Below are 55,886 nucleotides of genomic sequence, written 5' to 3'. Positions count from 1 at the left end.
TAAGTTTTCAACTTACGCCTTTTGTTGCTATAGATATTTCGTACCATTTTCTTAACTATTCGATTAGTTATTTTTTACGAAGTCTTGAAATAGGTATTAAGAAATTGATTAAGATGCTTTCAAAAGAGAAAAAAAAGAGGTAATCATTTTACGATAGTAAATATTAATTTCTCAATATCTATCTACATGCATTCTAAAAATTTACACATACATCGCGTGCATAAAAGACTAGTATAAATACATACAAAGTATATAATACACTCGTTGTATACAAAAGACGAGCTAAAGCTAGATGCGGCCTGTCAACTAATAAGAGAAATTGTTACCTAGCTAGACATAATCTATTACTCCCTCCGTCCCATAATTATAGTCTCGTTTGACCAAACGGGTTTTAAGAAAAATGGAATATAATACGTGAAAAATTGGAATAAAGTACAAATGATGATTGGGTTGTATGGAAAAGTGGAATAAAGTACATGTAAAAAAAAATATAATACATATGAAAGTGGAATATAGTACATGGGTGGGGTAGTACATGGGTGGTGTTTTCAATACATTTTTAATTAATATACTCCCTCCGTCCCATAATTATCTTCCTGTTTGACCAAAAACACGGATTTTAAGAAAAGTGGAATATAGTACATGAAAAAGTGGAATAAAGTACAAATGATGATTGAGTTGTATGGAAAAGTGGAATGAAGTACATGTAAAAGAGAATATAGTACATGGGAAAAGTGGAATATAGTACATGGGTGGGGTTTTCAATTCAATTTTAATTAATAGAGTACATGAGAAAGTGGGGACCTTAGTAGCCAAAATTAGAAACAGGAAGATAATTTTGGGACGCTCGTTTAGAAAAGCAGGAAGATAATTTTGGGACGGAGGGAGTAGTATACTCCGTAGGAGAAAGTGGGGACCTTAATAGCTAAAATTAGAAACATGACTATAATTTTGAGACGCCCGATTTAGAAAACAGGACTATAATTTTGGGAAGGAGTGAGTAGGTCATATGAAAATACATTGCGTCCGTGCACGATCTAATTAGGTCATAGATCATTCTTAATGTCTTCATAAACTTATTTTGACTTTTTAAAGATCTATAAACAGATTTTTGATCCTAAATTTCAACCCCCTTGTCTTAATCTGCAAACTGGAAAATGAAAAAGTCCATTATTAACTAAATTATTTTTAAGATAAAACTAATAGGAATCAGGTGGCGAATCTCCAACCAAAAGATTCATGGTTAAGCAAATATAATTTGTTTGGGAATCTCAAAATAGATTGATTACCTCACTAAATTATTTTCATTTTGCTTCTTAATTAATTAGCTGTAAATTATTGACCTACTCTTAAATAAATAAAAATATAACATTTATTTTTGACATAAATTAAAATCTCCAATTGTAGTTCAAACTTTCAAAGTCGTGGGAATGAACGACTTTATGAATTATGGATGTTGATAGTATTTATTCATATAAAAACATTTTTCATCAAACATACTCCGTTTATCCCTTTTTATTCTTTACGTTTGGTATCATGTACGCGATTTAATAACTAATTAATGTTGATAAAGATTTTTCCCTTTTTTTTTATTTAAATATACAAATTATTTCCTTTTAGTGTTCCAACGATTTTAATGAATTAAAATAATAAATTGCACAATTTCGAGAGAATATTAAGGACATTTATGATACAATGTAAAAGGAAAATGTCTAAATATAAATATTAAAATGAGACACTAAAAACGAAAGCGTAAAAAATAAAAAGGGACGGAGGAGGTATGATATACTTCGTATTTCATATGACGCTTGTAATACGTACATTAACACCAACCAAGGATGGCACGGACAATTGGACCAAGCGGGCGAATCTAATACTAGCTGATTCTGAGATAAGCCAGGTCTCGAGTGGCTACCGGCTAATTCCCAAAATGATTTGGGCAATAGGGAAAGCACGCACGACAGGCCACATTACTCTTCTAGTCGACGCAGCATGGAAGGGCATCAAGAAGAGAAAGAAGTCGGGATGGGGAGCAGCGGTGGGATGGCAAGGGGAGAGGTCGTTGGAGAGACACATTCGCGGCTCAATGAGAATTTGTGCAGCGTCTGCTTTACAGGCAGAATGTTAGGCAATCTGGGAAGTTCTGAAGAGCGTTGCAGTAATGTCCAGAAACATTTTGATCAAAACCGACTGCCAAATGGCAATTACGGCCCTTACACAGCCAAATTCTACCGACAACCATATACGGCATGTCATAGCGGACATCACCGCGTTGGCTACTGCTCTTGATTATGTGGCATGTGTCAAGGTTGATAGACTAACCATCTCTCTGGCCCACAACTTAGCGACTAACGCAAGAAAGGGAATGGTCGTTTGATTGTCTGTTTTTGTGCTATCAAAAAAAAAAAAAAAAAAAAACAAACATTAACACCAACAACTCAAAAAGCTTTTGTAAAATAAAAAAATAAAAAAACCAACTTAAAATACTCTATTGAACCAAGTAAATTTAGTGGAGATGGTGAAAAACTTACTTTGTAACTTGAAAGTCACAACTCAAGTACGAACCTATTCTCAAGTGTTGACAGTTGATGAACTAGTGATAGATATTGGTTAGTATTAGGATCTCTATTTTCAAACTCTGAAAAACTCTGTTTTTCAATAATTTGTTGCCCTTGTTTTTGAGGTCATTTGAACTGTATTAGTAAGACTAAACCAGGTGTTTTCAACTTCAATGCATCATGATATCTGGATGATCTTGATATATACGATTATGCTTGTATTAATGGTATTTCAAATATAATTAATTAGCTCTGACCATGCAATTATTGTATTTTTCTATGATTAAATATAAACCAAGAAGGCAATTAATCATTGGTTATACTTCATTTTAAGCGACTGAACCATTTGGGAAGGGCCAAGTTAGCAGGATGTTTCTAGGGATGTTTTTGGCCATTAGGTTTTAACTCTTTTATTTATTGATAACAAAATTAATATTAGGAAATTTTGTGAAACACTACCTTTAAGTTTGGTGGTTTTGTGAATTGCTACCTTATAAAAACTTTTTTTAATTTAACTACCTTATAAGTTTGGTTTGTTTGACTAACACTACCATTTGACGTTTTTCGTTAATGTTTTCCGTCGTGTATTTCTTCTATTCTTTTAAATATCTCTATTCATTTGTCATTTTGTGCATTTGCCATATTAAATAACCGTTGTAATGGAGTCCAAAGACGTAAAACATTAACAAAAAAACGGCAAATGGTAGTGTTAGTCAAACAAACCAAACTTATAAGGTAGTAAAATATAATTTCCTTTTTAAAAGCTAGCAATTTACAAAACCACCAAAATTAAAGGTAGTGTTTCACCAAATTTCCTTAATATTACAAACCCATACAAATAAATGATAGCTGAAAAAAATGAAAAGTCAAACAATAGAAACATATAACGAGCTTTTTTGTTTTTTTTGTTTTTTTTAACAAACATATAAGAAAACAAAGCCGGAAAATAGCTTAGAGGAAAGTAGGAATAGAAACAAAGCTAGGGGCATTTACAGCTGCTTTACGTTCCATATCACGAACCGATTGTACTTGGTCACGTTCCACCTTGGTAACTAGGTATAGTACTAAATCTCTAAAGTTTTTATGTACAAAATTATTAGTCATTGATCGAGTCTTATAGCATGATCAAGTGTAGTTTGTGGCCGGTCGTCTTAGGGATAAACAAACTAATAGAAATAAGAGGCATACTAATTTCATTCCAATTACACCCAAAGATGAACTAATGCTAAACTCTCATATTAGTTTGAAAGTACTATAGGTTTTTCAATGAAATGTACGGTAGCTTATTGGAAAGTGCAAGAAATTCAAAGTAATTAAAGTAGATTGTTCATGAATCTTGGCCACTTGATAATGCAATTAATACAAGAAAAGTAAAAGATTCCTCCAACATTTATGTAATATTGTCTGTTTGATTCCTCCATTCCCATTATTGTTTATTTTGTTTCCACTTTTGAAAGTAACAACACCATAATTTCAAACCATTACAACTTGTAATAATGTTTGATCGTCAAGTAGTGACATTTCTTTATTTAATCTAACTTGGTCAAACATTAAAGTCTTTGCTCTACTATTTTTGTCATTTTCAAGTTGTTGGTTAGGTGACTTTGTCAACTTATGGGTGCTACTCCCCTGTATTCCTAAGTTTTATTCGTTTTGTGCAGTTTTCAATATACTACTTTGAACATTAATATATTTAATTGTGTTTAATAAAATCATATAAAGGTGATATATTTATAAAATATATAACGATATGAATTTAACTAGTCATATGATACTGTTTTATCTTATACTCGTATTTAGATGGATCCTACTATATGTACACCTGGTGTACAATGTACAAGGCATCTTGTACACCATACTTTTCTATTGGTTGAAATGACATATTTATTGTCTTTCATTCTCATTTTTTAACGGGTTTGATTGTGTGTCAACAAATTAATAGTGGTGTACAAGAGAATCTTGTGCACTAGGTGTACATGTAGCCTTTTCTTATTTAGATACATGGTCAAAGTTTTTTTTAACTTTAACCACTTGAAAAGTAAATGGATAGAACTTAGAAAAACAGAGGATGTGGCTATTAATTTTTTTTAGCTTTACGGAAGTCATAAAGAGTGAATTGAATTCAACAACTATGCCGTCCTAATTAAGGTATTGTGTGTTTTATTCACCTGATTAATACTTATTTTTCTAAACAAGCGGAGGTTGATATTTCTATCAAGTGGCTAATGAAACCATATGTAGATTTCCAAACAATGTCATACTCATGCAATTGTGTGAATGTTAACTAACAAAGGGTAAGTGTTAATAGGATGATATAAGATCAAAAATCACTTCCGTATCATTTGCCTTTACAAAAAGAAGCTGCCAAGATTAGCCTGATTCTTTAAACATGATTACCATAAATTCTCTATTTGCAACTTTAAATTAATAATTCCATTATCTGTTGTACTTTTGTCTAGTGATCTGTCATTTTAAAGATCTAGTTTCTAGAGAGTATAGCAACTGCACCTTTCAAGCTGACGCACCTGATGACTAACTATGCTGCCTCAGTACGGCACTACATGAATAAACACTAACTTTTCTTTTTAATTATTTAAAATCAACCCTAATTTTACGAAATTAACTCCCAGAAAAAGGAAATGTGTCCTTCCTTATGAGTAGAGAATAAAATTTAATCATACATTAATAAAAATCACTAATGTAATAAAAACTACGATATATAAACGTAGTTATTGAAACGAGTTATATACTACTTCCTGCGTTTCTTTTTGTTATTTACGTTTGACCTTTTACACGTTTATTAATGACTGTTCCGGTGTTGAAGTGGATAGAACAATGGGATTCGAATGAAGGCTCTTTTGAGTGTGTTGAAGATCTTGCTAGCTTGAATGAGTAATGTCCGAATTCACCTGCACAAAGACAAAGTTACTAGCCTCGGGGGCGTTTCCGAGGAAAGCCCCTCCGATGCCTAAGTAAGAACGATGTTCGGATTCTAGAGAGAGAAGTTCTCTAGAGAGTAGTCTTAAGGCGATAAATTGGACGTACCTTGAGGTGTGAGCCTTGGCGGCTTATTTATAGTGTTTGCATAATAAATGCCCATAGGTCATTTATTGCTATTTGGGCCATGGGCCTTGATGGATGGCTGAATAGCCCTTTGGAGTGTAGTGGGTTTGATGTTGTTGTATTGAGCCATTGGGCTTTGGACTTAGTGGCCCAATTGGTATTCAATTGGGAGCCCAAACAACATGCCCCCCAGACCCGGCCCATTTAGAATTAAATGGGTGGGTTTCCAGCTGTAAGAAGTCCAAAAGTTCCCTCTCTTTTTTGAAAAAGAGGTGATTTGCAATGATGACAAGTGTTGGGACTTGTTTTGAGTTAGTGGAGATCGTGGGTTTGAGGAAGTTGATGCGCCCTCTCTTTTCTTCTATAAATACTAGACGCGACTTCCCTCCAAACTTTACTTTCTCTTTCTTTCACATAGGTTTTCTCCTTTTACGGCGATCGCAGCCTTCGAATTTCTTCAGATCTACGGTCTTCGATTATCTTTTGTCTTCGGGAACTAGCTTCAATTGCTTTGCCGGCGAATTCCGCCTCGGAAGAAGGTAATTTGTTTGTGAATTTCGTTCTTTTTCTTGCTCTTTCTTCTACCCTCCCATTTGAACCCTAGACTTAGGTCTTTTTTTACCATGGCTAAGAACAAGGGCAAGGGTAAGTTCGTTGGTGGTTCTTCTAGCGAGAGGGAAGATATCCCCTCAGGAAGGGTGCAGAATCCTTCGAAGGGTTGGCCTTCAGATAAGGAGCCGAAGAAGGCTTCGACTGGTTGGGATGCTTCCAAGGGTGGATCTGTTGGGGGGTTCAGTGGGTCTGAACGTGCTGCTTCTGGTAAGAAGGCCAGTGTTTCAGGAGATCGTCATCGTCGGTCTTATCCTGAGTTTCCGGTTCACTGGTCTGAGGCAGATCCGAAGAGAAAGCTTGCGCCGATCTTACATGAGACTACCAAGATTGACGGTCCGCTGGAGAAGTCAGTGAGTGGTGACTGGTTGGTGGAGGCGAATCTAGGAGCCTACCATCAGAAAGCCAAGGAGCTATATGGGATCCAGCATGCTTTGGGGTATTGGTGTGAACTTCCCGAACAGGAGCGTCCTCGCGTGACTCATCCACCGAAAGGTTTCATTTCTGTGTAAACCCATCATTTGGAGAATGGTCTTCTCTTCCCTCTAGATCCATTCATTTCCGGGCTCCTGGTGTCGTACAACATCAGTTTGGCTCAACTCACTCCCAAGTCTATGAGGCATATCATCGGATTTCGGTGGGTGTGTGATTTTGTCAACTTCCCCTGTTCCGTGGCTATTTTTAAGGACCTCCACGACCTGTCCTTCAACCATGCTTCCAAGGGTGATGGGTATGGTTGGTGGACTATTGTTAATAAGAAGTCTCAGAGGAAAGACGAACCTAACTATATCACGGCTTACCCTTACCTCAGCTCCGATCACAATTGAAAAACGGAGTGGTTGCTTGTTCGTGTCCCGACGGATCCGAAGCACCCTAACTTCTACCGTCCGCCAAAATGATTGGTGAAGCCTGATCCTGACATGTCGGGGGTGGGCTCTCCGGATCGGAATCACCAGCACTACGTGGACCTTCTTCAGTGGTTTCTGGCTCGGGAAGATAATTACAAGCTACCGGCTAGCTGGCTTCCGAACCTTAACTACATACTTCGGGAAGACATTCTTGCTGTCGCCGGTCTCAGCATGATATTTGACAGGGGTAGGTTTCCTTCGGCTGAGACCGTGCCTTCAGTGTGTTTGTCCCCCTTCCCTTGTTCAATTTTATTGATTTGTTTATAATTTGTTTTTGCAGAGTACGGCTTTGAGCGTATCGATCCGGTGGTTCTAGGCATTTCCTTAGATTTGCGGACCATTCACGATTCGGCTCCCGAGTACAAGTTTGGGAAAGAGAATCCCCCTAATCCTCGTCTGAAGGATTACGTACTGTCCCCTGCGGGTGCTGCTCGGATCACCGAGGCTCGAGCTGATCCCTTTGACTCCGTTTCGTCCCCCGAGGCTGTTCCGGTGAAGGTTGTTCTTCGTCCTCTTGAGACAACTTCGAATCCGGTATGAACTCTTACTCTTTCTGTTTTTTGCTCGTGCTTTGGCTGGCCGTCGGCTAACGTCTCGGTCCTGAACCTTGTTTTTAGGGTCCTGGGACTGACGCTGCGCCGCGTGCCGCCCCTTCGGTTTCGTCCCCTGCTCGGATAGATACCTCTTTATTTAGGATCCGGGTACTTTACTTCGTTTTTACTCCTTCACCTTTGCTCTCCTTCGGGTGCTGATGCTGTTCTTCTTTGCTTTTGCAGGAGCAGAAGAAGAGAAAAGGTAGCACGTTGCTGAAGTCTTCGGTGCTCCTGAAGAAACAGAAGGCTTCTCAGGCTTTGGAGAAGGTATGGCTTTCGCCTTCGGCGAGCTTTTCTTGTTCACAATCTATTTTTCGATGAAGTTAAACTCTATTGTTTTGGCTCTTCAGGAAACAGCTTCTAGGGACATGCCTCCCCCGAAGAGTCTTATGTACTTCGTGCCTCTACCAGGGCAGAAACTGAAAAGTGTGGTGGTTTCAGAGCCTCCGCCCGTGGATCAACCTTTTGTGGAGGAAACTGTTGTTCTTTCTCCGTTGAAGCTGTCTACGCCCTTGGGGGTGTCGGTTCAAGACGTCACCGAGGAGATGGAGGCGTTTGAGACTGACCCCATTGTTCCCGAGGGGGGAAAGACTGCTGAGGAGGTCCCTCTGGAGGAACCGAAGGATCCTCGTAAGACGATGGTGGACCTTACGGGCTCTGATGCGGCCATGCCTAGTTCTTCGGTGGCTGAGAAGGTTGATCCTCTTTCCACATGTTTCGCGGAGGATGGATCCGAGCAGGGTAAGGGAACAAAGAGGCCTCGTGAGACGTTGGGCTCTACCTCTACTTCGGCCTTGGACAGGCTGATCCATGCTGATCCGTGCTCCGACGTTCCTTTGAAGAGGATCCCTGAGGAGGTTCGTCAAGCAATGGCTCAGTATGCTAGGCCTACGGTCCTGGGGGAGGATCCTTTAGCTCATGTGGGCTCGTTGGTGGGTCCCGAAGCCACTAGGGAGAACCTGCTTTGGGCCAATCCGCAGTGGAGGGTTCCTGGGGCCGAGGAGAGGAATCCAGCTATGATGGCCCAATATTACCTAAATGAGGTAAGTGTTGGGATTCTTTTTGTGTTGTCCCTTCGTTTATGCTTCTTGTGGGGTTTTTGCTTATCTTTTCTTCTTTCCAGGCTGTTTTCTGGTCCTCGTTCGCCTCCGAGTGTAGCTCGGTTGAGGAGAGGAAACTGAAGAGATATCAGGAGGCTTATGCTCGTGATATTCCTATTTTGGACCAGAAGGTTGGGCAGCTACTCTCTGAGCTTGTGGAAGTCAAGCAACTGTACCTCAAGAATAGTCGCGAGGCTCGAGCTATTGCGGATGAGATCGGGGCCGAAGTTGGCAAGCTCACCTTCCAAGTTGAAGGGGATGCTGAGAAGATTGCTCTCCTTGAGAAGGAGAAGGAAGATATGTCCACCAAGTTCGCGGGCGAACTGGAAGAAAAGGATAGACTTCTCAAGGAGATGAAACCTAAATTTGAGGCGGCGGATAAGGAGAGCAAGGAGGCGGAGGCGAGGCTCCAACAATTTGTCAAGAATCGGGAGCTGGTCCAGAATGAGGCTAACAAAGTTCCTACTCTTAGGCTTCAACTTCGGGAGAAGGATGACCTTATCGGAAGCTGGAGTAGAAGAGGGCTGGACTCTATACTGCTGACCAGTGTAGGGAACAGTACTGGAATGAGATCTTAGGTGCTCGACGGATGTTTACGAAGCACATGCCTCATTTTCCTTGGAACGAGAAGATTCCGATCTGGATGAGGGCTAAGGATCATCTGGAAGAGTGCCAGGCCGATCGCGACGAAGCCGAGGCTGAGCGTCAAAGGGCTCTTGAGGAGGATCGAGCTCGCAAGGCGGACTCCGAAGGTGATACCACTGTTGGAGGTTCTTCGAAAGCTGCTCCTCAGGGGACTAATCCCGAAGTTCCCAAGAGTTAGGGATTCAGGCAGTCGTCTTCTTCAAAGTCGGTCGGTTCCAGTTGAGGACCTCCGAACATGTGCTAGACTTTCCCCCTTTTGCCTCGGCGCTGCGTTGTACTTTTAATAATTTCTTTTTTCTTTCCTTGTACTTCGGTAGGCCGAATTATCTGTTGATGGCTGCCGATTTTAGCTTTTAGGTCATTTTGCCTTCAATTTTTGAGGGTTCCTCGGGTTGTTCCGAGTTTTAGTTGGTGTAATCATACTTGTTCCCCCCAGATATTGAATGAAAAATGACTTTGCTTTGTTTCTTTGGCTGATCTCAACTTTTGTGCTTTCGAGTTTCTTTGCTTTGGAATCCGTAGATTTCCTAGGAAACTCTTTGTTTGCGAGTTCTTCAAATTCGTGGATTTGCTTAAGAAGGCTGGCAGCTTTTGGACCTTAGTCTTTGATTTCCTTGGAAATGCTGGTTTCCTTCTGTCAGGAATTTCGTTTTTGAGCTCTTCAAATCCGTAGATTTGCTAAGAGGCTCATTTTGCCTTTGAGTCCCTCAGATCTGAGGAGCTCGGTAATTTTGGCTTTTAAAGTCTAAATTTGTTTAGAGTCTGCTTCTGAGCTCTTCAGATCCGTGGATCTGTTAAGAGGCTACTTTTGAGCTCTTGAACGTCTGTAGACATGTTTAGAATCTGCTTCTGATCTCTTCAGATTTGTGGATCTGTTAAGAGTCTACTTTTGAGCTCTTTAACGTCTGTTTCCGTTCTTCCGACTTCTTGTGGTTCGAAAACCTGGGAAAGAAGTCGCAAGTCTGACTCTTAGTTATGAGCTTCGGGGATCCTTGGATCTGAGCCGAACTCTTTATAACTTTTTCGAGAGACTTTGTTGCGAACGGAATTTCCCTGGGTATCGCGAATCCGGGGATTTTGGACGGTACCTTGCGGGTTGGATTGAGTCAGCTATTTCTTGGGTTTAGTCTCCAAGGAATAGCTACCTCGGATTGTTTTAAGCTTCGGATTGATCAGATCCGAAGTTGCATGCATGCATGTATATATATATATATATATATATATATATATATATATATATATATATATATATATATATATATATATATATATATATATATATATATATATATATATATATATAAAATGGTGATAGAACAAAAGACATTAGAGATATGTTTAATGAAACACATGGTGCCAGTGACTTTCCTCTTCTCATTAAACTTACTCGTTAAACTTACTTGGATTACAAAGGGGGTAAGATCATACAAAATATTTCTTGAGAACATCGGCATTCCAATGGTTCTTCAAGATTGTTCCGTCTAACTGTTTAAGAGTAAAGGTGCCAGTCCTCTTTTCGGAGTGGATGATGTATGGCCCTTCCCATGTTGCCGAGAGTTTCCCGTGGATCCTTCCCTTTTGAACTGCAGCAGCGTTTCTGAGCACTAGGTCGCCGACCTTTAGAGGTCTGGCATTGACTCTTCGGTTGTAGTGTTTGCTAACCCTCTGCTGGTAGGCTGCGTTTAGGGTTCTGGCTTCGTCCCGAGCTTCATCTAGTAGATCTAGGGCTTCGGACCGAAGTTGATCATTGCTTTGTCCGTGGGTTCCATCATACCTGTTGTATGCTTGGACTCTTAAGCTTTCTGCTCCAATCTCTACAGGGATGACAGCTTCGGAACCGTATACCAAGTGGAAAGGCGTCTGCCCCGTGGCTTCCTTCTCGGTGGTCCGTAGGGACCAGAGTGTTCCAGGGAGCTCTTCTAGCCACTTACTCTTTTCGTCCTCGACTCTCTTCTTGAGTGCGTTGGGGGCTGAGCTTGTTCGCGGCTTCGGCTTGGCCGTTGCTCTGGGGATGGCATACTGCTGAGTAGGCGAGGTGGATACCGAACTGCTTGCACCACTTCTGCAGTGGCGTGTTGTCAAATTGCTTTCCATGGTCGAAGACCATGAGCCTCGGTATTCCGAATCTTGTGATGATGTTTTGCCAAATGAATTTGCTGACTTGTGGCTCGGTGATGGACGAGACTGCTTCGGCTTCAATCCATTTGCTGAAATAATCAACTCCTACAATCAACCATTTCTTCTGGTTCACAGCTGAGGGGAATGGACCGATGATGTCCAAGCCCCATTGTGCAAATGGTAAGGGGTAGAGTGTTGATTGTAAGGTCTGAGCTGGCTGATGGATTGCTGGTGCGAACTTCTGGAATTTCTCACACTTTCTTGTCAGCGCTTTTGCCTCGGAAACCATGGTGGGTCACCAAAATCCGGCCCTTAGGGCCTTGTGTGTCAATGCCCTGCCTCCGATGTGATTTCCACATATGTCGAGGTGGATTTCCCTTAGGATGTAATCGGCATCAGTTGGGCCGACACACTTCAGTAGTGGGGATGAGAATGACTTTCTCATGAGCTCTCCGCTGGTGTCAATGACGAACCGTTGGATAAATCTTTTTAACTTTCTTGCTTGCAGCTTGTCTTCGGGAAGTTCTCCCCTCTCCTTGTAGGCGATGACTGCGTCCATCCAGCTTGGTTCGGGACGCAGATTACAGACTGTGGGGGGTGGCATGTCAATGCTCCTCTCTTGGTGTACTTCCATATGGACCGACCTGTTTAGATCGATGAGCGTTGAGCTTGCAAGTTTGGACAGTGCATCTGCTTGCGTGTTCCGACCTCAGGGAATGAGGATGACTTCGAAAGATCTTAACTTTGACGTTAAGGATTTAATTTTTGCTAGGTAAGCTGTCATACTTGGCCATTTGGCCTCATATTCCCCTCGGATTTGGTTGGCTACGAGCTGAGAATCAGTTTTGAGACAAACATGTTCGGCCTCCAGAGATAAGCATAGCTCTATCCCTGCGATCGCGGCCTCATACTCGACCTAATTTTTGGTTGCTTTAAAACCGAACTTCAGGGAATATTCAATGCTTTTTCCTACTGGAGGTATCAGCACTACTCCGGCTCCTGAGCCATTCACTGTGGAAGATCCGTTAGTGTAGACTTCCCATGTTCTTTTGGTGTCATCCAACATTTCCTGATATGAGCATTCGGCCAAGAAGTCAGCGAGTGCTTGTTCTTTGATGGCTTTCCTTGGCTGATACTTGATTCCGAACTCAGATAGCTCGAAAGCTCATGCAGCCAATCTTCCCGACCTCTCTATCTTGTCTAGCACTTTCTCCAGTGGTTGGTCAGTTAGCACCATTACTTGATGGGAGTCGAAATAGGGTCTAAGCTTTCGGGCTGCCACCACCACTGCGTATGCTACTTTCTCAATGAGTGGGTACCAAGTCTCGGCATCTGTTAGGGTTCGGCTGGTTAAGTAGATTGGTTGTTGCTTTTTCTCTTCTTCTCGAAGGAGTACTGCGCTTACTGTCCCGGGGCTAACTGCGACGTATAAGTACAAGGTTTCCCCTTCCTTCGGCCTGGCTAGTGTCAGCAGTTGGGCCAGGTGAGCCCTGAGCTGTTGGAATGCATCCTTCTGCTCTTGTTCCCATGTCAGCTCGGGGTCCACTTTCCTCGGGACGCCTTTCTTTTTGATAGGTTCTGCTTCTCCTCCTGGGAGGGTTTTTGGTTTGAGAGCTTTGAAAAAGGGTGCCCCCTTATCCGAAGTTTTCGATATGAATCTCGAAAGTGCGGCTAACCTGCCTGTTAGCCTTTGCACGTCTCTCCTTATCTTCGGCTCGGGTAGATCTAATGCTGCCTGGACCTTGTCCGGGTTTGCATCAATTCCCCTTTCGCTCACCATGAATCCGAGGAATTTTCCTGCTTTTACCCTGAATACACACTTCTTCGGGTTCAGCTTCATTTTGTACTTCCTCAGGTTGGCGAAGGTTTCGGCCAAGTCTTTGATGTGATCTTCCTCCTTCATACTTTTCACTATGGAATCGTCCACATAAACCTCGACGTTCCTTCCTTTTTGATCGGCGAAGACGTGATCAACTAACCTTTGGTAGGTGGCCCCGGCATTTTTCAATCCGAAGGGCATCATTCTGTAAGTGAACACTCCCGCGCTTGTGATGAAGGCGGTTTTTGCTCTATCGTCGGGGTGCATGAATACTTGATGGTACCCTGAAAAGGCGTCCATGAAGCTAAGCAATGCATGGCCACTGGTAGAGTCCACTAGCTGATCTATCATCGGGAGGGGATAGCAGTCTTTTGGGCAAGCTCGGTTCAGATCCGTGAAGTCAACGCACATGCGCCACGAGCCGTTTGTTTTCTTGACCATAACCACGTTGGCTAGCCACTTGGGGTACATGCACGGCTCTATGAAACCTGCTTCTTGCAGTTTCTTCACCTCTTCGGCGACAGCTTTGTTCTTTTCCAAGGAGTAATTCCTTTTTTTCTATTTGATTGGTCGAGCCTTGGCATTGACATCCAGCTTGTGACAGATCATCTCCGGATCTATCCCTGGCATAATGGCTGCTCACCATGCAAAAATGTCTTTGTGATCCCTCAGCAACTGGATCATATCGATTCGGAGTCCCGGGCTTAGGCCTCTGCCTATTCGGACACTTCTGTCTGAATCATCCTCCAGGGGGATGTCCTCCATTTCTTGATCTGGTTCGGGGGAGAGGGTTTTGAAGGAAATAATGCCCTTGGTCCAAGTATGCATTTAATGTTAAGTCTAATAAATGCGGTTCAGTATTAATAAACAAGTTAATAATTCAGTGAGATCAAGTGAGCTGAATGCCTAGCTAGAGGCCGCTTCCGTTCAAGTGGAATTAATGATATTAATCCACAGCTTACTCTTGACTGAACCCGTAGGGTCACACAAATAGTACGTAAACGGATCAACTATTTAATGGCATTAAATACTCCATCTATGGATATTCGGAATCGACGAATCTTGGTTTCAGTGGGAGCTGAGATCGTCAAAAGCAAGAAATGAATACTCCGGAAACGATGATATTGTCGGAAACGGAAATATGGATCGTATCGGAAATATAAATATTATCCAAGTCGTAGATGTTGCCGGAAACGGAAACATGGTACGTATCGGAAAATATTATTGGAATTGGAAATATTGCCGGAATCGGAAATATTGCCGGAAACGGAAATATTGTCAGAATCGGAAATATTATCGAAATCGGAAAATAATTCCGGAAACGGAAATATTAAATATTTGTTCGAAGCGGAAATTAATTCTGGAATCGGAAATATTAAATATTGTTCGTATCGGAAATAAATTCCGGAATCGAGAATTTAATCGGAAGCGTATCGTACGAATTAGCATCGGACGAGGCCTGCCAGACGAAGGTGACAGGCTAAATCGTACTCCTATCAAAGATAAACCTAACGTTCACCAACTAAAAATATAGCAAGGGAAGCAGGGATCGTATCCACAGGGAAACAGGCGTTCTTTCTACTATTAAATTATTAATCTAGACTACTGGTAACAAGAGTTTGGATTGGGTTGTGTATTAAACTAAAGCAAATAATCAAATCGGAAAATAACAATATTAAAGGAATCTAGGGCAGCAGTTCACCATAAATGCAGACCGGGATTGGACAACGGACAATAACAATTAATTAACAATCATAACTAGGAAAACATGCATCTCTCGAATCTTATGAATTCCTTAGGATATAACAACTAGCGGGCTCTCGCTACGTACTAGAAATAATTCCTATCTAATAGCCACAGACCAAAAACATCAGATTTATACCTCTCGGCGCATAATCTAAGGTTAATCAAACTCAAATCAAAATAGTCCGGCCGAATAGAATTGACGAGCAATAATAATAAGCTATAGAAATTATAATCAATCAATCAATTAATCCAGTCCACATATAATCCCAATCATGCATTCATGGATCCCCTAAACCCTAGAAATTAAACTACTCACTCATGATAATAAATAACAAAGCAATTAACATAATAGAAAACATGATCAAGCAATAAGATAAATTAAAGCAAGAAACAATACCGACTTGAAGAACAATGGAATAATAAAGCTTGAATCTTTGATTAAAATTAAAACTAAGTGTTTGGAGAAAATAGAGAGAACTAAAATAGACTAAGTAATTAGAAAACTAGAATAAAAGATATCACTAAAAATATAAGGGGCTAGTATTTATAGTTTGCCCAAAATAGAGCCCAAAATCGGAAATAAAATCTCGCGAAATACGCTGGAGGTTGGCGTGGCCCGATCGGGCGACGCTTCGCCCGATCGGGCGATGTGCTCGATAGTCGGCCCGATCGGGCGAAATTCCGCCCGATCGGGCGGTTGCAAAATGCCCAGAACAACGCCCAGAATGACCGCCCGATCCGGATCGGGCGAAGCCCGCCCGATCGGGCGCGTGTTGAAACTGCACGATCCTCTATCTTCAAAACGTCATATCTCCTTCGTTATTCGTCGGAATTAGGCGAGTGACCACTTGTTGGAAAGATATTGAAGTCTATAATCCAACCCAATTAGAATTACATCATTTGGAGTTATAGAACTTGAGTTATGCGTAAAATAGTGGACTATAGTCATTTTTGTACTTCCTTCGTTATTCGCTTTGCTTCAAAACTCTTCAAACTTAATGTTTGTGCTCTCGAAAGTACATAATCTCTTTTATTGATTCAAATGAGTAGGAAATGCACAAAAATATACTAATTCCTACAATGATGAACCTGAAACTACAAACACACTACAAGGAGCACATTAGTACTAAAAATCGCTCCGAAGAGCTCATTTGAGATCAAAACGTACTAAGGGACGGGGGTAAAAACTCTACATAAAACACACATATCAAACTCCCCCAAGCTAGGTCCTTGCTTGTCCCTAAGCAAGAAAATCATCGATGAATACAAGACCAACTTCACCCCCAACATATTTCAAAATGAAAAACATAATTCAAGGCAAAATCTAACAAGCATGCATCAATGTCAACCAATCAAATCCACCCAACCACAAATCCTCCCTAACAATCGTCACGCAAAGCGAACCACAAGTGCACAATGGAATTCAAGACTAGTGCTCACACACTCATCACTCATTTATGTGGCGGGTAAAAGATGTACCCGTTCGCTCTCCTCCCAACATATAAGTGAACAATGCCCTCCCAAACTCACAACACTCGTGTGTCTAGAAAAACATACACTCAACCTAGTAGTCGACTTGAAATGTGTCATGTCATAACTTGCATTGATAAACAACTATTTTCACATAAGTACGACTCTATGCACAAAGGTCGGAAGGTCTTCAAAGCTTGTAATGTTAGGCTTAGGTAAGGGTGCGGTAAATTTGGGTATAATGTGAGCTTTAAAGCCTTGGCTTTGGGGAGCATAAATCCTAAAAACAACCGTGATCAATCAACATAATGACCATAATCTCCCACTCAACACATGACAAAACAACAAATAGCCAACACCATACTTTCTTGCATTTTTTTCACAATTAAAATCAATCACTCATAAAGATAAGAAATTACAATACTTGAGTGTAACAATGTTTTGAATTTTTCTGAGAGTAATGAATTTTTTTCTTTTTTTTTTTTTTTTTTTCTTTGGAAACCTTCATATTTTCTATTCTTCTCATCTCTTTCACTCTTCATTATTTTTTTTTCTCTTTTTCAAACAACAAGATAAGAAGAACTCCCTTATTTCCTTTTCAACACTCACTTTGTGCTCAAAACTAAGCACACTACAACTCCCTCACCTCACTTACTATTAGCTCCCCCAAGCTAGGCTTGGGACTAGTAACCAATGGGGCTTTCATGGGCTTGTAATATGGCTAGTCACCGAATAAAGGGGCACAAGCAACAACATGGGTAGAAAAGGAGGGGACAAATGTATCTAATTTCATCTGAAGGCTACCTAAATAGAAAAATGCCTTCGTCCTCCACAATGTGCATGTATATGAGTCATAAAACACTACTAATAGTTGCAAATCAATACTCAAAATCAATGACACACCAGGAAGCTATCACACATCCTAACCAAATCAACTAGTCAAGCACCAAGTCCACAAATAGTTGGTCAGAGTTGACTCATGTTAAGGCATCAAAGCAATCGAATATCAAATCATGGCTAACGCATCCACATTGCTCGTCATCAAATACCAAGAATCAAAACAATTTTCAATCAAAGGGGCACAGGGAAGCATGATATTGTATTCATCGGAACGTATTTTTGTATTTTTTTTTTCAAAGCAATAAACTACTCTAGAAAACATTAAACACACCAAAATAAACACACAAAAATAAGTAAATGCAAAAATAAAAGGAAAAACATACCTAATATGTACAAGTGAGTGAAACACCCCCCCAAGCTAAATCAGACAATGTCCTCATTGGCTCAAGGGGTATCATGAGGAAAGTGAGCAAACCGTGGCTTATTTGTCGCTGATTCGCAAATCGCCCGATCGGGCAGCAGATCGCCCGATCGGGCAGCATTTCGCCCGATCGGGCAGCAGATCGCCCGATCGGGCAGCATTTCGCCCGATCGGGCAGCAGATCGCCCGATCGGGCGAATTTCGAACCTTTCCGTTGAATCTGTGCGCGCCCGATCGGGCGCACCTCGCCCGATCCGGATCGGGCGAAATGCAATGCCTTGTTTTATTGACTTTTCTCAGCCCAGAATCCTTCCTTGACCTTCCTACGACGTCATCATCAACCGCCCGATCGGGCGGAATTTCGCCCGATCGGGCATTTCACTCGCCTTTTGTGTGGATCGGGCAACCGTTGCCCGTTCGGGCGATTTTCCAACATTTTCCTTGAATCGACACGCGCCCGATCGGGCGCTCCTCGCCCGATCCGGATCGGGCAAAACGCAGACTACTCCGTTTCAGCTTGAATTCAACTTTTTCGAACTTGGAGCCTTAGACCTGCACAGCATTAAACGTCCAAACCGTAAAATACCCTCTTCTCACCTCTCTAACACCAAAAACTACAATGAAACACACACTTGCTCAAAAATTATACTAAAACACACAAACAAAAGCGAAAAATACACTACGAAAAGCAATAAATGGATAGTGAAATACCCATCCCCTGTTAGATTGATGCAATGTCCCCATTACACAATCTTAGTTTATGTACAGACAACGAAAGGAAGGGGATGAGAGCCACGACAACTCATCGAATGGGGGCACCAAAGATGGTGCCATCTGGTGTCGAATCAATTGCCTTGGATGAGCTATGTGGCGCGGGAAGTGACAGACCACGACCCCGATCATGAATACAGTGCCCACCGTTCATCGAGCTTTCGGCCTTTCGGGTTTCAGCATCATCAAATCGTGCCTCCCGCAAAGAGATTGGTTAGTAAATAACCAACGAACGAGCGCAGAAGCTTGTCATGCGCACTCGCACAACTTTCGTGCAACAAGACATGCACGATAATCAACAACAACATTTGCATAAAGTCCGAATGAACTCTATGCCAGTAAGGAGTAGGATGCCTAAAGGAAGAAGAACAAAAAGAAAAAACAACAATAAAAGAAGAATAAGAAAAGGAAGGAAAAGAGAAAGTAGGCATACTCTCCTTATGGAAGTTGTTTTTACGGACTATTGATTCTTCAACCTCAATGATCAATGAAATAGCTCTCTCTGTGTTTTTGGAATTCATGGTGGATAGGCTCTTCACCATATAGAGCTCTCTGCAAAGCATCCACCTCTTCTTTGTAAGTATTGTAAGTACCTGCGAAAGATTCACAAAGAGGAACATACTCTATTGGGTCATTGGGCTTTTGATTTTCATGGGGAGGAGGAAGATCCTCAAGTAAAGGTTTTATGGGGAAAGAGAAGGGGAGTGAGACGGTGTAAACGGGGCTAAGAATAACCCTTCTTGGACTTGGAATATGAGGGGTAGGGGTTGACACAACAACAAGGGTTTTATCAACTTCAACTTCCTCATGGAATTGCTCTATGACATATGGCTTTTCAGTTTCAACAAATCCTTCATCCATTGATCCAACCGTCAAATCATCATCCTCCCACTCATCCTCAGCCTCTGTTATAAGCTCCTCCCACTCTTGGTTGCCTATGGGTTCACTCAGTTGACCCCCATCCCCAACACAACTCGCATCATTATTTTCAATAATTTCTTGAACTTTTCTAAATCTCTCAAGAGTAGCCTTACTAGCTTTAATAATCTCATTAGTAGCCTCTTGAGATCTAGTACACTGAATCTCAATCTCAGAGTTTAATCTTCTTAATTCCTCTAAGAAGCTATCTCTGCTTTCTGATTCGGGTTGAACAGGATTGAGCAAGGGTTCACAATAATACACGGGAGAAGCAACATTGGAATTATGAGGCAAAACATTGATATCCATGCAAGGGTTAGATAAGTCGTTAGAATATACATGATTATCATAAACATTAGAATGCACCTCATTATAACAAGCATTCAAGGGAGAGGGGGTAGAAACATGTAGATTATGCTCATAATTTGGATTAGCACATGTAACATGAATCGCCATTTCACGCTCATACAAATCCCTTGCAAACCACATATAATAATCCCACATATCATCCAAAGACAAGGCTCGAAAATCACCATTAAATCTACTTTCTATCACATTCCTTGTATACTCATTTAAACCACCATAAGCAAAACCACAAGAATCCCAAAGATTAAAATTGTGGTAACCAATAAAATCATTTAGCCTATCGAAATACACCCAAAAATGCTCATTTAAGAATTGAGGGAAAGAATAATAATCCATTTTTTTCAGGGGAAAAAAAATTAAAAAAAAATAAAAAAAATAAAAAAATAAACTAAAGAAAATAAAATATATACATGGTCTCAAAGAACAGGAAGTTCTATGAGACTCAAGAAAATAATCTAGATCATAAAATTAGTAGCAGAAAATTAAACCGTTTCCCCGGCAACGGCGCCAAAATTTGACAGGCTAAATCGTACTCCTATCAAAGATAAACCTAACGTTCACCAACTAAAAATATAGCAAGGGAAGCAGGGATCGTATCCACAGGGAAACAGGCGTTCTTTCTACTATTAAATTATTAATCTAGACTACTGGTAACAAGAGTTTGGATTGGGTTGTGTATTAAACTAAAGCAAATAATCAAATCGGAAAATAACAATATTAAAGGAATCTAGGGCAGCAGTTCACCATAAATGCAGACCGGGATTGGACAACGGACAATAACAATTAATTAACAATCATAACTAGGAAAACATGCATCTCTCGAATCTTATGAATTCCTTAGGATATAACAACTAGCGGGCTCTCGCTACGTACTAGAAATAATTCCTATCTAATAGCCACAGACCAAAAACATCAGATTTATACCTCTCGGCGCATAATCTAAGGTTAATCAAACTCAAATCAAAATAGTCCGGCCGAATAGAATTGACGAGCAATAATAATAAGCTATAGAAATTATAATCAATCAATCAATTAATCCAGTCCACATATAATCCCAATCATGCATTCATGGATCCCCTAAACCCTAGAAATTAAACTACTCACTCATGATAATAAATAACAAAGCAATTAACATAATAGAAAACATGATCAAGCAATAAGATAAATTAAAGCAAGAAACAATACCGACTTGAAGAACAATGGAATAATAAAGCTTGAATCTTTGATTAAAATTAAAACTAAGTGTTTGGAGAAAATAGAGAGAACTAAAATAGACTAAGTAATTAGAAAACTAGAATAAAAGATATCACTAAAAATATAAGGGGCTAGTATTTATAGTTTGCCCAAAATAGAGCCCAAAATCGGAAATAAAATCTCGCGAAATACGCTGGAGGTTGGCGTGGCCCGATCGGGCGACGCTTCGCCCGATCGGGCGATGTGCTCGATAGTCGGCCCGATCGGGCGAAATTCCGCCCGATCGGGCGGTTGCAAAATGCCCAGAACAACGCCCAGAATGACCGCCCGATCCGGATCGGGCGAAGCCCGCCCGATCGGGCGCGTGTTGAAACTGCACGATCCTCTATCTTCAAAACGGCATATCTCCTTCGTTATTTGTCGGAATTAGGCGAGTGACCACTTGTTGGAAAGATATTGAAGTCTATAATCCAACCCAATTAGAATTACATCATTTGGAGTTATAGAACTTGAGTTATGCGTAAAATAGTGGACTATAGTCATTTTTGTACTTCCTTCGTTATTCGCTTTGCTTCAAAACTCTTCAAACTTAATGTTTGTGCTCTCGAAAGTACATAATCTCTTTTATTGATTCAAATGAGTAGGAAATGCACAAAAATATACTAATTCCTACAATGATGAACCTGAAACTACAAACACACTACAAGGAGCACATTAGTACTAAAAATCGCTCCGAAGAGCTCATTTGAGATCAAAACGTACTAAGGGACGGGGGTAAAAACTCTACATAAAACACACATATCAGAAGGCCCAGCACGAAGCCGGGCCATCGCCCAGCAAACCAAAGCGCAACAAACACACGCCAAGCCTCGACCAGGCCCAGCGCGAAGCCAAGGCCCAGCCAAGGCTTGGGCGCGCATGCGGAGCAAAGGGGCTGCGACGAGTTGGGCCTTGCGCTGTGCGCTCGGCGTGGGCCGCAAGGCCTGCATGTGGGCGTGCGGTGCTTGTGCGCCACTCGTGTGTGTGTTACTCGAATCCTAAAGCTACCGGGATTCGTCATATGATTAAATCTAATCCTAACAGATAAAGTTTATTTAAATAGAGTTCTAGCAGGATTCTAATTAAATAAATTAGTATTCTAATAGGATTATAATTCCTTTTCCATAAATCTATAAATAGGTGCCTAGGGTCACATATTTACATAGAAGATTGAAGTATTCAAAGGTAAGATTTTGGAGCAAAAATCAGCCAAACACTTGCAACCTATTTAGCTGAAAATCCTAGGAACCTTAAGGGCGATTCTAGTCGGTCAAGCTTAAGGCGGATCCGGACGTGCTGTGGACTATCTACGGAGGGACGACACTTGGAGTCCTAAAGACTTGTTCTTGTTCGGTTCGGGCGCAGCTAGGGAGGGCACGCTACAAAGTGTATGCACCTAAATTATGCTAAATGATTATGTGTAAATAATATGTTTCCTGGCATTAAGGTTTTCCGCATGATTTATGTTTTGTCATATGTATCATAACCTAACAGGTTTCTGGTCGAGCATCAACCTCTGCGGGTTTTATTAGACTGCTCGGCCCCGCCTTTCTCCTCTTTGCATCATTTTCCTCTCTCGGGGAAATACTTTTCTCGTCCTCATCTTCGTGGCTGTCTCTTAGCTTCGGCTTTCGGATGGCAGTGTGACAGGTTGATCTTTCCACCTCCTGGTCACCTTTTACCCGTTCGGCGAAACCTGCGTCTGAGACGTATATCTCATCTGGTGGTATGTGGATGGGATTGCTTGTATCTTGTGAATCATGGTTCGTCCCATGATGACATTATATACCGAATCACAATCCATCACCAAGAACTCTTCTCGGACGTTTCTCGCCGCTAGGCCTTGGCCAATGGTAACGGGAAGGGTGATCTTTCCTCGTGGAATTGCTGCGGATCCGTTGAAGCCGATCAGCGGGTAACTGACAGTCAGTGACTCCTCTCCTTCCTCGAGGATGAGCTGCTCAAAGAAGTTTCTGAAGATGATGTTGACGGCTCTCCCTCCATCGACCAGTACTCTGTGGACGTTGTGGTTGTTGAGATCCATTTCAATTACCAACGGGTCGTCGTGTTTATACTGGGTTCCGAGGCAATCATCAGCAGTAAAAGTCATGTTCGGGGGTGTAGGTTGGTTCTCCCCTACAGTGCTGAAGTTGACTCGGTGGGAGAGAGCTCTCAAGTGTTGCTTGCCGGCGTGGCCGGATCTTTGTCCTCCGAATACCACGAGAATTGGTTTTTTCTTTTTCCCTTCGGTCTCATGGACTCTTCTCTGGGCTTGTTCTTGTAGTTTTCCAGACGTTTCTTTTTCTTTCTCTTCCCTCTCCGTTCTTCGGTCGAGCAAGTATTGCTTTAGGTAGCCTCGGCGAATGAGGTCCTCGATGTTGTCTTTCAGCGAGTTGCACTCTTCGGTGGGAAGTCATCGTGGAACTCACACCACTTGTTCTTGTTTCTGCGAAGGGGGTTTGATCTGAGCTTGTCTGGTAGCTTCCACTTTTCATCGTCCTTGTGGAGGCTGAAAATTTCTCTTCGGGGTATGGTGAGTGGAGTTTAGTTGGTGTACTTGGGTTGAAATTCACCCTTCTTCCCATCTTTCTTTGGGCTCGCCTCTCTCGCACCCACCTTCTCTTTCCCCTTTCTCGAGTTGCCCTCGGGCTTACTCTGATTCATTTTGGTATCCCTCGTATCCGAGGGGCCTTTCAACCTTGCTGCTGCCTTGTTGAACTCTTCTGTTCTGATGAACGCATCTGCCATTTGAAGTACGTCAGCTATTTTGGAGGGGTTTTTCATTGACAGTTTATCCCGGAATTTCCCCTCCCGGAGTGCGTGCTTCAAGGCGAAGATTGTTACGTCTGGATGCAGGTTCGGGATGTTAGTTGATTCTTTCATGAATCTGGCCATGAAGTCCCGAAGACTTTCATCTCATTCTTGTTGTGTGGAGGTTAGCTCGGCGGTAGTTCGTTCAAGGCGATTGTTGCTCACAAATTGCACGCAGAACCTCTTCTTCAGCTTCTTCCAGCTTTTGATCGATCCCTTCGGCAGCGACCTGAACCATTCTCCTGCAACTCCTGTTAGCGTGGTTGGGATGTATTTACACCAACAAGCCTGGGAGTAGGGGCTTAGGAACATTTGCTGCTCGTAGGAGATGACGTGATCCCTCGGATCCGTAGTTCCGCTGAATGTTAAGTGTGCTGGTAGCCTAACTTTAGGGATCTCCTCCATAACAATATCATTTGAGAACGGGGAAGATTCTGGGGTCATGATCCTCTTTCATAGCCTCGCCCTGATACCTTCGCTTCTCGAGTTTCCTCTGTAGGATTGTTCGGGGGCGTTTAATGGGCTAGGAGTTCGGTCACTCCTCCTTCTCCTTCTCGACCGGCCACTGGCTTCGGGTTGCCTACTGGATCCACTGGTGCTGCCTAGCCTATCATGGACCGAGGGTCGCAACCTTCTGTGTACCGAACTTCGGATCCGAGTGCGATCACTCGCTCCGCTTTGGAGAGCTTGCGGTGTTGGAGACGGCGTTTTAAACCATTCTGGCTGTTGTTCTGCCCTTTGCTGCGTATCCCATATACTCTCTCTCCATCTTGTCGTCAAGTGTGTTCCCGACATCGTAGGGAGAGTGCGTTCGGGTCTCGCAGTTTCTTCGTTAGGCGGTGGCCTGTTCAGCAGAAGTTGTCACCTGATTCTCCTCGCTTCTCGGCGATCCGCCGCCTGTGCCTGTTCTTTCTCATTGAAGAGGTAGTTTTGCATGATGGTCATGGCTGCGGCGAGCTCTTCTCGAGAAGGGAGTGGAGGTCTGCTAGCTGTTGCGGCGGTAGCCCTTGTCGGCTGTGACCTCGCCGCTGATTGCAATTGCTCCCCCTCGTCGGATCCTGAATCCGTATGGACAAGGACATCATCACGGTTGTCATTGTTGGAAATTTCCATTTTTGAGTGAAAAATGGGGTGTTTTTCAAGGCTTTGAAGTGTTCTTCCCCACAGACGGCGCCAAATTGTTCCAGTGTTGAAGTGGATAGAACAATTGGCTTCGAATGAAGGCCCTTTTGAGTGTGTTGAAGATCTTGCTAGCTTGAGTGAGTAATGTCCGAATTCACCTGCACAAAGACAAAGTTACTAGCCTCGGGGGCGTTTCTGAGGAAAGCCTCTCCGATGCCTAAGTAAGAACGATGCTCGGATTCTAGAGAGAGAAGTTCTCTAGAGAGTAGTCTTAAGGCGATAAATTGGACGTACCTTGAGGTGTGAGCCTTGGCGGCTTATTTATAGTGTTTGCATAATAAATGCCCATAGGTCATTTATTGATATTTGGGCCATGGCCTTGGTGGATGGCTGAATAGCCCTTTGGAGTGTAGTGGGTTTGATGTTGTTGTATTGAGCCATTGGGCTTTGGACTTAGTGGCCCAATTGGTATTCAATTGGGAGCTCAAACAACGACAATTAATGTGCATTGAGATTCCTATATTTTTTTTATTTAAACAAGAAGAATTATGTTTATTTATAATATTTTCACTTTTATCAAAATTCTGATATTGGGAAAATGAGAAAAATTTAATGTCCCAATAGAAAAGTGTGAGAGATTAAATGACCCAATGAATTTAATTGGTTTAAATAATCACTTGACACAAATTTTAATAGAATATTAAAGCATTTATGTGATAGTATAAAAGGAAATATAAAAAACATTTTGAGACACTCAAAAGGGAAAACGTAAAGAACAATAAGAAACGGAGGGAGGAACTCTTACAAACCAACTACAAGTCTACAATAGAAGACTTTATAACCTGACTTTGGCAAGATTTTTGTGCTTTCCAAATGCACCAATTCTTAAATGGACTTGGTCTACACTAAACTTATTGTAGAGCATGCCTTAAAAAGTTCAACAATTTATTTCTAATTTATTTTGGCATGTTTATTAGGATTATTATGACAAAAATATCAAATTAGTGTCTTTGATACATGTTGTGTGCTTGACTAATGTGATTTTAAGTCACAATCACTTTTAAAAACATAGGGTTACTATGGTTCAAAAAATGGTTACTATGTATAAGAATTTTGGTGTATAATTTATTATAGTCACTATATGAACAATAAAGGTCTCTATGTGTATAAAAATGATACTAGAGAAAAATATTGGTTTTGGATCCACACTAATATTAATATGGACCTGATCCACGCAAGAATAATCCTTCCAAATGCCATTTTTCTACTTAGCTCGAATTAAGCTTAGGCAATAAACATGTCGAAGAAAGATGTGTCCTTAAGAACCTATGAAATATAGTCGACTTCTTATCTCATTAGAAGTTTAACAAAATTAAACACGTATGTACTCCGTACGATTTACTCCGTACTCCATAAGAAACTCAAAAATATAGCAATGTAACCTGAACATTTGAATTATTCATATACCAAAATTTTATTTATCCAAGTTGGTTTAATTAATAACTAAATATTGTTACTTGAAATCTGTCTTTTATTGATATAACTAAACAAATTAGAATTTTGACCATTTGTAGTAGTTTGACTTCAAATAAGGTGATGTGTCAAATATTGTTAATCTAATACAAGTAGCTTATTAATCTTAATAATTATTACTCCGTAGCTTGAAGAACAAATAAACTCCTGGAAACGTACAAACAATTCCGTGGAAAATGAAAACAGTTTACCACCAATATTTCACTTACAAACTATGACTCTACGAGTACTTATTTGAAGAATACTTGATTTTTTTTTAACGCATAACTTAGATTATATTAAAACTAAATATAGAAGGTTCGATTACAACATCGAAAAAAAAAACCAAAAACTTGCCCCTCGATATCTAACCCATAAAGCCCAGACCTTCTCATATCTCAAAATATATACAACCTAACCAAAAGCATCACCAAGCTTTGCAATATATAAAACCAACAAGACATCTAAGCTTGGGAAGGGCATCAGCCAATGTGAATTATTTTCCTTGTTCTTTAGCATCTTCTTCTTGTGATTGCTCCGGGTCCTGAACAATCCTGGTGAGGCCTGCTGTTGTGGTTGTGACGGTAGTCGAAATTGATCCAAACATTATCTATGTGGTCATATATATTGTGATTACAAATTGATTAATATCAATTAGCTTATTAAAAGTCTTACTACGTATAAAATTGGTACTCATAATTTGATAATAAATCATATTTACATCATTTGTTCTTTGTGACTCTCTTTAACTCAAAAAAGATTCATCACTTTTTTATTTATCAAATAAGTAACTTTGTCAAACTAACAGTAATCTGTGTGATGACCACAAATTAACAATCTTGTTCAATTTTGGGTCTGGTAGTCCATAAATAACCATTTTGGTATAGCCGTATGGATAATTTTTTATGGGTGCGAAAAAGTCATAAGGTAAATATAAATAATAAATGGGGTGGAACATTTAAACCTAAGACTTATTATTCATATGTCCTCGATTTTAACCAATAGGTCAAGATCTCATTTATAATTTGGTATAGATATGACGAGGACTTATCCAACACTACCTAAATTTAAATAAATTGCTTAAAAGAGTAACAAATTACATTTACTAAATAAAAAGGAAAAAGAAAATGTTTGGATCTGAGGGTAATTAAGGTCGTAAGGATGAAGATCAGTGTGTAATGTAAACAATTTATTCATGTGATCTTAACGTAATCTACTCTTAGATTATACATTGGCGGCGCAAAAGAGGGGAAAGATGCGCAATCTCAACAAAATGTATTTTCTCATAAATGTTTTACAATTCAGAAATGTAACTACATTGTAAATACTGAATTATAACTACAATTCAGTATCAATGATTTTTTTTTTTTGTTGTGATATAACAGTATCAAATGATATATTGGTCTAGTAATTAAGAAAGAGTCAACAACTAATGTTATGTTATAGGTTCGAATTCATGTCTTCCCATTTAACACTATATATGTACATTCGTCCCAGATTAGTTGTTACACCTTCTTTTTTCGTGCGTTTCAGATTAGTTGTTACACTTCTAAATTAGGAATGACCCCACAATTATTATATTGTCTCTCTCTTCCCACTAAATCTTTTTTTTGTCCCCACACCCTCTCTCATTCAATTAAAAAAATACCCCACTAACTCCTATCACATCTACTTTTTCAATAAAATAATAATTGATAACCACACTACTACTTATCGCATTAAACTGTGTGCCCAGGAGAGTGTAACAACTATTCTGAGACAGAGGGAGTACAAATTAAATTAATACAGACTTCTTCCATCATAATACAAAAATTAAACACAATAAATTAAATAAAATGCAATAATGTTCACACGAAGTAGACTATGACCTTATTCCTCCAAATATAAATATCCACATAAAAGTCACAAGACATACATGACATGACATATCCTTCTACTTCGTAACAAAAATCCCTTCATTTCTCCATCTTCCCTCCAACCATGTCTTGCAACGCCACCGAGCTCCTCCCCCTCCTCGGCGGCTCGGCCAACGCAACGGCCGCGGCCGCCTACTTATGTGACCGTTTCACATCGGTCACATACGCGGTGGACACCACGTACCTCCTTTTCTCAACCTACTTAGTCTTTGCCATGCAACTTGGGTTCGCTATGTTATGTGCCGGGTCAGTCCGGGCCAAGAGTACTATGAACATCATGCTTATCAATGTTCTTGATGCTGCTGCTGGGTCTCTTTCTTACTACCTCTTTGGGTTTGCCTTTGCCTATGGAGCCCCCTCTAACCCATTCATTGGACGTAGGTTCTTCGCCCTTAACGACGTGCCCGAGCCCGGGTTCGACTATAGTTTCTTTTTGTACCAATGGGCCTTCGCAATCGCGGCCGCTGGGATTACTAGTGGCTCAATAGCCGAGCGTACAAAGTTCGTTGCTTATCTTATATACTCCTCGTTTTTGACCGGGTTCGTGTACCCGGTTGTGTCCCATTGGTTTTGGTCCGCGGAAGGGTGGGGTAGCCCGTTTAATACGGGTAACTTATTGTTCGGGTCGGGAGCCATTGACTTTGCTGGGTCCGGTGTGGTTCACATGGTTGGCGGGATAGCGGGCTTGTGGGGGGCTTTAATCGAGGGCCCGAGGATCGGCCGGTTTGATCGTTCGGGCCGACCCGTGGTCTTAAGAGGGCATAGTGGTACATTGGTGGTGCTTGGAACTTTCTTGCTTTGGTTTGGTTGGTATGGGTTTAACGCCGGGTCCTTTTTGACTATTCTTAAGCCCTATGGGGCTCCTGGAGGATTTTATGGTCAATGGAGTGCTGTTGGAAGGACAGCTGTCACCACTACATTGGCTGGATCAACAGCAGCGTTGACTACCTTGTTTGGTAAGAGGTTGTTAGTGGGTCATTGGAATGTAATTGATGTGTGCAATGGGCTTTTGGGCGGGTTTGCGGCTATTACTTCCGGGTGTTCAGTTGTTGAACCATGGGCTGCCATTATATGTGGGTTTGTGGCTGCTTGGGTCTTGATCGGGTTCAACAAATTGGCCGAGTTACTCAAGTATGATGACCCACTCGAGGCGGCCCAATTGCACGGCGGGTGTGGCGCTTGGGGTTTAATCTTTACCGGCCTATTCGCGTCAAAGCAATTCGTTGAAGAAGTATATGGTTCCGATCCCGTAAGACCCTTTGGGCTATTCATGGGCGGCGGGGGGAGGCTATTAGCCGCTCAAGTAATCCAAATCCTCGTCATAGCCGGGTGGGTCAGTGTCTTAATGGGTCCACTTTTTTACACACTTAAAAAACTTGGACTCTTAAGAATCTCCAGCCAAGATGAGATGGCGGGTATGGATCTAACCAAACACGGTGGATTCGCCTACATGTACAATGACGAAGATGACTTTTCACAAAGACCCACCATTCCGATGACCAGAGTGGAGCCCACTGGCACAAACCCCGATGGTACACGTGTGTGATCAAATGATGCAAAGACGAGTAATTATGCAATTAAGTTGAAATATGAGTAGCTAGGTTGGACAATTTGGTGTTGTTCGTGTTTTGCTAAATTCTTGCTTCAATTCTTGTATATTCTTACACTTGTAATTTGTTTTAGCCAAAAATATATTGATTTTCTTGTGTGGATAAAAAAAAAAGCGTTTTCGATCTCTAGCCAAAATGTGTACTACTATTAGTTAAAATATGATTATACAAAGTATCATTTTTTAAAGGTGACTACTATACACTCGGAAACCTACATACTTCTTGGTTGGTACACTTAAAAAACTCGTTTGGAGCTCCGATTTACTCATTACGGTTAAATACATACCTATCTTTTGTTTGTGAGCGATGATGAAAGTTTGAAACGTTTTTTCCAAATCAAAGAAATGCTTGACTTTTATGTTTTATTCCATAGCTTCCTAAGTTCCCAACTAAAAAAATGTCAAATTATAAAGACCAAAGCAATAAACACACCTATTATATGTGTTTACAAAGAAATATTGCATCAAGGGAGGAAAAATAAATATCTACGGATGTAAAAGCAGTCTACCAAACCATTTTCAGTCAATGACAGATCCATGAATAAATATACATCGTATATAATAGTGTCTTAAAAATGTTTTTGTCTTTTTCCAGTGGGTGCAAATAGCCAAAACTATACTTATGAAATCAACAGTTGTTCTGATTCTATAGATAATTCTAACAAAATCCTATATTCAAGTGGAGTCAATTGATCCCACGTCTTAAACGCTAGCTCCGCCCTTGTCTCCAGCTTTAACATCAACCTGGATTATGAGTTTCTCCCCATATATAATCGTAATAGAGCTGATCAACATGGGCCCGGCCCGGAGATTACTAGGTTTGGGCAGATTATCGGCCCGGCCCGACCCGGACTTTTTTTTATATATAAAAAGGGCTTTGGGCAACGTAAAACAACAATTTTAGTTGTAAATTTGGCCCGGCCCGAAAAGCCCGCTATTTTTGGCCCGAAATAACGGATTTTGGGCACAAAAAATCGGCCGGCAATTTGGCCCGGCCCGACATAATGAGCATATTTTTATGCTCTCGGCCCGGCCAGAACCCAACCCGATCAGCCTTTGGATCAGGTCTAAATCGTAATTGACATCCTAATCGTCAATCAACAGAGATGTACTTCAGAGAATCCGAACTCCCCTTTCATAGTTTGTGAGCAACTCCGGAAAATTCGGACTCCTCCTTTATAATTTATTTTATACAATGCTCACTTAATTCCAATTAAACAACTCATCAACGTATGTTACGTGTCCCGTCCGTCAATTCTTAATCTCGTCGTGCTGGACAAGCTCTTATGACTTTAATCCGTTACACACTTTACTATACAAAGATCTTTGGTAATCACCATCGATCCCTTTAATCCTGTTTGATGTATACATCCTTGTACACCTTTGACTTAGCCTCTCGAACCACTTATTTCTCCTTATACCTTAGCGTCATATTTCGTAACAATTTCATCATCTCTACGATTTCCATAACCAAGTGGCATTCTATCTTTCCTTTGTGAAGTACGAAGTATCTCTCGTCATCTATACGATTTGCTACTCGACAATTATAGTTTTAATAATTTAAAATTATAACCTGATACTTTAGGCATGTTCTTCTCAATTTTATTTGGCTAAATTGAACTGAACGAAACTGATCTGAACTAAACTAAACTAAACTAAAATGAATTGAAAAAAAAGACTGAACTGTATTGAACTTATAGGAAATACATAATTTATATTATTATTTAATCTATTTTCCATAACTGATTTCTGTTATTAGTTGGTTAGGGTCTTTGTATATATTCCCTAGTCTACTTGCTTCTCAAGTAATGAATTCTGTTTTCATTCATTTACCACATTCTGAATATAATTCTCTTCTTCTCTCTCTGATATTCTGCTCAAATTCTCTGATATTCTGCTCGAACTCTTCATGGTATCAGAGCAATAATCTCTGATAAAGAGATTGAGGTTTCTCAATTTGAGATTTACTCTTCGATCTTCTCAGAATTAATAGTGTTTGATCACTGAAGTTCTTGCTGGAATTTTTTTTTGCTGCGAAATTTCTTGCGATTGATTGCGAAATTTCTTGCACAAAACTGAAGAAATTGATTCTTACTAAAACTATCTTCGGCAATGGCGATTGGAAACACTGAAAGTGAAGGTTCTCAATCAAATTCTGAAGGTAACAACAATAATTTTGATCCTTATTTCATAGCAAACTCAGACAATCCTACTTCCAGTTTAGTTGCTGTTCCTTTTAATGGTGCGAATTTTGTTCGATGGAGTAGGAATGTTAAAAGAGCTCTAATAGCTAAGAATAAGGAAGGTTTCATTAATGGTGAATTGCTTAAACCTACTGTTAATCATAAGGATTACTTGAAGTGGAAACGAGCTGATTTTATGGTAGTAAGCTGGATTTTAAGCTCTATGAATCATGATTTAGCTGATGATTTTGGCTATATTGATAATGCTGCTGAACTATGGCTTGAATTGGCTGAAAGATTTGGACAGTCTAATGGTCCATTGATTTATCAATTGAAGAAGGAAATAGAGAATTTGACTCAAGAAAATATGACTATAGTGTCATATTACAGTAAACTGAAGAAGTTATGGGATGAGATGCAGACTCTAAGAGCCTTTCCTACTTGTACTTGTGGTGTTATGTTGACATGTAGTTGTCAATTTTTAAAGAAAGTGGTTGAGTTTGAAGAAGAGGACAAAATGATGAAGTTCTTGCTTGGTTTGAATGGAGGTTTTGACAGTACCATCACTAATGTGTTAGCTATGGATCCTATGCCTAATTTGAATAGAGTGTTTTCAATCACTCAGCAGATTGAAAAACAGAAGGAAGTGAGTAATGCTGTTGTTGAGCATAACATTCTAAATAGCAGTGCCATGGCTGCACAATTTTACAAAGGCAATCAGGTCCAGAAGAATGATGGAAATCATGGAAAGAAAGATTGGAAAGAGCTCAAGAAAGAGAAGTTGAATAGGTTTTGTACTCATTGCAAAGGGAAAGGTCATACTGCAGAACAATGTTTCAAGATAATTGGTTATCCTGATTGGTACAATTCTATCAAGGCTTCTAAAGGAAGTAACTCAAGCAACACTAGATTTGCTGCCAATGTAAATTCTGCAACTGATGCTGGTGATGATCCTCTTGATAATACAGCTGCAGACAATGGTTTGGTTAACAGTACAATGCTTAATGCAATTTGTCAAGAAGTCATGAAGGTGATGAAAGGACAACAATCTCAGAATACAAATACTTCTGCAGCAAGTTGTTCTTATGCTAACTATGCAGGTACTATTTCTCATTCTTTTAACTGCACTACAACTGAATTAAGTCATGATCATTTATGGATTGTTGATTCTGGTGCTTGTGATCATATGACTTTTGATGAAAATATATTGACCAACATAAGAGTTCTTATTCAGCCTATCAAAGTTGGTTTGCCTGATGGAACTCAGATGACAGTTGAGAAAATTGGGGATACTGTCCTCAGTGATGATTTGGTCTTACATAATGTGCTACTAGTGAAAGGTTTTAGGCATAATTTGTTGTCTGTTGGGAGATTGATTGAACATACTGGAATCCTAGTAACATTTACCAAAACTGGATACATTTTCCAGGACCCCTCTAATTCCAAGAAACTTGGTGCTGGAAAAAGGACAAATGGACTCTACTATTTTGTCACAACTCCAGTTGATATCTGTCAAGGTAATAGTTCTCAGTTACCTAGCTGCAATACAGTTGATAGTATGGTTGATGTACATATGATGAGATTGCCAAATAAAACTTCCACTAGTATTTCTAAGACTAAGGATGATGCTAGAAATACTCTGGATTTGTTACATGCTAGATTGGGTCACCCTTCTTTGTCAAAAATGAAATTTGTGAATGCTGAATGTTGCAAAGGAATCACTGAATACAACTGTGATATCTGTTATAGTGCCAAACAACATAAATTTCCTTTTTCTATGAGTCACAGTAGAGCTGCTGCATGTTTTGATCTGATTCACATTGATCTTTGGGGTTCATACAAAGTCAAAAATTTAGATGGAGCTTCTTATTTCTTAACTATAGTTGATGATCATAGCAGAATAACTTGGACTTATCTGATTCATAACAAGTTGCAAGTTCAGAAAATCATCTCTGAATTCCTCTCTATGGTTCAGACTCAGTTTAATCAACTAGTGAAGAAAATTAGAACTGATAATGGCACTGAAATAATCAAAGAATCCTGTAGAAACATGTTTGCCAGCAAGGGCATTTTACATGAAAGAAGTGTGCCTTATGTTCCTCAACAGAATGGTAGAGTTGAGAGGAAACATAGAAGCTTGCTGGAAATTGCTAGAGCCCTAAGATTTCATGCAGGTCTCCCTAAGAAATTCTGGGGAGAGTGTGTTCTCACTGCTACTCATTTGATCAACAAAATCCCTTCCAAAGTCTTAAATGGGAAAACTCCTTTTGAGATCATGTTTAATACTCCTCCTGTTTATGAAAATCTCAGAGTTTTTGGCTCTCTGTGTTTTGTTCACAATTCTCACATTCAGAGAGACAAATTTGACTCAAGAACTAAAAGGTGTTTGTTCATTGGGTATCCTGCTGGATGTAAAGCTTTTAAATTATATGATCTTGACACACACAAAGTGTTTGTTTCAAGGGATGTAATATTCTTTGAGACTGTTTTTCCTTACAAACTAGCATCTGTATCTGATATTCCAATGATTACTTCTCCTCCTATGATTGATCTAAGCACTAATTCTTGTCAAACACCAATCTTAAACACTTCTTCTTCCACTGTATCCACTCCTACTCTAAATTCTTCACCCCATATTTCCCTAACTTCACCAAATGACATTGATCATATTTCTCCTCCTACTTCTCCTACTCCTTACATACAGACCACTTCTCCTAATTCTTCACAATCTATGCCTACTTCTATTACTTCTGACTCCTCTACTCATTCTCCCCTTCCTCTTGTTCCTAATCTGAGTGCCATTCCTGTTCAAAGGAAATCTACAAGACCTATCAAACCTCCTGTTGTCTTAAAAAAATTTGTTGGAAGCTATGTTCCACACAGAGATGAACCAGAACCACAGACTAGTGATTCTCTTTCCTTTTCTGTTGATTCTTCTATTCCTACAGAAACAAATAATTTTGATGATGATAGTTGGTTATTAAATCTAGCTTTGGACAGTTATGATATTTGGGATTCTCTTGCCTTTTCTGTAAGTCTTTCTTCCAATGATCCCAAAACCTATCATCAAGCTAAAGATGATACCAATTGGATACAAGCCATGGAGAAAGAAATCATTGCTCTTGAGAGCAATGATACTTGGGATTTAACCTTGTTACCCAAGGACAAAAAGGCAATAGGCTCTAAATGGGTGTACAGAACAAAACTGAATCCAGATTACTCCATAGACAAGTACAAAGCCAGATTGGTAGCTATTGGTTATCAACAAATTGAGGGCAAGGATTTCACATAAACTTTCTCTCCTGTTGCTAAACTGGCTACAGTTCGAATTGTTATTGCCTTAGCAGCTGTTAAGGGTTGGAATTTGTGTCAATTGGATGTGAATAATGCTTTTTTGCATGGATTTCTGGATGAAGAGGTGTACATGAAACCACCTGCTGGTTACACCAAAGCAAAACCAGGTGAGGTTTGCAGACTTAAAAGATCTCTTTATGGCTTGAAACAAGCTTCCAGACAATGGAACAAGGAGCTTAGCAAGTTTCTGAAAGTGTTGAAATTTCAGCAATCAACACAGGATTACTCTCTATTCACAAGAAATCTAGATGGAGAGTTTTTGGTTCTCTTAGTCTATGTTGATGATATTTTGTTGACTGGAACATCATTAACTCAAATGCAAGAAGTCAAGACAGCTTTGGATAAGGCATTCACAATCAAAGATCTAGGTCAGTTGGCCTATTTCTTGGGGATTGAAATTCACAGAACTGACAAAGGTATTTTTCTTTCTCAAAGAAAATATATCACTGATATACTTGCTGATGCTGGTATGCTTGATTGTGAATCTGCTCCTGCTCCTTTGTCCTGTGGTTTGAAATTATCCACTGAAGCTGGTGATCTACTGGAAGAACCAGATGTTTACAGAAGGCTTGTTGGAAGATTGTTGTACTTGGGCATCACAAGACCAGACTTGTCTTACTGTGTTCAACATCTAAGTCAGTTTGTACACTCTCCAAGAATACCTCACTTGCGTGCTGCTCTTCATGTTCTTAAATATCTCAAAGGAACTTTGGACAATGGCTTATGGTACTCTTCCAGTTCTGACTTGCAAATCTCAGCTTACAGTGATGCTGACTGGAGTTCTTGTCAATACAGCAGTAGATCACTTAGTGCCTATGCTGTTTTCCTTGGTTCTAATCTGATATCTTGGAAAACTAAAAAGCAAAGGAGTGTGAGCAAATCTTCTGCTGAAGCAGAATACAGAAGCATGTCTGCAACTGCTAGTGAACTTGTTTGGATACAAGGATTATTGGAAGATCTTCAAGTTCATATTCAGCTGCCTGTTACTCTTTACTGTGATAATACATCAACTGAACATCTTGCACATAATCCAGTTTATCATGACAAAACTAAACATCTCAAACGAGAAATGCATTACATCAGAGAACAGGTGGAAGCTGGCTTCATCAACACTTCTCATGTTCCTAGTTCTCAGCAATTAGCAGATTTGCTTACCAAACCTCTCCCTTCTTCTCAACACCATTCATTATCTGCCAAGCTTGGTCTCTTATCCAAGGTCCAGCTTGAGGGGGGAGTATAGGAAATACATAATTTATATTATTATTTAATCTATTTTCCATAACTGATTTCTGTTATTAGTTGGTTAGGGTCTTTGTATATATTCCCTAGTCTACTTGCTTCTCAAGTAATGAATTCTGTTTTCATTCATTTACCACATTCTGAATATAATTCTCTTCTTCTCTCTCTGATATTCTGCTCAAATTCTCTGATATTCTGCTCGAACTCTTCAGAACTGAACTGAAATGAGTAAAGCTGGATTAAACTAAACTAAACTAAAATTAAATCCAAAACAACAGGGTCTAATTTTACTTCAACACAAGACCCAGTTTGAATTTCAATGACAAAGAAATATCAAAGCTTTAACCCTTTGTAGTTAGGGTCGATGATTTGAAGTTGGGCTAAGAAATTTGGCCCAATTGAAAAACCCATGTTTTGAAAACATTTTGGTTTGTTTGGTGTTTTTGGATTCGAACAAATGGTCCCTACTTGTAGGGATTTGCGGTGGAATCCATTCAACCCGTCCTAATCTATTCTTACCTTCATGTTATCTTAAAATAATAAAATGGTTCTATCATACTCAGTATTTAACCAATCTACTTGTACTCTTGTCAAAAAAAAAAAACTAATCTACTTGTAAGGAGTACTTCCTGCCTAAAAGATTTTCCCCTTTTTTTTATGGATGTCATTTTAAAGTTTGTCTCATATAATTGTGACGTTTTCTACTTGTTTTCTCTCTATCTCTCCCCTTATGAGCCCTCTTCAGTCTCTACTACACCATGTGCACATTTCAACCAATTGTTAACAAAAGTGACAATTTTTTTTTGTGTGTTAGCACCCGGTTCACTCTTAGAGCTAATCCGGATTCGGGGCGAGTTCTGTGTAGATATATTCCAGTCCCCCTCCCAATTGTTGTTGCGGGGGATCGAAAACAGGTCCTCCCTACCAAGTTCAGCCCTAATCACCACTGAACCAAAAGACAATTGGTAAGTGACAAAATTTATTAGTTGCAAACATTTGTTGTTAATCAACCATCCGGCCATATATATACAATCGAACGTTATGACGTTTTTACATCTAACTAGTTAGTGCCCCGGGCGATGCCCTGGATAGTATAAAAATGGATCCATTAGATTATTATATAACTTTATCATATAAGGATTAGTAACTCGTAAAATTAATGACTAATTAGTGTGCAAGACTATTAAGAAATGATTTAGATCACTTACTAATTATATAATTTTGAACGTACAAAAAACAACAAAATGAGTTGTGGCATAGTGGTTAAATGTGTGATTAACAAATGAGAGGTCACAAGTTCGAAACCTATAACTAACATTTTTTCATGATCAAGAAATTTCTATGCGTTGCCATGTCAAATATGACGATATGTCACGTCATCGTTATATAGGAACGACATGTGGCGAGATGGCATTATTTGCCTTGGAGTTTTAATAATAGTATAGACTAGATTTAAAGCCCGTGCGATGCACGGGTTAAATATATTTATTTTTGTTTGTGAGATTTATTTTTTAACTTTACCTTGATGAATTCATATGAGAATCAATTACGTGTGTCTTTTTATCACAATACATAACTACTTAACATATGATTGATTTGATAACATTTGTAATTCTATTTTATTATTTTAAACGGGATAAATTATCTTTTTCTCTTATTATTATCTTTTATCGGGTCTTTTTTTTATTATTATTATTATACAAATAATTTTAATAATGCATATTGAATTGTTTGTTCATATATGTCTATTATATTTGAATATATTATTTTATTTTATGTAAATTTTGGTTTTATTGTTAACAATTATCCAATCGTATAGCTTAGTTACCTATTGCATGTGTGTTTATACACCCGTAATACGCTTAAGGAAATGCAAATCATCATTGTGATGCACTGATAATTTTTTTGGAATCTCTAAAATCATCATTGTGGTGATGCACTGATTTTTTTTTGGAATCTCTAAAATCACCGCAAATGACTTGCTCGGTGTTGTCATCCTTCTCATCAATCGAAAAATACGTTATCCTTCAATACCAACTTCCTATATACTCTTGATCGAATTACATGAGAAGTTAAGTTTATATATAACCAAAAAAAAAATTCCAGTGCATCAAAATGATGATTCCACTAATTGCAGGTGTTAAATAATCCAAAGTAAAAGAATGATTTTGACCACAAAAAAAAGACAATAATACATCGTGAAAATTTTGAGATCACACCTAAATAAATTAGGATAAAAAAGCAAATAGCACATGCATATATGATTGTAACCGGTAATTCAAAAAATTGTAATTCCAAAACAAAAACTCAATAAGTCGATATACAATTATATTTTAAGTGAATATCCAAACATACCAAATATTTACCAGATTATGTACAATTATCTCAATTTCACGCTCATCTTCTGTAGTTTTCTATGAAGTTCTCGCATAATCCTCGATCGTCCGAATCTAATCTAATATATATACTTTGTATTTTGTATGTGATACGGAGTGTACTGTATTGAACAACCTGGAACGAAAAGAAGAATATCAATCAACAAAAGTTTTGCCATATCATTGTACATATAATAAGCAAGCAAGTTACATAATGTGATGGTGGTTTTATGACGTGGTGTGGTTCCACAATTGAGATAATCACAGATCATCTTCTTTCCCAAGGCATGTTTGATTAATCTTTATTGGTTTAGATATATATAGATCATCAACAAAAAAATACCGTATATTGAAAGCTGATAATTATAGTTATCTTTTTTTAATTTGCAAATTTTTATATTTTGTTTATTTTTTAAATATTATCTTTTTACAAAATTTATCTTTTTGTTTGTTGGACTCAGATTTGTAAACGGATAATAAACTATTTCAAAAGTTATTTTTTCATTTTTATTTGTATCTAATATTTATTTTAAATTACACTTAATGACATGGCAATCCTATGTGGCACTCCAAAATCTCTCCAAAAAACTCCCCTTTATATATATATATATTAGATTGGCGAATTGCAGCTAATCACTCCCCCATCTATCTGACTATCTCACTGTCACTAAATCATTTTGAACTATTATTATATCACAAAAGATCGATCTTAATAATTTAATTTGTGAATAATTTAATTTGTCTTACAACTTGAAGCCGCATGGGTTGATGACGCGTAACGTAACGAATTGTGGTTTAAGAATAATTAATGAAGTTTATGTCAAAAAGTAATGATTAATGAAGTTTACATCCTTCTAATAAATAATTATTGATTAATTATTGGTAATAACAAAGACAGAATCTTTAGTTAGTAGACGCATGCATGTTATGTTGTTGATGATGAATGCATGAAGCCTAATCCCATATCAAATAATAATCTACAATCCAAGAGCCAAAACCCCCCATCAACTATTTCGACCTTTCAATTTACTAAGTATTTGATGTACTTTCTTTCTTTTTATTATTATTTTATAATAATTATGTGTGCGTTCTATCAAATGAATGTGGTCACGGAAAAAAGACATACACCTATTGTTGTAATTTGTTACTCAAAATTCGATACTATATGTGTACCAATCATCATATATTTTTCGCAATTCGAGGAAAATTTTTGGAAAGCGCTAGAAAAACTGGTACGCCCATATAACTTGGTCCGTCCTAGTAGAATGAAGCTTCATGCTCGGCACTCTTAGTCGTTATATTGTACACTTATCAAAACCACATATGCGTATCTTTTTCCTTATTTAGGTACTCTTGAATAAATTAAAACTAAGAAATTAATCAAATGAGGAAAATTCCCTTGGTGTAAGAAAATGTACAAAGTTTAAATATATTCTTTCACTTTCTCTAAGTGGAATTAAAAACAAATTTGAATTTAAAATTAGAAAAAGTGAAAGAAAGAATGCAACAAATCTTAATAGAAAAGGTTAAAGGGAGAAGGCAACAAAATTAGTCAAAATATTCATGTGGAAGTAGTACTAATTAACGAGGAATCTTGATAATCAAACGTAACGAATATTCATCAGATTCTAAAACCATTCTCCTTTTTAGCAAAGAGCAAATCAGAATGAGGGTGTGTTAAATTACAATAAATTGATTATCAAAATAAAATACAATAAATTAATCTAATTAAAGTGCTTTTTCTTTATCCCTAAAAAAAAAGTGCTTTTTCTTTAAGTTGCATTTTTTTGTTTAAAGTTGAAGGTGTACAAATTTGACTACTCCGTATATCAAATGGTAACATTATGTTTTGGTATTAAAAGGTAAGATTGATGACTTGATTAGACTATGTACATTTTTTTTTTTTTTTTTAAGATAAAAACAAAAGTTAGGGTAGTCTTCTCTTAAGGCTGTACCCTAACTTAGATTAGACTATGTACATGTACTTTTTATAGGTATTTTCAGCTAATTTTGTAAGTTAGGTTAATTGAAAGTGGGGCAGAATGAGGCAAAACGATAAGGGAATACTCACTTCTAAAGAACCTCTATTTAGTGATGTTTGAACTTTTTTTTTAATAAGGAAATAAAACTAGGGGGAATACCCAGCTCATCCTTTCGGATGATATACACTTTCGTATGAAATACAATGACCCCCAGCTTCGAGCTAAGGAAATGAAAGATTACACAGAAACTACACTCTTACCTCAAATTACACAACCCCAGTTCCAAGACAAATTGGTGAATAGACTATACAACAGTAAATGATTAGTCGAGCGATAAAAGATAACTCTACAACCTCACATAACAAACCCGAAGCCCCAAAACTCAATCATAACCTAAGACTAATAATTACAACAAAAACAAGAAGATCGGTCTTATGACCTTAAGCTAGGTTATGAAACCAAACCCTTATCATTATGACAACCCTTGCTCGGTATGTAACTCTTCGAATTACACTATGAGATATTTTTGTTGCATTAAGTTCTTGTACAAGACTATGTTTTTTTTATTGTACGGAGTACATAACATTAGATTGTAACTGTCTTTTTTCTTCTAAATCTGAATTATTTACGGATTTATTTTATCTCTGTAGATATCGTATGGCCGATTATTAATGATACTGCAACGTGCAACCTTTATCATCTCCCTCAATAATATTGTTCTTCCCTTTGAAAAAAATTAAAAATAATTATTATTAACCATTTTTCTTAATTGGATGTACAAATTTATCTGAACTTAATTTATTTTAACTCAAACGAGGGAAAATAAAGTCAATTAAATATGACCAGAATAATGACACATCTAAAACATTATATCCGACAAATGTAAATATTTAAATTCGTTCTCTTCTTTTTCTTTTCCACTACCACAAAACAACAAAAATAATCATACAAATTTACTTGTATAGAAAAACATAGAGAACAAAAGGAGGGTTGATAATCAAAGGCATTGATAATATATGCAAGAGAGGCTATCTTGGATGCCTTTAAATGTTTGAAGAATGTGCACCTATCAAACACACTTAAACATTTACTTTATCATCTTTGTTGTTACTTTTTTCTCTTATTTTATTAGGTCCATTAACTTTGTTTTATTATTTTCATATATTTAATTTGAAGCTGTAAAATTTGACTTAACCAAGGGTGGAACATAGGCGTTAGCGGGGAGTGCGTCGAGGCGGATATCGGGCATGCAACAACAAACACATATCAACTAAAAGACAAACAGCTAAAAGACAAAAAAGGAAGTACCATTCATGTAAAAAAAGTACCATTCTAATACCATTCTGTAAAAAAAAGTACCATTTGTGTTTAGAAAAGTACCATTTAATTTTTTTTTTTTGTCCTTTTTCCTATTTTGTCTTATGTTCTGATATGTATTTGGACACACATATCAGATATGTGTTTTTACTTCCTCCGTTAGCGGGAGCTTTGGCACCCATCAATTTTTCTTTTTCTTTTTTTCTTTTTTGTTTTGAAAACTAGTTAAAAATTATTGAATTAGATAAATCTTCTTACTTAACCAACTAACAACGCCCAAAATAAGATTTTTGGTTCAACACTAGAAAATTATGTATTAATATAGATGGATTTTGAGAAGAGTATCTCAAATTTGAGACGGAATACTAAAATTTTGTCTCAAAATAAAAATTGAGATGGAATAATTTATGGAGTTCAAAAACTTCCGTCTCAAAATTTTAATGAATTTGCTGATTTCCATAAGGACGCCTTATTTTCGTCTCAAATCCATCTCAAGGCCAGAAATAAATTTGAACTAATTAATTTAAAGACAAAATTAATCTTTATAAAGTGATTATTTTGTAATGCCTGAACTTACTCAAGTACTTACGTCATAAATAACTATATAGTTTAAAGGCAAAGATTATTGACTAAGTTGCAATGGACAAATCCAATAAGGAATTAATAAAATAATCACTAGTAGCTACTAAGATTCTGTTCATAATTTTCAAATTTTGTAAAAGATTCAGTGTATACAAATAGATTTTGTTTTATTTTTATAATATATTTCTATCCAGGTAACATGCTTCATGATTCTATGAAAGTTGGTTCATTACTTGGTCTATGTCTTGATTACAAAATAAGAGATTTTAATTACTTTATAAAGGTTATTTAGAATATACCATGTCATACCACTTGGTTCACTTACATCGGATTAGTTAATTAATTAACTACTCTTTGACGATACTTCAATTGGTCAGATTAGATGGTTGTTTTTCATATGTACGTCACTGTATATTTTGATTAATTTTGTTAAATTTTAAACGTGAAACACGTAAAATTGTTGATCAAGATTGTGTACATATTGATTAATTTCAAACATGACGGATGTTACATCTAAAGAAACGTTGTAAATTTAAGGGACCCGAATAATAAAGAAGTATATTGTGAGTATAAATTAGGTATGAATGTAATTATTAAAATTAATTATGCAAAAGTCAGACAAATAAGTGGTTTATAACTAGCTAGGAGTATGAGTTTCAACTCTTGAAAATTGCTGAATTTATTTTTAATTTTAATATCATTTTTAATTATTGATGTCGTTTCCTATCGATAAAAGTTGATAGGTTGTGTACAATAGGTCATATGCTTGATTCTCAACCTCCTCTCCATTTATAATTATCCTCGTGGCTCATTCGAAAAAAAAATTATGAGTAATTTGGTTTTTAAAATTTCATGCCCCATTAATTATTTTCAAATCGAAGCAATTAATGCATTATTGTACAATTAATTTGACTTTGACAATCATTACTTTTATCAAATAAAAACGAGAAAATGGTAAGCTCAACTCAGAGGTCTAATTAAGGTTGTCCTATAAAAGTGACATATATGTGAAAGACAGTTTTGTCCAATTTTTCAACATAAGAAAAATCAAATCATGAACCTAATTGAGAATATCAGTACACAACTAAAGGAATCTACCTCAATTATTGTGAATCAAAATTAAATTTCTGCGCAAAAATAAAAAGTCCGTGACTTAAATTTTATGCTTTTAGCCTTTTCTTTTTAACGTTTCATATACGAGTACCAAACGTACAAAGTATTTCATTAGTGACTTTTTAAAAGCGCATCTATTTTGATTATAGAGGAGAGGATTTCCCTCAGGCAAAGATGGGCGTGGTCAGGAAACTAAAAAATCTAAGGAATTTTTTTTTTGTGTGTGTTAGAATTCAATTTATCTTTAGGGTTAATTCGGATTTGAGGCGAGATATGGGTGGATAGATTCCAGTCCCATCTCAATTGTTGTTGTGGGGGATCGAACACGGGGTCCGTCTACCAAGTTCAACCACAATCATCACTGAACCAACATATAATAAATTGGTTTTAAAAAAAAAAAATCTAAGGAACATGAAGAGTACTTGGTTTGTGTACTTATGTGATATATTATGCATTTTTTGTGCACTTATATAAAATATGGAGTATCAATCAATGATGTCTTAAGTTAGTGGTTAAGAATAAAAGACGGTGTACGACGGGTCTCAAGTTTGTATTCCTCTCACTCATTTTGTAATTTGTACTTCATCCGATTTTTAATACTCGCAACGTTTGTGTATTTTACACTATTCACATATTCTATTTTGACTATTGTTTGTGATTTATACGTAAGATAAAACATAATCATGTAGTATCTTGTTAGATTCGTCTCAATTTGTAATTTTTTTTTTTTTGGCAAATAAAAGTTGTTATTACTTACCAAGAATAAAATACACCAAAACACCAAACACCCCTAGAGTTGCACCTAAACACTCAATTTGTATTTTCAACATATTAAATTTTCATTATTTTTGCTTAAAGAGAATTAAAGATATTAATGATCAAAGTTTTGCATAGACATGCGTGAAAGTTATCAATGTTGCAAGTATTAAAATCGGAGGAAGTATTACCCTCTTACAACGTGGGATAGCCGGTTTGGATTCAATGATATTGGATCCTACTACATGTACACCTAGTGTACAAGACATCTTGTACACCATGCTTTTCTATTGGTTGAAATGACATATTTATTGTCTTTCATTCTCATTTTTTAGTGGGTTTGATGATATGTCAACAAATTAATGATGGTGTACAAGAGAATCTTGTATAATAGATGTACATAAAGTCTTTTCCGACAGTAACACTGAGCCACTGATCATACAAATTTTATGATTCATTTTTGAAATCCGGAAAGTACTTAAATTGTTTTATACCGTCCTCATATGATTAATCATGTTTATTTCAGATTTAATAACCAATTTCACACAAAAGCCAAAAAGAGATTCTTAAAGTTAATTACTCTAATTAAAAGTTATAATCTCGAGAGATTTTTCAGTTTTTTTCTGCTTAATTAAGCATGACTCAAATCCTTGAAATACCTCCATGTGTACCCAAACCCAATCCATCCAAAGAAAAACTACAGCCTCAAAAAATAAAAAATACGTGCAAGTTGCTAAGAAGTTCATCCCATGATTTCCCATCATATATTCAATATTCATGATATATGTCCCTTAATTCGCACCGTTTTAACTTTTTGTCTATTCACATAATTTACCTTGATTCTATTTTATTTCTATTATATGAAAACAAATGTTCGTATATAATATATTATTGTTTTCATCTTAATATATATTTTCAAAATATTAATGCTTTGATAAGTTTTTATAATATGTAGTTAAAGATATTGGTGGTCAAAGTAGTGCATTGACAAGCGTGTTCAGTCAAAACAGTGCGAGTATTAAGGGACGGAGGAGTAACTAACCCATACAGTGGAGTCGGTTAGAAACTTACCTTTGTGATTTGAAGGTTGAGCCTTATCAGATGTGATATGTTTGAAAGTGACTCAAATGTTGATCTGCATAACTGAAATAGATAATTTAATATTAGGTGTTGGTTCAATATGATCCCTTATCTTGCCAGCTAAAAAGTATATATTGATGAATATATGTTTTTTTGATTTTAGCTAGTCGAGTCGAATTTCTTGTGGTCAACTAAATTTTCTGAGTTTAGTTGAAGTGTGTTTCTTAAATAACAACGCATGGTCTTTCTAGATCTTCCTTTAGTTTTGTTCGGATCTAGATCGGGTCGGGTTCGCATCGGGCCGATTCTTATATCGTCCGTGCAAGTTGCTATGAAAGCTCAATCGATCATTGATGATGATATATGCAAGAATAAAATGCAGCCAACTTTGAAAAAATTCCCCATTTAATTAATTATCTAACTTTACTAAAAACCAAAATTGGAAATCCAACAAAATAAAATTAAAGAAAAATAAATAGACAAAATAGAATTATTGACGTCTTTCTTAGATTCCAACTGTAGAATAATACACACTTGACTTCTTACAATGACGATTTCCTTTATATACACACCACACCTTAAGCTCCCCCCATTCACTGCCATACATTTCTCTTTCTCTCTCTAAAAACTACTCCGATCAACAATGTCGTGTAACGCGGCGGAGCTACTGCCACTCCTTGGCGGCACCGCCAATGCTAGCGCCGCCGCATCTTACTTATGTGACCGTTTCACCACGGTGACGTACGCCGTGGACAACACGTACTTGTTGTTCTCGGCTTATTTAGTGTTTGCCATGCAGCTCGGGTTCGCGATGTTATGTGCGGGCTCGGTCCGGGCCAAGAACACTATGAATATCATGCTTACGAACGTCCTTGACGCGGCTGCAGGCTCGCTTTCGTACTATCTCTTTGGGTTTGCTCTTGCTTTTGGGGCGCCCTCTAATGGTTTTGTAGGGCGTCATTTCTTTGGTCTTAGACACATCCCTGAGTCTTCGGACTCGGGGACGTTTGACTATAGTTTTTTCTTGTACCAATGGTCCTTTGCAATCGCGGCCGCTGGTATTACCAGCGGCTCGATTGCAGAGCGGACCCAGTTCGTGGCGTATCTTATTTACTCCACGTTTCTGACCGGGTTTGTTTACCCGATTGTTTCTCATTGGTTTTGGTCAGTAGACGGGTGGGCTAGCGCGACCAATGTTAATAATTTATTATTCGGGTCAGGAGTGATTGATTTTGCTGGGTCGGGTGTGGTCCACATGGTTGGTGGGGTAGCGGGTCTATGGGGGGCTTTTATCGAGGGCCCGAGAATAGGCCGGTTTGACCGATCGGGCCGGTCCGTTGTTCTAAGGGGTCATAGTGCTTCGTTGGTGGTACTAGGGACATTCTTGCTTTGGTTTGGTTGGTATGGTTTTAACCCAGGTTCGTTTTTGACAATTTTGAAGCCATATGGGTCCCCTGGAGGGTATTATGGTCAATGGAGTGGTGTAGGAAGGACAGCTGTCACTACAACATTGGCTGGATCAACTGCGGCGTTGACTACCTTATTTAGCAAGAGGTTGTTGGCGGGTCATTGGAATGTGATCGATGTATGCAATGGGCTTTTGGGTGGGTTTGCAGCTATAACTTCTGGATGTTCTGTTGTTGAGCCATGGGCTGCTATTGTTTGTGGGTTTGTAGCTGCTTGGGTCTTGATTGGGCTAAACAAGTTGGCTGAGAAGGTCAAGTATGATGACCCACTTGAGGCAGCCCAATTACACGCCGGATGTGGCGCGTGGGGTCTACTCTTTACCGGACTATTCGCAAGCAAGCGGTATATCGGGGAGATCTATGGGTTGGATCGGCCCTACGGACTATTCATGGGTGGAGGAGGAAGACTACTCGCGGCCCAAGTGATCCAAATCCTCGTTGTATTCGGGTGGGTCAGTGTCACAATGGCTCCTCTCTTCTTAATCTTAAAGAAACTTAAATTATTAAGGATCTCAAGTGAAGATGAAACTGCGGGTATGGATATGACCCGACATGGCGGGTTCGCCTACGCGTACCATGACGAAGATGATTTCTCGCAAAGACCCTCTATCATGATGAGAAGAGTGGAGCCTGCTAGTAACACACCTAGTCCTCATCCGTACAACGGTGGCACACATGTATGATTTTGTGCATAAATTCACAATTCATAATGTTGAATTGTTATTCAACTTTGCCAATTTTTTGCTTCCATGATCAATATGATTTCTAACAATAGTACTCTTATCAATCTTATGTGTAATGTGTACATTGACTTTAAAGTAAAAGACTATCTATTTTAAGGATTCTCTTATATAAATTCTAGATTGTTACCATTTAAGTTGTTAATCGTGCAGTCATTTATATGAACATCTCCTCAATGCCAAGTTTAATTAGAGAACAAACTTGAACAACTACTCATGTACTTAAGAACAAACTTGAAGAAGTTTAGAGGACCAAACTCGAACTGTCAACAAAATGTGATGACCCGGTTTAAATTCCAAATTAACATGGCTTTATGTAGAGATTAAACAATAAAAAATTGAATCAATTATGACTCATTCCAAAATATCCGGACAAAGAACGAAAAATGATGACATATCACTAGAACATGAATACGGAGTATATGATAAAACTTTGGCCACCCTTGATATCTCAACGACGCCTTTAGTTTGCAGTTTTGCACTGGTCTCTAACTCTCTATCCACTATAGAACTTTCTATTCTTTTCTCTTCTTTTTTTTAATAATACTTTCTATTCTATTATATTCAACTTATTTATAAACTTATGTTATCTAAACTTATTTGAAATTATCCAATGCTTATTATAGTCGAATTTAATTATTTTCAGTGTAGTAATTATTTTAGTTGAACTTAATTCCATTATATTGTAACATAACTTATTTTATGTTATATCGCAACTCTTTTTAACTGTTTTAAGTTTATCATAACTTCACGGAGTATAAACTTATAATTTATCTAACATAAATTCTCATGATGCAAGGTGTCATCTAATTCAATTTCATTAATACCAAAAAAATCTAATTCAATTTCATTATTTCCCTTGATTTACTGTTTCAATTAGTAGTATATCCCAAGACATTAAAATGCTAGAGTTTCAATAATGAGCTCAGCTAGCTAGGCATGGATTTTGTAGTTATTTCTAAGAGCTTCGCAACTCATTTTCAAATATGTAATAGTATATTATTGCATGTTGAACATTTAAAAATACATAAAAGATAGTGTTGGAATTTTTTTATTCCGTAACTTCAACCATACAATTTCACTGGAAGACAACCACCCAATCTATCTTAAGATGCCACTGTAAGAGACAAACACACCCATACTTGTGTTTCAAATTTGCAAAAATAAGCATTTATCATAATTAGATTTATCAAAATAAGCATTTATCATAATATAGTCTAATTTGGCTGATAAAATCATCAAGACGATCTTGATTCCTAAATAAAATGAGAAATCCGGTTCGATTCGCTTAGATGGGGAGGCGGTGTGGCTTCAACGCCTGCTATTGAAAAAACAAATATAGTTTTATGGAAAACTTACTCTGATACCATGTAAAATATTATTATGGAGGAAGAAAGCTTGAGATTGTGTCATTGTTAGAAAGTAAGTGGGAATATTTATGTCTCACGTTGGAAATGAAATAAAAAGTTTCTAGTTTATAACCTAAGTGAGTCGCTCTTCCTATTGTCAATTGATTTTTAGGATGTAATCTCATTTGAGCTATGTTCGGAACTTTATTCAGCTGAATTAAATTTAACGGAACTGAACTGAACCGAAATCTGATCGGAAACCGAGTTTGACTCACTCACTCGTATTTTCCTGTGCTCTTAGCAAGGTGTATCAAAATTAGTTTACAATCGTGCCTTTAATTGATAATGTCGAGCTGAGAATAATATTTGCCTTTCTTTTTATTTTATTTTATGCTGAAAGTGTCACTTCGACAAAGTAACATTGTGATATGAAGTACTTCCATTACTTTTTAGCAACCACAAAAAAATTATCACATTACTCAGCTCCCTCCTTTGCCTTATCCGGAGTACTCCGGCCTGTATTTGCCTCTTTGTTTTTATGTTTTTGAAACTAGTTAGTGGTCTGGGTAATAGTAGGAGTATGGATTAAAATTTAATTTGTTAGCTTATAATATATTTTGCTTGAACATGTTTTAATAAAATCTATCATGTAAGCTATGATTAATAACTGGTAAAAAGTAATTATTAAATAGTGATGTAAGACTATTAAAGAATGACCAAGATCACTTTTCTGACTATATTGAGTCAATATAGTTTCGAATGTATACTGAACAACAAAATGGTTGTGGCATAGTGATTAGAATATGAGATATACAAATGAAGGGTCATACTTGTAGGCGAGATGACATGTAGTTGTATATTGTGTTTGAAACGAAGTTAATGTAGAAATGTGATGAAAAGTACAACTATGGAAATCTATAGAAAAGTAAATCTGAAGAAATATGGGGAAATTTCTAAATTTTAATTGGTTTGTCTAATTATTGTGGAAAACTATGAAAAATGAAATGTTATATTTTTCACTTGTTTATTTTTGTTTTCTGCAGGTTTCCACGGTTTTTCCATCACCTTTGTGAGGAAAATAAAGCAGGAAAATGTAACTAGTTGAGTTCCATACATTTCCACGCATTTCATATTCTCAATTTTCCATTTAAATGATCAAACAAGCTAAAAGTAAGGAATTATCATATTCCACAATTCTACCCATTTTCTGGCCTCACTAAACTAGAGTTCTCAAACGCACTTTTAATAGTATAGATAGTGCATCTAACCAACCAATAAATGATACTCCGTAGGTAGAGATGGCCAATGAGACGGTTAGTGGGTCATGGGTGGGTTTGTGGGTCGATCGGGGATAGTTGACACACGACCACCTCAGTAAAAGTCAAGGTGGGTGGGTTGGATTCGTGTATTGGGTGGGTTCAGTTCGTGTTGGGTGAGTTTTATTTCGTGGGTTGGGTTCGTGTTGGGTGGCTTTTGTTTTGTGGGTTGGGTTGTGTCGGATTCGATGGGGTGGGTTGAAATGACCGTGTTGAAAAATTCGACCCACGACACATCAAAAAAAATCCGGGTTGGACGGGTTGTGTCATGGATCATAAGTTACACTACAAGATATTGTACCATTAACGAGGAGAAATTCCTTCGCTAAAGGCCAATAGTGACGGGATTTTCTGTTGCAAATCCGTCCTAAAAGGGGGTCGTCATTGATGGAAAATTCCGTCGTTATCCTGTCGTAAAAGGCATTTGTGACGGTTGTTCTCGTCTTTTTTTAGTTGTTAGCCCCGTCGCAAAAGACATTTACGACGGGATTTTTGGCACATCATTATTGGATTGCCATTAAAGACTCAAATTCTAGTGAGTCCGACCCACATGACCCAAAAAAAAAAAAAAATGTGTCAGGGTAGACTCGGTGACTGGGTCAGACCGACCTATTAGCCATCTCAATTCGTAGGCGTAGTAATCGGTATCTAAGGATGCGTTCTATTCACCTGATTTTCACTTATTTTTCCTGAATCTTATATGAACTTATATGAACTTATGTGAACTTATTTTTTCTGAAATAAGTGGAGATAAGGTGAACAGAACAGAACTTTAACTATTATTTGAAATAAAAAGACATTACTTATAAGATATCAACTAACATTATTATTGTCCAAGCATAATGAGTAGAAAGAAGACATTCCAGTTGATGGAATTGGAACATTAATCCACCGCCCCAGATATATGGAAGGAAGATCAAATTTTAGTTGTCATCTTTCCATTTGAAAATAACAAGCTTGCCACCTACATTCATATATTGAACTTTTGTCATTGTGTTATGATAAATTGACAGTAGACGTTTTAACGACTGGCAATCAAGAACTCAAAAATAAAAATGCAAAATGTATAAAAATATGTTAATTGTTAAATCGTTATCAACTAATTTAATTTGTAGTACTTTCTTTCTCGTTTATTTTTAGTCGCAACATTCTACACCGTTTACACATTATTTTAATTATTGTGATTTTACTAAAAAAAATCGGATTATGTGAAATATCATTAAATTAAGTGCGTGTTTGGTTGATATTGAAATAAATTCCTAAAAAAAATTGTATCGAATATGAATAAAATTCCCACATCAAATTTCTAGGAATTGTCTAAAGTTGCTGGTTGATATTATGAAAGACTTTACAAATCATGGGAATTTTGAGTTACTTAGGGCCTTAGGGGTAGTAGGTTATTAAAATCACATGCTTTGAAGGAATTCCAACTCCATACATGGAATTTGAAATTCCTACATTTGCCTATTCTGTTGTTAACTCTATCATCTCCATATTCCCATGTTTTTCCGATTCCCCCTATTTATTTATTTATTTATTTATTTATTTAGTGTTGTTGTTGTTATTAACAAAGCAAGCACAAATTCTTGAAGTGGTGCATGCATGGGTCGTTAAGCTTAAAAATATAAGTGTAGTATTTAAGGACATGTTTGAATTGAACGTAATGCACTAACGTATTAATAAAACTCAAAGTAAGAAAAAATAAAGTGATGATAAGGGGTGAAGAGAGGTGATACATCTGCCCTTGTTAGTTACCCTCATTGTAGGGTAATAGTTAGTTAGTTACCTACTACCCCCATATTATAATTACTATCCTCATTTGGGGCTATTGAAAGAAAAAGCTTGCATCCGCTAAGTGATTAAGTGAATAAACTAGTATTGGTACGTAATAAGAAAAGAAAAGGAAGAGGAGAATAGCTACCCTCATTATGGGTTAATAGTTAACCATTGTCCCCATAAGGTAATTATTACCCTTATTTGGGGTTAATAACTTTTTCCTTCCTTCTGCTCATAATACTACCACTTCTCATCATAACACCATGTTGAAGATGGCTGCAAGATGTAAAGAAGGCCCTTACTACAGCCCATTCTTGCAGCCCATCAGAAGTGCAAGCAAACAGCAACAACAAAGAATCAGTGACATCACTGTCACATGATCCAAATATTTCATTCTCTGTACAATGTTATTTTGTCTTTTCCTTTAGGAAATTTTTAGGAATGTGAGCCAATGATTAGCTGTCATCTTGTGTAGCTAAGTAACCCTAATGTGGCCTCACTATAAAAACAATGCATTGTACACATTCTAAAAATCAATGAGAATGAGAGAAACATTTGGTTGAAAGAATTCTTGCATTAACAGCTTAATGTTCATATTGCTGTTGTTCATTTTCTGTTAATCATCATGGTATCAGAGCTACGGTTCATCAAAATCCAATCTTTCAACCTATCTTGGTAAGGAAAACACAGTTATCTTCAAATACAGTGATCACTTTCCTCAAAAATCTCATCTTTAATCCTTTAAAATAGAAAACTCTGGTTCAGCTATGGTTACAATAGATCCATCTAGTCATTTGTATCTTCACCCCTCTGATGGCACTCAGTTTGCAAACATAGAGAAGCTTCAAGGATCTACAAACTACAGATCTTGGAAGCGTTCTATGGAAATTGCTTTGGCTTCAAAACGAAAGCTTGGATTTGTTACAGGTGCATACAAGAAAGATGAAGACCCAACAAAGGTTGAAAATTGGGAAACTTGCAACAACACAGTTATCTCTTGGATCATTGGGACTGTATATGAGTCCATAAAGAAGTCCATCATGTTTCTGAATAGCTCTGCACAAATATGGAAGCGGTTAGAACAAAGGTTGTCTCTGACCAATGGTTCAAGAAAATACAAACTCAATAGGGATTTGTATGAAACCAAACAGATGGGAAAACCCATCAGTGACTATTATACAGTCATGTGTGGTTTGTGGGAAGAGTTGGAATCACTCAATGATTTGCCACCTATCACTACTATGACTACAGAGATAAACTCCTTCATACAAGCTCTGACAAGGCAACAAGAAGAGTAGAAACTCTTCCAGTTTCTAAATGGGGTGGATGAACACTATGGACCTCAGAGAAGTCAGCTTCTCATGATGACTCCTCTACCTTCTGTAGAAACAGCATGTAGCTGTCTGCAACAAGAAGAGTCACAGAGAGACATCTTGGGTCACATCAAAGAAGAAGGTGAAACCCTTGCCATGTACAGCAAGGGAAATGAAGTGACATGTACACCTTGTGGGAAAGCTGGACACATGGGTGACAAGTGCTGGAGTGTAGTTGGCTATCCTAGCTGGCACCCTAGAGGAAAGCAAACTGAAAAAACACCCTACAAAGGAAAAGGGAAGATGCAAGGTGGTGGACAACAAAAATGGAACAAATGGAAGCAAGGGAATGGTATGAAACTTGCTGGAAATGCTCATGGAAATAGTGAAACTGGCTCCAGTGGAGGTAACAAATCTCAGATAAACACTCAACAGTTGGAGCAGCTTCTTAGAATGTTGCCTGTACCCTCCAAGGAAGGTGGATCAGACACAGATGATGAAATGGACATGAACTACTCAGGTATGGTGTCCTGTCATTTTGCTGACTCCCTAGGGTTAGATTGGATAATTGATTCTGACGCTTCCAATCATATGACTGAAAATTTTAGTACTTTGATTAATCCTGTCAAGAGTCAGAACAGTCCCTATATTAACCTTCCTACTGGAGAAACTTCTAGTATCTCTCACTTTGGAAATGTTAGACTTGAAAGTAATCTAGAACTGAAAAAGGTGCTATATGTTCCTGCATTTAAACACAATTTGTTGTCTGTGAATAAGTTAGCTGAAGATGCAAACTGTAAAGTGAATTTCTATTCTGGTTATTGTGTTATTGAGGATTCAACCAGCAAGGTTGTGAAAGGAATTGGTAGAGCTTTGAATGGCTTATACTACCTGATAAATGAACCCCTAGAAAAGACTCTTCAGAAATTGAAAGAAGGGACTATGAGCACAACAGAAAGCAAATCCAGTGAAAAGTTAGCTGGAAATGTGACAAGTGTGTCAAGTGTACCAAATGTGGTGAGAGATGTACCCACTTTGAGTGCACCTGTCTTGTGGCATCACAGATTAGGTCATGCTCCTATAAAGAAGATTGAGAAAATTGAAGGAATTGAAAATATAAAGGGGGATGACAGTGAAGTGTGTTTGAGCGGTCCCTTAGCAAAGTTCACAAAACTTCCCTATACTCAAAGCAAATCTAGGGCTGCTTGTGCATTTGATCTAGTGCACATAGACATATGGGGTGCTTACAAGGTGAACACAAGAGGAAATCACAGATACTTCATGACTATAGTTGATGATCATACTAGAGTGATATGGGTTCACCTGCTGAAAGCCAACTCAGATGCATATCAAGCCATCTCCACCTTTGTGAAAATGGCAGAAACACAGCATGAGAAGAAAGTTAAAGTCATCAGGTCAGACAATGCACTTGAATTTGATGACAGCAAGTGTAGACCATTCTTTGATCAACTAGGTGTCTTACACCAGACATCCTGTGTAAACAAACCTCAACAGAATGGTAGAGTTGAGAGAAAACACAGGAACATACTTGAGATGTCTAGAGCAATAAGGTTTCACTCTGGCTTGCCCTTGAAATTTTGGGGTGATTGTGTACTTGCTGCAGTTCACATTACCAACAGATTGCCATCTTCTGTAATACAGAACAAGACTCCCTATGAAGCTTTGTATAAAAAGAAACCCAAGTATAAACACCTCAAACCTTTGGGTGTTTAACAATTGCAAGCAACCCTAACAACAGCAAAGACAAGTTTGAGGCCAGAGGAGTGCCTTGCATTT

General features: G+C 38.1%; 3 protein-coding genes across 4 annotated transcripts; all 3 read left to right on the top strand.

Annotated features, from left to right (window-relative positions):
- Positions 1-4,949: 4,949 nt before the first annotated feature.
- LOC130472546 (uncharacterized) lies at positions 4,950-9,892 on the top strand. Of its 2 annotated transcripts, XM_056843874.1 has the most exons (4): positions 4,950-7,325; positions 7,419-7,998; positions 8,082-8,774; positions 8,855-9,892. In XM_056843874.1, exons 3-4 carry the CDS (start codon positions 8,100-8,102, stop codon positions 9,407-9,409), a joined length of 1,230 nt encoding a protein of 409 aa, XP_056699852.1. In that variant the 5' UTR covers positions 4,950-7,325; positions 7,419-7,998; positions 8,082-8,099; the 3' UTR covers positions 9,410-9,892. The 2 variants fall into 2 exon arrangements, with proteins under 2 accessions (XP_056699852.1, XP_056699851.1); XM_056843873.1 differs by lacking the exons at positions 4,950-7,325; positions 7,419-7,998 and having other exon boundaries at positions 8,006-8,774.
- Positions 9,893-28,521: 18,629 nt separating this feature from the next.
- LOC110791167 (ammonium transporter 1 member 2) lies at positions 28,522-30,347 on the top strand. Its single transcript, XM_056843872.1, has one exon. The coding sequence runs from the start codon at positions 28,604-28,606 to the stop codon at positions 30,083-30,085; it is 1,482 nt and encodes a 493-aa protein (XP_056699850.1). The 5' UTR covers positions 28,522-28,603; the 3' UTR covers positions 30,086-30,347.
- A 16,327-nt stretch (positions 30,348-46,674) lies between these two features.
- Positions 46,675-48,472, top strand: LOC110791171 (ammonium transporter 1 member 2). Its single transcript, XM_021995921.2, has one exon. The coding sequence runs from the start codon at positions 46,773-46,775 to the stop codon at positions 48,276-48,278; it is 1,506 nt and encodes a 501-aa protein (XP_021851613.1). The 5' UTR covers positions 46,675-46,772; the 3' UTR covers positions 48,279-48,472.
- Positions 48,473-55,886: the final 7,414 nt, after the last annotated feature.

This window comes from Spinacia oleracea, chromosome 4 (assembly GCF_020520425.1).
Source record: "Spinacia oleracea cultivar Varoflay chromosome 4, BTI_SOV_V1, whole genome shotgun sequence".
Lineage (NCBI taxonomy): Eukaryota > Viridiplantae > Streptophyta > Magnoliopsida > Caryophyllales > Amaranthaceae > Spinacia > Spinacia oleracea.
The sequence above is the reverse complement of the archived record's forward strand: the minus strand, read 5'-3'. Positions and strand labels throughout refer to the sequence as shown.

Excerpts from the sequence above, each read along its gene's own strand:
- LOC130472546 (XM_056843873.1), top strand. The coding sequence starts at position 8,049 with ATGAAGTTAAACTCTATTGTTTTGGCTCTTCAGGAAACAGCTTCTAGG. Across the intron at positions 8,775-8,854 it reads CCCAATATTACCTAAATGAG|GCTGTTTTCTGGTCCTCGTT; the intron begins GTAAGTGTTGGG and ends TCTTCTTTCCAG.
- LOC110791167 (XM_056843872.1), top strand. The coding sequence starts at position 28,604 with ATGTCTTGCAACGCCACCGAGCTCCTCCCCCTCCTCGGCGGCTCGGCC.
- LOC110791171 (XM_021995921.2), top strand. The coding sequence starts at position 46,773 with ATGTCGTGTAACGCGGCGGAGCTACTGCCACTCCTTGGCGGCACCGCC.